At 36.7% G+C, this 72089-nt stretch overlaps 3 protein-coding genes across 3 annotated transcripts; all 3 read left to right on the forward strand.

Moving 5' to 3' along the window:
* The first annotated feature begins 32923 nt into the window (after positions 1–32923).
* On the forward strand, positions 32924–36037 carry LOC114539535. The gene is made up of 5 exons (XM_028560170.1): positions 32924–33123; positions 34154–34417; positions 35011–35049; positions 35954–35973; positions 36029–36037. The coding sequence occupies exons 1-5, from the start codon at positions 33045–33047 to the stop codon at positions 36035–36037; spliced, it is 411 nt and encodes a 136-aa protein (XP_028415971.1). The 5' UTR covers positions 32924–33044.
* Positions 36038–38525: 2488 nt separating this feature from the next.
* LOC114539536 (scavenger receptor cysteine-rich domain superfamily protein-like) lies at positions 38526–43087 on the forward strand. The gene is made up of 7 exons (XM_028560171.1): positions 38526–38538; positions 39128–39175; positions 39215–39490; positions 40346–40669; positions 41539–41862; positions 42779–42993; positions 43043–43087. The coding sequence occupies exons 1-7, from the start codon at positions 38526–38528 to the stop codon at positions 43085–43087; spliced, it is 1245 nt and encodes a 414-aa protein (XP_028415972.1).
* Positions 43088–47695: 4608 nt separating this feature from the next.
* On the forward strand, positions 47696–55901 carry LOC114539537 (deleted in malignant brain tumors 1 protein-like). Its single transcript, XM_028560173.1, has 7 exons — positions 47696–48098; positions 48602–48925; positions 49768–50091; positions 51070–51393; positions 52457–52780; positions 53563–53886; positions 55528–55901. The coding sequence occupies exons 1-7, from the start codon at positions 47753–47755 to the stop codon at positions 55899–55901; spliced, it is 2340 nt and encodes a 779-aa protein (XP_028415974.1). The 5' UTR covers positions 47696–47752.
* The last annotated feature ends 16188 nt before the right edge of the window (positions 55902–72089 follow it).

Here is a 72089-nt window from a genome sequence, read left to right on the forward strand (position 1 = left end):
AGTCCGCCAAATTAACGTGCATTTTCTTTTAAACTTTTCCAATCCCAAAGCTTTTGTTTAGTTCGAGGATACATAGTTCATATTTGTTAAAAATATTTTGTTTTCCTTTAATATCATAGTATTGCGCTAAAACGTGTCGTATATTTTTGGCCATGCATGATATACCACGTCGTGTTTGTAAATCAATATTTGCATTTAAACGGACAATCAACATGGCTCTTTTATTCAAGAGACGATTACTAAGAGGAAACACGATATGCACTGGCCTAGACTTGCCTGGACTCGCGAAAAAACCCCTTTATTTTCGAATAAAACTTTCGACTATACCCATATCATATTACATAATTATACACATGTAATGTTTACTCACAGCTTTACTTCCATATCAATATGTACGCACGTAAAAGTCTAAGTCCTTATACATGTTATCTTTGAAAAAACAAAGTAAATAAATCGAAGGAACTTAGTTTTTTGCATATTTTAGTATGCATTAGTTGACCTAGATATTAAATAATAAAAATTTAAAGGCATTTAAAATTTTCCGTACGTGTACGTGCGTATATAAAAAACGCGTAAGTGGAAAGCATTAACGGTCTGTGAACTTGAATATACGGATTTGTCCACCCCACTTATCGATGCTGGCGACGCGACTGCAGGTTTTACAATCGGTTGAAAGATTGTTATACACCTGTTAAAGATAGCGGTCATTTACATGCAAACTGTCTCAAAACAATGGTCTGACTTAGGGCCTGTTTATATGATCCCGTCTAGCCGGGACGGGATGTTTTCATTCCGCTTAGCCGGGAAACTCGCCTAGGCGGGATGGCGTGTTTATATATATATGCAGTTCATTTTGTAGTGAAGGTTCCTTCGGCGGCATGTTTTATTGTAGAAAACGAATATGCCAATATATACACATGCTCCTAATGTATATTAATCGCGAATCATCCCGGCCAAGCGGGATGGAGTGTTTATATGGCAATTTCTCGTCCCGTCTAAGCGGGATCCCGGCAAGAAGTGCCGGGATCCCGCCTAGGCGGCATGGAAAAGTGGTCATATAAACACTAATTAGTGTTTGTATTACAAGCGGGATCTCGGAAACTGTCCCGTCCCGGCCAGGCGGGATCATATAAACAGGCCCTTAATCTTTTTTTTGTGCAAAGCAATTCTAATTCCAGGCACCGTTAAAAATTGAATGAAGATTATCATTAACCCAGATATTATACGCAATAGGCTTATAATAAATTCAAATTTGCGCCGTTTTGCATTCAACTGGGCAAGTTTGATTTTGATGGAATCATTCGAAATATAAATATATCATTGGAAAGCTAAATAACTGTCCTTTGATACTATCAAAAAAATAAATTATTTAATGCGATCAATATTGCTTAAAAGTCTGTTACAGCATTTGCATGTCATTTAAAAAATGAGAAGAACATTAAAATGATTGGTATTTCAATACCGCTGAAAGAACTATACAATAGCGCTGATTGAAAATCAATTGTAGTAGTAGATAACTTTCACCGTAGCACGAGAACGAACGAATAGCTTCATTAATATCATTAATATCATTAACGCGACGAAAGAATTGTGAAATCCTCATTCCCCAGAGGTTGGCTTTTGTTATGTGATCAAATGAAAATAAGCGCAGCTGTTAAAGCATGGACATCAGTATACATATCCAATTTATAAACAATTGCATGACAAATCATGATCAGCCTGGCATTCAATTATAAATAGTGTTAATTTGTTATAAAGCGATAAATACTTCTATAGGGCCAGTTGTAAATAAGCTTCTGTATAGTTAGTAAGGTTAACCATAGATACGTGGTAACGTCAAAAATAGCGTGTACGTGGTTTGACAAGAAGAAGAACTATGAAGATAGTAATTTAATATGCCAAAGGCATTCAAAGTTAAATAATGCATATTACTCAGATATATTCGGTACACATGCAATGGCCCATTCTATTGTCTCCTGTTGTCGGTATTCTCGTTCGTATTTGTCTTATCTCGTTCATATGTGCATAACGAGCATAAAATTCTATGCACAAGTAATTAAAATTCCTGCATATTCGTTCGTTCTCGTCCTACGGTGAAAGTTATCTAATGCGAAAGTTCAACAACAACGCCTTATTATATATTCCGAAAAGTGAAAATCAATCGAACGAAACGAAGAACAATTGCGTTAACTTATTGATCATTAACATTTTCGGAACAACAATAGCAATAAATCAAACGACATTTAGCGTAAAGAAATATTCATTAACACAAAGTTCTCTCATCTGCGTTCTAATATGTATACATAATTTACAAAAAAAAGATATGAAAGTACAGATGAGAAGACGTTGTTCACTTCAAAACGTTGAATTTCAAAAGCGAATTTTGATAGCAGCTGCTGAACGAAATGTACAGTGCCTAACCATTGCGAAATGTACAGCATGTGGCAGACTTATGCATGCAGACCTACTTGCAAGATAACACATCCAGGGATAAAACATACTGCACGTATATTGCTGTTGTGTGAACAGACTAATATTATAAAATGCGAATTCTAATATTTACTTTGCACACCTTTACATTAATGAATATTACACTATGCTAAGTGTCGTTTGATTTATTGCTATTGTTGTTCTAAAAATGTTAATGATCAAAAAGTTAACGCAATTGTTCTTCGTTTCGTTCTATTGAATTTCACTTTACGGAATATATAATTATGCGTTGTTGTTGAACATCCGCACTGATACAATTGATTTTCAATCAGCGCTATTGTAGTTCTTTCAGCGCTATTGAAATACCAATTATTATTTTAATGTTATTCTCTTTTCTTTAAATGACATGCAAATGCTGTAATTCGCAGGTTGTTTTATTTGATTGTTTTAAATCGTGGATAATTTTTACTGCCGTTTCTCATAGTATAATAAATACGCGGCAAAATACAGCCACTCTCAAATAATAAAATACATCAAAGTATGAAAATTGACATCAGTAAATATAGTCATAGAACATATAATTACAGCGTCCCATAGCGATGCTCATCAGATGGAACATGCAGTATATTTGTTGCACTCAAGTTGTTTACTTTTACGGGCTCGTATCTTTAAACGTGTCGTATCTTTAGCTAAGTCGATTCGCATCTTAAACGAGAGGAGATTGCATGATATTTAAAATTCCCAGTTCTGCAAGCTAACTATTCGAATTAGGTACAAACCGCTTCCTCTTCGAAACATGTAAATTTACAGTTAATAATAGCTACAGTGTGTTGCATATTTGAGGACAATATACATGGCAAGCAAATATTACTTTATCAGGATAATATATATATATATATATATATATATATATATATATATATTAATATATATATATATATATATATATATATATATATACAGGGTGTCCCAAAAAAAAGTCCCCGCTATTGAAATGAAGCTTTTGTTGGAATTTGAATGCATGATCAACGCAGTAGTGTGTAAATAGCATAGTCTAAATATAGGGACATGCTTTAGAAGGGACCACTTGATTGTGAATTCTCTTTCGCTTTGTTTCAATTTCCACGCATACTTCGAGAGCTCTGTTTCCGTCGAATATTGGATATTGTTCAGAGACTTCTTATGGTTGGCAAAACGTTTCTTGAAGTCTCCTGCTGTCATTCCAATATATTCCTTCGTCTTTCCGTCTTCTGTTGATGTTATTTGGCTTTGTAAACGAGGCTCTTGGTCAGACCTTTTCCAGCTAGCGGGCACTCATCTTTTCTACGACAGTTGCAGTGATTCTCTTTGGGCTCATCGTTTCGTTTTTCTAACACACGATGGTTGTGGCTTGAGATAGCATTTTTGATGTTGTTCATGCAGGAGTAGCTGACCTTTACTGTTTTTCGATTAAAGATTTTGTGGAGCCGCGATGTTTGAGAGAAATGTTTGTCGATCAATTTTAAAAAATCACGGGCCACGTTTGACTGTACGTTTTTGCTAAAGGGAGGATTGAACCAAATGACTTTCCGTTTTCGGTTGTTACTGATGGTTGAAGTTTTGGGTCTGGCGGTGTTGGTTGTGTAATGCAATTTGACGTTGTGGTTACTGCGGTTGAGTGCATTCTCGTAAAATCGCGCGGCAGATTTGAAACTTGTTTGATCGGATGATAAGCACCATAAGCGTTTGTTTATCGATTTCGGCAGTTGTTTAATGATGGGGGGAGGGTGGTTTGATCGGCTATCTAATATAAATATAAATATCAGAAGCCTCCCAAAACCATACATTTATATAAAGCTTCAAATCGTTGAAATCAAAAAGTAAAACATCATTTGGGAAGAAAAAAATATAATAAGTGCATTAACGGACGATGGCGATTATGAAAAATGCTACAAATAAACTTTATTCTCTTAACCTGGACTTTATAATCACAATTTTTATCATCTGGTTCCTAAAACTAAAGAAATATGCGCAAATACATAATATTTACACGTTGTACAAAACGGAGCCATGAACGTATCAAGGGACTTTATAAATTGTATATAGAACTACTAGAAATACATGCATGCAGCAACCCCTCGCCATTTTAAACGAAATATTTCCTGAGCTAGCCAGACCAAACCTTCAATATTATGAAATGTCCTAAATGTAAAGCCGATAGCTGATGTTTCAAATTTTTCGGAAACAAACACAGTCGTAAAGGTGAAGTGAAATCACCCGTTTTCCTGCTGCTTTCCGTTGCATTAAGTTATAGACTTTCACAGTTTAAGTGAGAGTTAATACTTCATTATAGCTAAACCTTCAAAACATCAAAACAGCCCAAATAATATAAATAACCCAGCAGTGAACGTCGAATGTTGTTTTTCGATTATTAAATTCATGCAGTGATTGCAGTCGACTATATATAAACCTTTAAAGTGATATTTGTTATATTAAAACTCCGAATTACACTTTTAATTAAGGACTCTTTTGGAAGTTAAAACGATGATGTAAAGCCTTAAATAGTCGGTCACGTCTTTGCAAAACCGAGCAAAACGACATACAGTACCAAGGTCATAAAATGTATTCGTACAGCAAACACGAAAGAAACCTCGAAATAAACAAAATAGACTCCTGCCATTTCAAGGATTATAAACTACGAGTTGTTCCTTTTCACCGCTAATTCTTCCAGTTCTGATAATATTTTAAACTCTTCCCAGTGTTTTATCTGTTATTTGATTCCACATTTCATTTTGTGTTTTCGATACATTTTTTTAAAAAAAATAGTTTGCAAAATGACAGTTAAATTGCTGACTTTTTTCCACTGAAACACGAACGTTTCGTCTTAGCCAATCAGCAAGTTGCTAATAACCAGTCGTCACTCGTTCAAATTTTGCGCGTGCGCACAAGTACCATGACCATTGAACGTCCGTGGTCCAAATTTAGGCGACTTTGGATTCCGCTATGTTCTCCCGGGTCCCGGGTGTAATTCCAAATCTCCGGGCGGAATTAGTACCCTCGCACAGTGCTCCGCACCGGCTCGGAGATAATTTAAACGGTAGAACATTATATGGAGCATAAAGGTGTTTATATACATAGCTGAATCAAAGTTTTTCCCGGCAATTTTTTTAGTGATTTTCAATAAATAATTTCGGCCCTGCATGCCCGTGGTGGACATTTAGTTATTTTTCTTTGCTGCAGGACGTATTTGGAAAAGTTGAAAATATCTTCACAGGATGCGGGATAAACAAAACGAACCGACACCAATCATGTTTAAGAACAGCAAGGAAGTTTTGCAGACGGTTATTATCTTTTACTTTGCTGCAAGCCTCGTTTTCGGGGAGGAGGAGTCTGAATTTTGTGAGACAGGATGGTCTGAATTTGTTAAAGACAGAAAGCATTGGGAGAAAGATTGTCTATACGAAGGTGCAATCACTACATCTCCGTGTTGTAAGGCGAGAGCTGACTATCTTGAAGAAAGATACGAAAACTACATAAAGTTTTGTCCTATTGTTGGTAAAATCCCAATCATTGTTTACAGTTTGTAAGATTCTACCCTAAACGGAAAGTTCATAGCTAACTACATACAATGGTAACTGATCCACGCCGATTCGCAGCAGTTCGATCCGAAAAGTAGCGCAATATGATCACTTGTGCATGATTTGTGCATATTCACCTGAGTTACAAAATCGGAGAGTAAGGTTTATACTACGCCCGTAAGTCAAACTCAAACTCTCTGTGTCCATGATCCATAGTATGTTTTTAAGAGCAACTGCGACTGTTGCATAGAATGTGGAACATCCCTAATTGGCTAAAAGTACCACCTTAGAAGTCAAATCCTATAACTTGCACTGCTTATTTAATTGTACTTGCCTGCTTCAGAAAGTAGACAGAAACTCAGACAACGGAGGGATGTAAATTAAATGTATTTGACAGCTGAAATTCATATTTCATCAGTGTAATCATGCCGCAAAGCATTGTTCTAAAAGGCTATACAAAATTCTGCGCACATGCGAGAGCCATGCATGCATGCATGCATGCAGGGGTGATGCAACACATGATACAACAGCTTCCACTAAAACTTTTAACAGCGAATATTCTTTTAACAGCAGCCAATTGCACTTGTCATTTTGAAGAGCGAAGAATAGACCGAATTACGAAGAGCAACATGTCAAACCCAGTGTCATGGGAGAAGCCAACGATTACATGCTCGCATAAGTTCCAAATTAATCACGACGTGGAACCAAACCTAAAATCACCGCATAGGTTTCCTGTTGGTTTGAATAAAATCAAATATATCTTTACACTTTATGGAGGGATGAATGTGACTTGTGTTATTTTGGTCTATGTTCGCTCTTGTAATGTCACTGGTAAGTGTCACCTTTTATTGTAAGTTAGCCTTTCTACGCATATAGCAATGGCAAAGAATACGTATTATTAGAAGTGTAACTAAAGATTATTTTTGTGTCCTCAAAATTCCCCCAAATGTACCCGTCATGCACGCGCCACGAACTTGCTGGAAATATGGCTGCCTTGGGACATTTTTATTACTAAGATTGACATCTGTCCATCTTTATCCGTCCATTTCAACAATCTCAATAATTTGTTTTAGATTCAAATCAGTGAGAAGGGGTAGATTATCAATTTTTTTACGACATTTTAGTGTAGAGTATTACTGAATTAATTGTAAAAGCTAGAGAGATGCAGGGTTTGGACATTTTGCCTACTGTATGCATACTATTTTTGCTTTGCATGGGGCTGAAGACCAAAGTCCAAAAATTTTTCTAAAAACCCAATCAATCACGGCCGTGAAACATTTGCGATCACCCTAAAACTTTACTAATTATGTGACGCTATTTCTATTGATGGTAAAATTATTAGCAAGATTGGCATAGATAAAATACCTATTATTTGATGTGCAATGCGATTAACAAGATTTATATTCAATGTTTAGAAATAGAAAAAATAGCTGAGAGAGATGGCAATAAAAGAGGTAAATTGTAATGATCATTATCGCTGACTTCCTATAAATCTTTATCAATGTTTCATGCATTACTATATCTATCTAGTTTAATATTATAAGATTCGCCAGTCCTTCCGTCTGAAACGTATACAATTGCAAACCAACAAAACAAAACAGTGAAAACACAGTACAATCCTTCAGAAGTTCGTAGTTCCTATTGCGTACTTTTAAAAGTTGTTTCTATTCTTAAGACGGCGCTGCACTTATTATTACCAATACTAATCGTCTAAGAACTCACCATCATATAGTCATTTAGGCGTGAGTCTGGGAGACAGTACCATAATTCTTCTTGGCTATGTTCATCCGGGAAAAGGAATCCATTAGCCAAGTCGGAATTGTATCCATTATCACGGGCGCATGCACATGCATGACTATATATGGTTTGCCCATAACAGATCATATATGACCTGGCTGTTTCCCAATACATTCGCTTTGCCTGCGCGCGGGGGACCACCAGTCGCAACTACTAGTAATGGCAAATATACGAGGATAAGATCGGCAAGGTTGTGACACTATGCCTGCGCGCGGGGGACCACCAATCGCAATTACTAGTAATGGCAAATATACGAGGATAAGATCGGCAAGGCTGTGACACTATTTCATGCATGGCACTGAACGGTTGTATTCTCTTCATAGTTTCAGATTGCAAAAAAGATATTCTCGTTTTCTGGGACAATTCGAATTCTGTTAGCTCTGTGTATCGCAATGATGTTAAAGAATTCCTAAAGAAATTTATTAAAAGTGAAAAGCTTCGCGTGGAAGAGCAGGGAACTCATCTTGGTTTTAATATTTTCTCCAACGACAACAGTAATAGTGTATTATTGGAAGTTGGCGAGATTAAGAACAAAACATTGCTGATGCAGTGGCTGGATAGTATTGACTTTGAAAATAGCGTGAAACGCAATACCACCTTAAAAATTAAAGCAAACAATGTAAGTCAAATGTTTTATCAATGTAAATAATTTAGAATAACTTGGAATTTTCCTTCAATTTTGTCACTAGAATGAGCGTCCCTCAGTGAAGCGTCTAAAGCCCTTTGCCATTAGCACAAGGCTACTATTTATATTCAATTATTATAGCTACGTACGTATTTTTGAACAATCAGCGGCCGGTTGTATCAACCTCTTTAACTTCATTTTGCATAGTTAAATCGTTTACTCAGAAATACACCATTCTGATTGGCCAATTCTGCCCTTAACTACAGTTAAAAGTTAACTAGTCTTTTATACAACCCAGTGGCCTAGACGATTATACAAGTTAATATTCAATTATTTCATAGGTATTTAACGAGACCAGTCCTAAAAATTTTCGCCCGAACGTGGAGGACGTTATTTTGTTGTTAACCAACGGAGCGCTCGTAGGTGAATATACTAAGATATCAAAGGAGAGGAATATTACTATTGTTAGTTTGGTTGACGGCAATGGCGTAAAAAAGTTGAAACGACCCGTCGAGGGCTGGTCGTCACCAAAGCTAAAATTTGAATTAAAGTTAGAAAAGTTGGACAAAGTTGTGAATGAAATAATTGATGCTCTTTGCGCCTTATCCGGTGAGTGAATGAGGTAAAAAGTAAATTCATTCAGTAGATTCAGTAGAGTCATTGCACTGCCCTCCACTCTTCTCTACTCTTCTATACTCTTCCCTTTCATTTTTAAGACCGATGTGAATGCAGAGATGGCGGTACCTCTGAGTTTACTATATACGCCAAACCTAATGAACTCGAGGGGTTGGTCCATTGGTCAGTACCTGAAGTCACGTGCTCTAATTATGAGAGAGGCGTCCGGTCTCCTGACGTCAGGTCTCCTGCGAATTTCTCTGTGGGCAAGCACGTGATTACCTATCCCTACTCGTACAAACGCAATAACAAGACCATAGAGTTCAAATGTTTTGTTAACTTCACTGTTGTTGGTAAGTAATGATAAAATTTCCTTATAATATAACATATATGCTTGCAAGGTTTTCGACTTTGCAACCGTGCTTGTTTTTTCTTTTCCTTTCGTTTGTTAAAGCATAAATCTTGGAAGTTATCAAAATATCGTAAATTTCAATTTAGGATGTGATTGTCCATGCACACAAACAGTGAATTCTCTAATTGAAGAGGGCCAGGACAAGATCTTAGTCAGTTGGACAGAACCAAAGCCTAGATGCCGGGCAACACCAAATCCCGCCAATCCAAACCTGACTGGCAATTTTTCCATTGGTATTACCACGCTGTCCTACAACTACACGTACAGCAATAAATACCAAACATTTGGTATCCAATGTTATGTCATAATTATTGTCAAAGGTATCCAGTTCACTCTTGTAGTTTCACTCGATCTCCTTTACTTTATGATTTAACCACAACTTGCTTCCAATCCTAGGCCTGGAGGGGCATTGGTTTGCCAGTGCTAAACTGTTACGTGTTATAATAAATGAATGAATGAATATTTCACGAACCGTCCGTCTATATTACTTCAACGTACTACGTATAGCAACTATTATGAATTAACACACTCAAATATTTTAGATCTTTCAGCTTTGCCTATATTCCTGTGGCTACAAGTCTATCGATATGGTTCAATTTATACCAGAATAGGACGCATTGCAGTGTTCCTCAATGGAAAATGGGGGACAATATGCTATGATGGATGGGATTTCAAAGATGCTAGGGTTGTGTGTCGTCAACTTGGTTTTCAAGATGCAGTTAGAGCTCTTCCTCTAAATCATTATCGGCGGATATGGCTGAGTAAGGTTAATTGCACCGGACGAGAGCAAAGTCTCACCAACTGTTCTCATCCAGGATGGGGAAATCATAATTGCGATTATGCCAGAGACGCTGGCGTGGAGTGCACATTAAGAGGTAAATTTATTTAAGCAACAAAACATAGACATCCGAATAATATTAGTTTTTAGATGATTTTTCTTGCTCTTGAGTCAGTGGTGTAACTAGAACGATAATTCGGGGACGGGGGGGGGGGGGGGGGTCATTCATTTATTCAGTTCAACGGAATTCTGTTGTATGTGCTAGATATCCATCGGGTAGAACCATAGAAATAATAGACATAGAATGCGTACTTATCGCGAATACGTGTCCCATATTTTTTTATTTTTCGTGCCTTTATAAATGCGCCATTTTGAATCTCGCGAGGAGTGAGAAATCTTTCAAAAAAACTTTTAATTCAAAACTTAAATTTTGGGTAAAGGCATATCTTACAGTCAATTATTAGCACACGGAGGCAAAAATGCCAAACCCAGTTTGGCATTAAGTTGCAGAAAAGAAAAAAAAACCAGAAAAACAGAAAAAGAGACAAGCGATAATCGAGAAAGAGTCGATTTTTAGCGTTAAGCACACAAAAACAAACCACTGGCCTATCGCCAAATATATTCATTGTTATGTAGGAAATAAAGTTAGGAGAGAATAATATTTATTGTAACAGGTTGTCAATTACTATTGTCTAGCGAATTTTTCAACTGTGCTTTGTTTTTTGAGGATTTTCGCGTTTTTTACACGCAACCGTTTGTTTACATAAATTGTTATTTGGCTTGAACTTGATTATTTGTCTCATAACCTTGCTTTGATGCAACGATAAATGGTTAAAAACCTTTTTGCCTAGCTACGAAAAACACATCACTCTGTATAGATTTTTAACAGGTTTCCACGTAAAAACGAGCGATTTCTGCATAAATAGTTGAAGCCGTGGGCAGAGAAATGACTACGACTATATTTTGTATCGCTTCTCGTGCATTTTTTGAATGAATAAGAACACATAAAACGAGTTTAATACAATCAAAAACATCATTTAGCGTACCTCAGTACCAGAGGAGATCAATTGTACCCCACACTCTAAAAGTTATGCCTTGTCTTTGTGTAGGTAATTTTCATTTTTCACACAATAAATACTGCGTTATAATGTCGACAGCGAAGCAGGATTCCATTTTTTCCGTATTATGACTTATGTACGCTTGAAACAAGATTGATCGAAAGCTAGAAACAGCTATCAGACACCATCAGTCAATTCATGAAACAATATAGTCAAAACCAAAACCAATTAATGCTCCAGTGCGTGACAAAAACAAAAACAAAAACAAAAACAAGCTTTTCTCTGACTTACTCATATTCATATCTCGCTCGTCGCGACCGCGCACAAAAAACTCCTCGCAGGAGTCTGAAACGAGAAAAAATGCCCTTATAAATCCGCCATCTTTGGAGACAAATTTTTATAAGGGAAGAGGTATCAGTACGCATTCTATGTCTATTATTTCTATGGGTAGAACCGAATATATGAATAAACACCCTCCCAAATTATCGCCCTGTGACAGCCCCTGTCTCCAGTACATTTTATTTGGAGACCTTCAAGACCTTGACCCAATAAATAAGGTAGGTATATCAATCAAAACTAATTACTAGAATTTTTTGTGTGAATTTTTCTGTCATGGGGGCAATTACGACTAGTTCATTAGCTTGATATTTTAATGTGTTGTGCTACTAGTTACTCCTTGCGCAATTCGCTTTTCGCGGGCCCACTGATCGGTTAGCACGCTATATAAAAAGAATTAAAAAAAGATAAAAAAGCAGAGCTTAATTCAGTAATGCACCATATATGCACCGAAGTTGCGGAGCTACTGGAATAACATTAACGTCACTGAGATGTTTGTGCGATTGGCGTCGGAGAGAGTCTGACAGGATTCAGAAGTCTCGTTCCTACATTTCAAATTCATAAAAAGAAAATAAAGAATTGCAAAAATGAAAACTTTTTATTCACAATATTAATGTTAAAATTTTCTTACCTGCATGTGGTCATTCACGTTTCTTAGCAACACGACTCCTAGGAAATAAGCAAGCAACAGTATTTTTGGTTGTTACGTTTAAAAGATGTTATAGAAATTTATAGAATCTAGAATCATACTTAGACATACATTCAATTAAGATTAATAACCCTAGCCGTTTGTGGAAATTATTATTTCTTGAGGTGAAAGGTTCATCCGAGATGGATTCATTTAATTTGTGTATCGATGGTCATGTATTAAACCAGGCCTTCTATCAGGTACTATACACTAGCAGTCAGAGAGAATGTTGTATGAAAGGAAGATTGTTTGTTTAAACTAGAAGGACTATTTTTTTCCTCAAAAACGAACTTTAAACTTTAGTTTTGACATACCTGCCCACCACTTTGGCTCCATAAAAATTGTTAAAAATTATTCTCAAATGAACTCACAGAATGCTTAACAATGCATGCGTCTAGGTTACAATAATGCATGTTAATAAGCGAATTGCTCGAACTGAAAATCGCACTGTTCAAAGCAAACGTGTTTTACCTTGATAGAGGTAGACTACGCGTACCTGTAATTTTCCAAATTTAAGTCGTAACACTTATTTACTGCGACAGAAGGAAGCATTATGTTTTGTGGACCCCAGATAGGTCGATATTTCACGAAGCGAAGCCGAGTGAAATATCGACGGTTGAAGGTCAACAAAAGGTGTTCGTAGTTCAAACTTTGACAAGTGGTATATGAGCCGTTTATTGACCGAACAAACATGAGGTTAATTCTCAATATCTTTTTGCATAACTGTTGGTACGCTTCAATGTCCGAGAAATCTGAACATGGTCATTGCTAAACAAACTCCAACATGGCGGATGCACTTGCTAAAGTTGATGGCACTAATTTGTTAGATAACACTCCAGATAAGTGGAGTGAAGAATCGATATGTAGCAATAATGCTTATCTAAATGTCACATATGATGGTAAACAAATCAAATGGACAAATAACTACGAACTGCTGAAAGAATTCGTTGAAAATAATCTCAAAGAATCGGGCAAATGGACATCGCCAGGAGGTCAATCTCGGCGTTTCAAAAGCGAATTCTCTGACCTGTGTTTCACATGGTACTTTGGCAAACAGAAAACCTTATTATTTCAAGGCAAAGCGGGTGAACGTTTAAGACAAATTCTAGTTAACATTTGTAGCAGGAGGGCTTTGCGTCTTGATTTGGGTTGCACTGCTGACAAGTCATCGTCCACGCTAATGGAAGCCAAAGTAGTGGAAATGAATCACTCAGAAAATACATCAAGCTGTAAGTGTTCATGTGAAAGTATCCGGGCGGAATTGGATGATATGAAGTTAAACTATGAAATTTTACAATCGAGAACTGATGCCCTGCAAAGTCTGGCAAATGCAAATAAGATACTTGACCCGATACACACATACTTAAACAACATTCAATGCATTACGTTGGAACTCGCCGACGAGAGAAAGAAATCTGAACAACTTAGATCGGAACTAGATCTGCTCAAGATAAAAATTGCTCACTTAGAAATTAAATCTAATCTGGTAGACGAAACCGATCGTGCGCCGGACGAATTGATGCTCTCAGAATTTAATCCCGAAGCCTCCAAAGCATCACTAAGCATGGATGTAACAATAAGTAATAATTGTAAAAGCGCCCAAGTATTAACTCAAGAACAAAGCCATTGTAAAAAAGGAGAACAAAATGCCACGCTCCAATCACCTACAATTATCCTGAACAATGAACAGGCGTTTACATCTGATCAGCCCAAAATCTCTGAAGGCGTAGGTGACGCATCATTAATTATTGATCCAAAACAAACCAAATGGACAGACTCCTTATCGTTAAGTGAGAGCCAACATAAGGATATATCTGTAGAACATCAAACAAACGTTCAAACTCATAAAGAAAAATTTACAATGAAAACTAGCAAATATAACTACGGCTATGTACCAAGCAAAAAATCGTTACATAAAGATAAAGGGCATAAGACAGTGAAACAGAACGTTGAGTGGGTGGGACGCCTACCTTTGATTGAATCAAACGACTCACAGCCAGTGAGTAAGAGGTTTTCTTGGACGAGTTCTCCGAATAAAAATAAAGATAAAGGCTTCATGTCAACGAAACAACACGTTGAGCGGATGGTCCGCTTACCTCCGAGAGATTTTTCATTTAATCTAACACCTCGTAACGACCCTGTGTCCCCGAATGATCACTGGCGATCGAGCAAGAGGGATTTTCGGACAGGCCGTTCGAATCACCGACCAAACAATTGGCACAAACACCTACAATTAGTCAGCCAGATAACCAGAATGTAATATCTGACACGACACATATGCTCATTCCTCCCGAAGAATATTTCCATCAGTCAAATAATAACTTGATTAACCCATCAACACGGCAGAATAAAGTCAGCAAGCAAATCCCTATAGTTTCTTTACGACGCCCTGGTATATTATCTTACACTCATTCAAAAAAGAGAAACTTAAATAATCTAATCCCAATTCCTATGTCCAAAACTCAGTCACCAAGTTTATCAGGAATCCAGAATTCGAGGTATAACTTAAAAAACAACAGGCTTAAAGTGGCTCATTTAAACATCCGCTCGCTTAGGAACAATGTACATCTCACCGAAATGAGAGAACTGACGCGAAATGAAAAATTTGATATCTTAACAATATCAGAAACGTGGCTAAATACAAGTGTATCGTCTGCTGAAGTAAAAATAGAAGGTTTCAATCTTTTAAGATTAGACCGCCTTCATAAACGAGGTGGAGGGGTGTGCACGTATGTTCGTAAAGAACTTAAAGCATCTGTCATAAAGTCTCTGTCTTCTATCTCTGAAGACAACTTCCATCAACAATGGATAAATGTTCAGTATAAAAAATCCAAATCGTTTTTAATCTGTGTAACTTACAGGCCACCTGACTGTCCCTTGAACTGTTTGGAAGACGCTCTTAAGCCAAACTATATGGGCTTTATTATTAAACAAACCAATCCTGATCCTAGGAGACCTAAATTGTGATGTATTGAAGAGTGGTTGCGCAGAGTATAAATCTCTTGAAAAATTTTTAAATGAAATGAACCTTTAACCCAAAATCATCGAAACCGCAACGAGGATCACGAATTCAACTTGTTCATTGCTAGATGTCATCATAGTGTCGTCGAAGTCGTTAGTTAGCCGAAGTGGGGTATTAAACGCATCTATCAGCGACCATTTGCCAGTGTACGCGGAACTCAAACTTAAACCTCCTAGACAAGCCACAAGATATATCACTACGCGTAGCTACAAAAACTATGTACCTAATGACTTCTTCACCGATCTAGCTAGAAAGTCAGACTCCCTCTTATCCGTTTTGGAAGAGGAAGATGTAAATAACAAACTCGATCGCTTTAACCATGTTGTGCAATCAACACTAGATGTTCACGCACCGATTAAAACAACAGCGATTCGTAACCGACCTTGCCCTTTTATCACACAAAATCTTAGAAACCAAATGAAAGAGAGAGACCGATTACACCATCAATTCCTAATTACGCGTGACACTAAGGACTGGGAAAATTACAAGATCTACCGAAATAATATTAAAAAAGCTCTCAGGAAGGCAGAAAATGAACATAATTCTAATGAAGTACAGCAACACAAAGATAACCCGAGGTCTATCTGGAAAATAATAAACCGTCTGGTACCATCAAAGAGCCAAGAGAGACAAATTTACACCAAAGATCACAAATCTATCGCAAACGAATTCAATCAATTTTTTTCATCAGTTGGTGAAAATGCTGCAAAGAAATCTATTCATCTAGCAGCTGCTAATAACATCGCTCTGCAGGAACCCTATGAAAAAGTTTATATACCGGAAAACGATCAATTTTCGTTTAGGGCGGTATCTTGTTATGAAGTTCGTCGAGTGGTGTTATCTTTACCTAACAATAAATCTCCCGGCCCAGATTTAATTAACCCAAAGATAATAAAAGACTGTCTTCCAGTCATTTTGGGTCCTCTTACGGATATTATTAACTGTTCTTTCCGAACTTCTACCTTTCCACTGGCATGGAAAAAGGCAGAGCTCATTCCTATACATAAAGAAGGTGATCATGAACTACCCTTTAATAACCGACCAGTGTCACTACTAGCAGTAGCGTCGAAAGTGTGTGAAAAATTAGCTCTTGAACAATTGAATTCCTACTTAATCAACTACAAGCGATTAACTCCCCACCAAAGTGGAAACAAAACACTCCATTCGACGGAAACATTAAATATTTTCACCACTGACTCAATCTTAGATGCCATGGACAAAAAGAAGCTTACAGCGCTAGTGTTGCTGGATCTCTCAAAGGCGTTCGATAGTATAAATCACCAGAGGCTACTCCAAAAATTTTCAATGTCGGAGCTTCTAATTCCACAATAAATTGGTTTAGAAGTTACCTAACTGACCGCTCTCAAGTCACTCGTATTGATTCTACAATATCGGAGCCATTATTAACTCATGGGGTACCTCAGGGGGCCATTTTATCGCCACTGCTCTTCTGTATATACTTAAACGATTTACCCGCTACATCCTACAATGGCAATCTGGAATCATATGTAGATGATACAAAGTTACTGTTATCGTTTCCTCTATCAGAAGTTGACAACGCTGTAAAAAACTTGGAACAAGATCTACATATGATCGCGACTTGGTGCTGCGAAAACAGTCTTCTGGTCAACCCAGACAAAACTAAATTTATGATTCTTGGAACAAGACAGTTGATAAGAGAGCTCGATGTTAATATCTCGGTTCCTTTCATGGGAAAGCTTTTAGAACCTGTTGATTGGGCGAAAGATCTAGGAATGTTGATGGACAAACACCTAAGTTATGACAAACATATCTCTAAAGTAGTATCATCTTGCCTCCACAAATTGTGCCAGATAAACCGAGTTAAAAACAACTTCGATAAGAGCACACTCACCATGATAATATCCTCGTTAGTGATCAATAAAATGTTATATTGCTCCACAGTGTGGTCAAATACAACAAATGCTAACATGAAGAAACTTCAATCGGTTCAAAATTTTGCAAGTAAAATAATCACAGGATCTAAGAAATATGATCATGTAACCCCATTACTTAAAGATCTGGAGTGGCTGACTGTCGACAAATTGCTCTATTTCCGTGATGCGGTTATGACTTATAAATGCATGAACACTTTAGCGCCAAAATACCTCTGTGATATGTTCGAGAAGAGAACTTCTATTCATAGTAGGTCAACTAGGTATTGCAACTTAGTACAAATACCCCGGTTCAAAACAAGTACAGGTCAACGGTCATTTGCGTATAGAGGAGCTGTGATTTGGAACAACCTAGATAGTAAACTGAAGGAATGTACATCACTTAAGACTTTTAAAACTCATTTGAAAGATCATTTACTGTCATTTTAGCCTGTTATCGACATTGTAAATACTATTAGCTTTTTAACATTCTATTAAACATAGTTTAGTTTTAATTGTAAATTATCCAGTATAATATAATTATTTCTTAAATATTGTAAATAGGTTCTGAATAACCCTTCTGGGAGAAACTATTAAAATTATCTATCTTTGCTGAGGTTTTCGATGATGTCTTTCACTCTGTCTCCTTTGATAATAAACAAGTTCTTGTTATTCTTCCATATTATTGTTAGATCCTCGCATTTGAACAGATTGTTTCCATGAGCCATCAGGGTTTCCCAATTTGTTTTAAAAAAGCCAGATCGCCGGTCCATGCAAAGCATAGCTTCTCCGTAAATATTGCAGAATTTAATTTAACGTCAGCCAAAGAAACAATTTTTCCTGTTACAAAAGGTACACTTGATTCTACACTCAGAAGCCCGAGCTTGTAGATGCACGACGAATATCAAAGTTATACTCTGTTATTCCATTATAAATCACAGTTATATCGGGTTTTAGATATTTTAATAAATATCTTATTAATGCATCATCATATTTTAAATTTTTTAGTTCTTCCTATATCACTGAAGCTACAAGGATCTTTAAGTAAAAATGGAACAGGACGTGTTGAAGTGTTCTTCAATGGACAATGGGGAACAATCTGTGATGATGGATGGGATTTCAAAGATGCTAGAGTTGTGTGTCGTCAACTTGGTTATCAAGATGCTGTTAGAGCTCTTCACGGAGGTCAGGTTCCTGATGGTTCTGGACGGATATGGTTAAGTAAGGTTGATTGTACAGGGAAAGAGCAAAGTTTGCTGAATTGCTTTCATGAAGGATGGGGATATAAAACTAATTGCTATCATTCAAGAGACGCCGGGGTGGAATGTTCCTCGAAAGGTAAAACTGTATTTAATATGTAGGGGTGGCAACCGAAACCATTTGATCATCGAGAGCTATTTACACTGGGTATTTTTTGCTATTTGTATTTTTAGCTTATCACGACAGGTCACATCACTCAAAAGGAGAAAATCTCAGCGTAAATCGCAAGCGTAAGCAGACCTTTATATTACATGAATCTCAGAGCATCTCAGATTATCAGGAAGGACTATAGTAAGATTATTTAAAAAACTGAATCATTGAGATTCCTTTTACTTTCCCGCGTGATTTAGTGTGCGTATGTCCTGATACCCAGATATTAAAAGCAACAGTGAAATCTGGCGAGACAAAGGCTTATGTTCGCTGGTCGGAACCTGTACCCACTTGTCCTACAACAGCAAGTCCAGACAATCCGCGGGATAACGCAGCGTGGCTCGAATTTGGTCGACACATTCGCCGGTACAAGTACACGCACAACACCAATCAGTACCGTACTGATATTCTATGTTATGTAATTATTCATGTCACAGGTAAATATTTATTTTAGATATTCAAATTCTGGAGGAGAAAACGAATCATGCAGTTTTATAGTCGAGGGCATCTCCAAACGACAGCATGTCTTCCTGGTACATTTCTTCAGTTCGTACTTCTTTCTAATTTTCAAAATAGAAGAATATGATTTAAAATACGAGCCCAACCTTCATTAAGTTACAGGCTAAAAATTTTCTTCTTTGACCTCATTGTTTCCCGTAATCCATTACGCAATTTTTTCAGACCTTGGTGTAGCTGACAAAGCAAAGCACCGTCCACATATTAATTCATTATCTTTATATCTATCTGACTACGTCGGACACGCGATGAAAATGATCCCCGTTTGCATGGGGATCATTTTCATCGCGTATTCGATAGTTTTCCTATAAAGATGTTTAACCTTTTGCAGTTCATATTTCACTGAGACTACGGGGACCATTGAGTAAAGATGGAACAGGACGTATTGAAGTATTTTATGGAGGACAATGGGGAACGATCTGCGATGACAAATGGCATATGGGAAATGCTCGGGTTTTATGTCGTCAACTGGGCTATGAGAATGCAATGAGAGCTCTTTCAGGGGACCTCGTTCCTGATGGCTCTGGAAAAGTATGGCTGAGTGGTGTCAATTGTGTTGGAGGAGAGAAAAGTGTGATCGATTGTCAACATCAAGGATGGGGATATAGTTATAACTGCGATCACTCTAAAGACGCTGGGGTAGAATGCTCCACAGCAGGTAAATTAATGCCCATGCAGGTGGCAGATCTAGAGTTATTCAGGGACTTAGGCTGGGTTTACACTACGTGTTTTGTCCTGGCCTGGACCAGGTCTAGGCCTAGATGTGAACGTTGTTTATCCCGCATAGACCTGGATTTTGTGGCCTGGACCTAGTCTAGGCCACAAAATCCAGGCCTGACCTGGAGCAAGATTTTGGTAATGTGAACAGGCTTTACCTAGTCCTGACAAATTTTAAACATAATAGTATAATTTTTATAGGAATAATAATATGATACATATAGTATTACCACTTTTCGGCATGTTTTGGGTCTTTTCCAAGTATTTTGTCAATTACTTTGGCTATCCGATATCATCAACAAGGAGGGCAGTGTGAACGTGGCACGTATTACCTAGACTTGTCCTAGACCTGGTCCAGGTCAGGTCTAGGCCTGAAGTGTGAACGCGCTTAAGAAAAAATTACACGAGTTAATATTTATAAAATTAAAATACCTTAATAAAAACGCTATTTGTTATGGATTTAAAAAAAAATAAATAAAAATCTTACAATGCGATTTTAGCTGTAGTAATTTGCTTATCAGAGCTTATCCTTCTGTTATCATCGATCAAAAGAAGACAATCAGACTCGAAATTATCGCAGCAAAATCGGGCAAAAAGTTAACGTGCCCTTAGATCGACCCATTTTAATTGTTTTTTGTTGATACATTACAGTCATTATATTTTTATGCTTATTTAGTATGCGCATGCCCTGGCTCCGAAATAGTAAGGGCAAAAGTCGAACTTGGTAAAACAAAAGTTTTTGTGAGTTGGTCGAAACCTGTTCCTACTTGCTCGACCACAGCAAGCCCAGATAATCCGCAAAATACCGCTGGATGGTTTGGTTTTGGTAAACATACTCTGCAGTACACGTACACGTATACGTATACGTATGTGCACAAGACTCATCCACAGAGTACAGATGTAGTGTGTCATGTAACAATCGACGTTACAGGTAAATATTTATTACACTTTATAACTTCAGCGAATCAAAGTAAATTCTGATAAAAGTTACTAGAGATACATGAAAAACTTTGCAATTTTAAACCAAACAACCAATTTCCTAACTCCTAAGCTGGTAGAGTATAAGATGATGTAAAGTCCGTTCTGCACATATATTCTGCGCATAACAATGTTTGTTTACGTTTGTTATGTAATCTTTACATGACGTATGGTTCGTTTTAATTTTCCTATTTTCTTCTCGTTCTCGTAATCTCGTTCGACTGGCTGTGATGAATATGCTTATTTTATATTATATTTTGTAAAGCGAAGCTTGTAAGTAACTTTATATATTTGTAATTGTAGGACAAGCGAGAAAGTAGCGTTTGTAGCGACGACAAATAGCGTCGCCATCTCGTGTCCTCTTTGAACAAATAAATTCTATATTTTTTTTCTAGCAGCATTATCCTCGTTACTCGCAATTCGAGCCTCTTCGCCTTGCGACATAAAATAAAATAATTGTGCCCCTGAACTGTCTGTTTGTAATACAACGCGCTAATATCGCATATCATTAACATTCCAAAAGTTTACATCATCTTTAGGTTTATTATTTGCCACGAAAATTGTCATAAGGGTGAAATAAACAACACCCGTTTATCTGCTGCACTTACTAGACAGTTTATAGACTCTGACTTTTAATATCAGCTAAACAAGTGTTAAAAATTGTGTCGACAGCCAATATTTTTATCATTTGGTGCAACTGAATATCATTGAAATTACTAGAAATACATGCATGCAGAAAACCCTGGCTTCGTTTGAACGAAAGTTAAAAATTTCATGTGGTTTGTGGGGTTTGGAGGGAACGTGGTATGTGAGAAAGGAAGTATGGAAATATTTTTGGAATGTGGAAGCACTGTAGTCGACACAGAATAGACATTATAACAGAAGGCTCACTCTTTGCATTTGGTGTCTCAAATTTTTTGAGAGTGCGACGCCACCTAACGCAAGCCAAATACGCGAACACAAGAAAGCATAATGGCGCTTAGTGTCCAATTTGTTATGTCTTGCTCACTTTTTCGTGGGCTGCAAAGTTCCTGCACACACCAGCATTGAGTAAAATTGCGTAGAATGACGCGTGCGCATGCGCATGCGACCAACGTTAAGGACCGTCCATGACGTAAGGTGCACTGCATTATGCCGGACGACTGATTTCGCATTTGCACTGCATCGTGTAAATATCCGAGCGGAATTAGTACTCTCACCATGGATAAATCTTAACGCTCCCACCCCCACACAAAAAAGCAACCTTTGACATAACAAACGCGGAATAAACGCGTTAGTCGCCTCTTCTCGTTGAAATGTCATGCGTGCGTATAACTAACAAAACCACAGAACACATATATGTCTGTCACAATACCCAGATGTGATTCCCAATCGCGAAAATGGTACTCCCCAATTAGTACTCCTCCGGGCTTTTCGGGGTGAAAGAATTCGGTCCCCAATTTAATACTCAGCTCCATAAACCTTGCTTCAAAAACCTTTAAGTTAAAATCTTAGAGCTGCTGGTCTTTGTCTCTGATACAGTATTAGGTCTTTATTTCATTTACAGAAACATATCCATGGGAGAAACGACATCAAAAATATCTTAACCTCACAATTTTTATGAAATTAGTTTAACTTTACTAATAATTCCACTATTCAAAGCATAACCTTCATATACACTCAAATATTTTAAATATTTCAGCTGATGTAACGCTAAGGTTACAAGGATCTTTAAAAAAAAATGGAAAAGGTCGTGTTGAAGTGTTCGTGAATGGACAATGGGGAACAATCTGTGATGATGGATGGGATTTAAAAGATGCTAGAGTTGTGTGTCGTCAACTTGGCTATCAAGATGCCGTTAGGGCGCTTCGGGGAGGTCAGGTTCCTTATGGTTCTGGACGGATATGGTTAGACGAGGTTGAATGCACAGGAATGGAGCAAAGTTTGATAAGTTGTTCTCATAGAGGATGGGGAGAACATGATTGCGAACATTCCGAAGACGCTGGAGTAGAATGTGTTTCAGAGGGTAAAGATACAAAATAATTATAAACATGATAAGGTGGCTCTCTGAGAATATATCTCAAAAATCTTTCATATTTTCCTATTTCTCATTTTATATAGTTATTATTTCTTCCTGCCCTGATATAGTTTTTCGGAAGTTGTCCTATTATATAGTTTTGTAAATAAGTTGAATTAAGTGAACGACCTAACTGCGTTTATACACGAGCTTCAACGGTGTTCGTTAACCCGGAGTTTGTCTGTGAAACTAACTTGATTTCTTTCAGATTAATTTGAGAATTTCTACCTGCTCTTCTATCATCAAAATTATTCACCTGCTTTTTTATTGTCAATAACACCCAACTACACACTTTTTAGGAATGACGTGAAAATCAAATTATTCTAATAGTGAACTTTATTGCCTAGACTAAATCCAATTTAGTACATTAATTTTCACTTGCATCAGAAAAGTTCCCAGTTTGTTCACAACTATACTATTTTTTCTTTATGCTAAAATTTGCTAGCGCATATTTGTCAACACAAGCTAGGGTGATGCGGTGAAGCTGTAAGAATGATTCTATATTTGAAATCTCATGGTGTTTTTATAGAAAATTCACGGAGAAATCCTTGATTAATAACGATCAACGTCCTTCAATAGTCAATCATAATTAACGAATGATGAATAAATATCGATTTAAAGATCACCATTATTTGGCGTAATGTTTTGACTGCCGGTAAATCGATATCGGTATAGTGTCCGACAAAAGATGAGGATTTGTATGAATTCGAGAAGCGAAAACATTGCGAATATGAAAAATATGAATATGAATAAATATAATAAAAATATGCAGTTTTGTGACTTTGATTAAATCTGAGTATTCAAGGATCCTCTTTAATAATTGTTGGTTCCAAATAAAGATGAGCTGATTTTATCGCTTTTCGAGCATTTTTAGAACGGTTAAAAAAATCACTATCCAGTGGATAGCGCTATCTAGCTCTCGTAAGACCGTGCCCAGGTGTTTAAAGAAATAATTTGGTATGAAAATTTCTAAAGTTGCTTGAGATACCAAGATTCTTTTAAACCTCATCTTTTATTTTAGTATGCGTATGTCCTGGGACCGAAATAGAGAAAGCATCAGTAAGAACGGGTGAGACAAAGGTGTTGGTGAGTTGGTCGAAACCTGTTCCCTCTTGCCTAACCACAGCAAGCCCCGATAATCCCCAAAATACCTCTGGACAGTTCTGTGTTGGTGAACACACTCTGATGTACAAGTATACCCGCAATGCCAGTTCATATATCACTGATATACTATGTCATGTGGAAATTAATGTTACAGGTATATGTATCATGCTTGTTGCATTATAATTATGACATTCATGCACAATATGCAAGGGAAGTTTAAGCTTCACGGTTGCGAGTTAACCGAAACTAAATCAAACTTCTCTGCTTGGATTTATATAAAGACTTCCGCTTATCTCATCTCAGGAAGTCTTTAGCGAAACAGTCTTTAGCATTTTATCACATCATTTTATTGTTACCTTTTAGGAAAAGATTGTGGTGCTTCGAATTATAATTCAAGCACTCATGCTTGCTGCTGTGGTGAAGTTCATAGGAAGAGACCTGACTTCAAATGCTGTGGTACAAAATACTACAATCCTAATAACGAGAAATGCTGCCGAGGAGGAATCGCTGTCTCCTTTGAAGAACGTTGTCCTTAACTGTGCAATGTAAATTCCTTAAAATTTACCTTGCTATAGTTGTAATATATATTGTAGTGTCGCAGTAGACTAGCTGGTGATAGGCAGAAATTGATCTGCTACTCACTGATCTTTCTTTGCCCATCTATATGATAATTTAGGTAGCTTTTTTGGGTAGGTTTTCAGTTGGATTGAATTGATTATCGCTTCTTCATCAGGTGCTGGGGTTACTTTGTCATCGTGTTTTCAATAATTTACTTCCATATGGGAAGTGCCATTGTTTTCAGCAATCAACCTCCAGTTAATTGTCATTGCCAGACGATAGACTTGCGTATCCCTATCTTTTTTATGGGATATTAGGCTCTTGCAATGTTGACGAATCGTAGTCCGCTATTTTAGGTGGCATGTTCAGTAGTAGACGATTATTGGTTACTGTTAACCGTATTCTAAATTTCACACTTGCAAGAGCTCATGTCGTAGTTTAAACGCACTTTCACGAGGTTTTCACATGTACTTATTGTCACATGTCCAGTGCTATTGGCTCAGTAAAGTTCGTAGCGTTAACAATTGACTAAAAGTACAGACTTCCAAAATAACCAGTCGCTGCGTAAACACAATTAAATTAGTCAAGTTTGGCAATAGCCTCGTTTGCACCACACTCGATTTATTGGCTCGGCACGGCTAAAATCTGTACCCGTTCCCATTTCATCCCTGCCCGCCCTTTGTTTTGGTAGCCTGAAAACTGATAGAATTAGGCACGGGTACCAATTTTAGCCGTGCCGTGCCAATAAATTTATTGTAGTGTAAACGGGGCTAATGTTGCTCACCACGCCGGCTAGTGTTTTAAGTGCGATTTATAAAATATCTTTTATTCCAACATGGCCGTATGTTTTACAATCGTCATTCCACGATCTTATAAGTTCGGTATTTCAAAAGATCAGAGGACCCTTTAAAAATCACACTGTGATCTTTGGTTAACTGTATAATTATGTTAATTTACCTCATATTACCATGCATGTTTATGTATTTGAATAGCTTGCAATTTGTCACTAATTAGCGTCGTATTGTAACTCTTTAAAAACGAAACAGATCCAATATTTTGGAGTAAATACTCTTGATTTTAAGGTTAAGTCATCAACCATTGCAGTTAGTTATGTTTTCGTTTAAAAGATGTATAGTTCCTTAAAATATAAATATATGTGTGTTTCAAATGGTTAATTGCATTCTTATTTTTAGCGTATAGTTCTTAGCTATTTGTCACAGACAGTTGGGGATGTAGCTATTCTCGGTGGCTGGGCACAAAGAACCTATATTTAAAACAGTGAATTTTGGGATTTAACCCTATTTTCTAAACGCAATTCATCAACTGCACGCTGATGTCGGTAACCGCCGCATGTTAAGGCTCCAAAGACGGTCACCAATCAATCGATTTTATTCGTCACTGTTTAGCGAAATTAACAAACTAAGGATATAAATATACAAAAATTTGGATTACACACATTTAAGATTGACAGTTTCAATCAAGTTATTAGTGAACGGTAACGAGAGGAGGATAAGCTTTCGAGTTGGTTGACAAGTGTTTCAGAAGCTGATTGTAGATGGCACTAATGTAAAGAATTATTTTTGGTGTTCTTTATATATAGCTATAAAGACGACGATTGTTATGGATAGTTAGTACTAATAGTGTTTTCGGGATTTAAAAAAAAATTGTCTTTTTAATATTCTGTGATCCATATAAAGAGACTGTTAATTCGAATTGTTAATTGTATTGTAGTAAAATGGTGACAATTTTTGTCAGAAAGGTAGCTAATTGGCGTTTTATGTTTCTAGCTTCGCAAACTATCACTGATTTTATTAATAATTGTGTTGGTTCACCCCTTGAAAAAGATAGGAACTAAAAAATTAAGAAAGGAAATTGCTATGCAACTCATTGATCTTTCTTTGCCCATCTATATAATAATTTAGGTAGCTTTTTTGGGTACGTTTTCAGTTGGATTGAATGATTGTCGCTTCTTCGTCAGGTGCTAGGTTACTCTGTCATCGTGTTCTCATATAAATTACTTCCATATGGGAAGCGCCATTGTTTTCAACAATCAACCTCCAGTTGTTAAAAAGCTGTTTTAACCATAGCAATAATAATGGTACATTCCGCCTTGTTTGATATGCATGTATGTTTTTGCATGACATTACCAGCCGGCTAAGCCCCCCCGCATTAATTTCTGAAGAGGGGCATAGTTTCCCTAGACCCTAGTTCATTGCATTTCTTAACCGTTTTTCCGTCAGTGTAGATATAGACATTGCATCGAACGCATCTTGGCAGCTGGTACATACCCTTGAAAAACTACGGCGGCAGGTGGCTTCAATTTACTTGGCATCTCCCATGCATGTACTGCAAAGTTTCTGTCAGATATCCTCATCATACATTCCAAAGTCCAAGGCTTTTAGCCAAGGCTAAGTACTAGCTTCAATTTGTGAAGAAAAATGTCTTCCATTTTATTTCGTCAAAATGTTCTTTTATTTCGTCGAAAGTTTAATGCCTTTTCAAGTCATATAAAAAATAACTAATCAAATTAAATTAAAAAGTCCGAGTGCTTTTCAAAGGCGAGATTCAGCCTGGTAGGGTGACTGCATGTTGATACTTATTAAAGTGTAATGAAGAATGATAATAGAACACAATATTACAATTACCCTAGCGGTAATATGACAATAGGGATACGTAAGACGTCAGAGCTTTTAGCTGCATGTTAGCTTGGACATTATTAACAATTAATAATAGTATTTTTCTGTTTTTTACTTTTAATTTCCGCGAAAAAGAAATCGTGTTAGGCAAAAAGTAATGGTAAGCATTATCATACTAAAATACGGAAATTCCCATGAATGGAAAGGTACCTTGAGTAGGCTGTGAGACGGAGGGCTGAGGATGCAATAGCCCTCCCAGAAGTAAAACTCTAAATATGAACATTACTCGGAATGTATTTACCCTGTGTTTGCTTTCAGTTTCCGCAGGCTGCATGTATTAAGGTGGCTCGATACAGTTTTCAAAAATTGCACTGTTCATCATTTTGAAACGTTCAAACAACGCATTTTTATGATTTATTCCAGAGATATTGGGGTTTTTATATATTTTGATGTTTCTACTTTTGAATCGTATTAGTTTTAGTAACAAATTGTCCGTTGCTATGGCAACATACGTGTACAAAATTCACTCCAAAATGACCAATTGCTTCGGATAGTTGGAAAAGAATTTAAAATAATTAAAATAATTCGTTATCGGTCTTTCACGATTATTCCAAAGACACGGAAAGACATGTAACGACAGCTAACGACTGAATGGAAACTAGGCATTAGACTTGCTGGGACAAAAATCCGTTTGCTTGATAATGGCACTTAATTTCAACCATTTTAAATCGGGTTGATGATTGATCATGTGTTCTTACAAACAAGACTTGCGAGCATGGAAACGGTTGTATGTTAGTGACAATATTATAAACCTGAAAATGTCATGCAGCTCGCAAGATGAAAGTAAATATGGCAGATATCACTGTTTGTTGTCGTACGGTTTGCTGATTGAAAATACGGCTTATTTTGCCTCCTTGGAATTATTTGAACACTCTCCTATCAACCGAGATTAGTGGAAAACATTATACCACTTGGGCAAGAGAATATTGAATGCGGATGGACAGGTGGTAAGTCGTGTCTTTCTAATTTATTTCTCGCATTTTGACTGCGTGAACAAGACTAATTAAATATGCGTCTTTTATGACTCGATCAACTATGTTGTATTCAATTTCTGGTCATGTCAGAAACTATGAGGCGGTGATGTTTCATGTGATGTTCGCTTCAGTCTTACTGGGCAAAACATTTCTTTGGATCCCAATTATCCCCCCAATTTATTTCGACCTGGTGCCACGACTTGTCACATCTACATAATATACTTCAGGCCTAGCTATATATCACTAAGTCTATATATGAAGTTTGCACTAATTTTTCCATGATAGTTATGGGGACATGTCATGGGCCTGGAGGAGGTTCGGAAAAGAGAAACGGTTTATGATTTAAGGATTGTTCATATTGGCAAAAGTTTTCGACAAACCAAATTGCATGTTTTTTTCTGTTCATATGGCGAAACTTTATCCGGCATTCCCCGCATAAGGGGAAAAGTTTTCAGCTATGACGTTACTATTTCTGGTTGGCCGAAGTCGTCGACAAATTAAGAATTCGACAGTTGTTGACCAGGCGCCAGTGTGTAAAAGACTAGTTAGCTTTTAATTGTAGCTAAAGATAGAATTCGCAAATGAGACTCGTGTATTTCTGACTAAACTAGGATTTAGCTTCGCAAAATGTAGTTAAAGAGCTTTAACATGACCGACACTAGACAAAAAATCACCCCGACAAGCGGGAAAATTACGGTCATGTGAGGGAAATATTCTCCCGCTTTTATCAAGCGAGATCTCGTAAACGCGGGAGAACATTTTGTGTCATATGAACACCTCAAAGTCCTCTCACGCTTCGTTGAATATCGGGTAACCGGGCTAATGTAAACAGCCCCTAAAAAAAGTGATGCCTTTGAAATTCAAATTAGGCACATAATTAAACAGAAGTTATTATAAGATAAACGCATGCTTTGAGGGATATCAATGATTAAATGTCCCTAAAATCGAGGGGGTTTAGTAAAAACTTTTACGAAACCTCCTGTGGCTTAAGTGTACATTTGATCACTAATATTCCTCAAAGCATGCGTTCAGTTTGTAAAAACATTATCGCCGAGGGAAGAAACAATGGTTTAGATGCTTTTGTTTAGCGAGATCTCTTTATCGAAATGGTTCAGTGATTAGAATATTTATAACCGCTAATGACGTTCAAAGCTATGTGTTTATTTTGTAACAAGATGATGAGCGAGGGAATAAGGAATTCAATGAAGCTTTTTGTTTGCGCGTTCTGTTCTTGAATTGTTTCAGCGAACGAAAATAAAGCGATTGAAAGTTTTGTTTAATTGAATTCGTTGATTCAGTTTATTATTAATGGTTCAGTTTTGAACGTCCCTCATTAGAACTAAATATCCGCCATCTCTGCACTTGGGGAAACACGTCGTTTAACGTCCCTGTTAAAACAAAAGAAACCGAGGCGACCATGTTATTACAAAACTACTTGTTGTTGTCGTGCGGTTTGAACACTCTCTTGCAAACTAGGATTAGTGCATGGAAGACAATATTATGACAATTTGACTATAGAATGATGAAGACGGATGGACAGTTGGTAAGTCGTGTCTAATATATCTCTCGCGTTTTGACTGTGTGAAGATTGTGTGAAGCCTAATTAAATATGCGTCTTTTATGACTTGCGCAATATTGTATTTAATATCTGGTCATATCAGGAAATACGAGGCAGCTGCCGGCTCTCTGGAGTTTCGCTGAAATTCAAAGGTGGCGTGAATTCAGCAATATATTTTTCCCCAATAAATGTCGACCTCCCTATTCATTTTAACCCGGCATCACAACTTGTCATAGCCACTGTTTATGACTTATACAAACGCGTACACAACCCATTAGTGCGTAACAAAACAGAAGTGATACTAGAATTTAGGAATTTCATTAATGCAATTACTGGATACAATTAAGGAATGATAGTTTTTTAAACTTCTTTGTTTGAATTGCTATTAAAAGTTGAGCCTCGGCCTGGTGCGGGCCTAGTTTCGAACTAAATTTTCGTTTTCGTTTTCGAACTTCAATTTGTCAAATACTTTTATTACAATTAGTTTACTTTTAAGAATTATAATCATTTATCGCTTGGAGACACAACGGGAAACAACCCTCATGTATCTTATGTATATATATTGCGTCTGTTTCACATAATGTGCACGCTGAGTTCATGAATTGCAATCCTATCCCGAAACACCTGAATAGTGAATTCCTGTTTAATTGATTAACCAAAATTGTTCAAATTACAAAGTCAGACTTGATTGGTCAAAAGATAGGATAACTTTATGTTTCATCGCCCAACAGAAATGTTTATTCTGTATTGTCGCTACTATATACTAAGAAAATTTGAAAAAGATCGATCCATTCACTGTTGAACATAGTTTCATTCATTGTACACCCCACTTATGGCTTCGACTAAAGCTTATAAATTTACAGCTGACTTTGATACAATTGTTTTATGTGAAATGTTTTATGGCAATATTCGCCCCCCCCTACTTATAGGCTACCTGCATGGAAATGAAAAGCGGAGAACCCGTTCCGTCCTACCAAGCCCCGCCTTATATCTAATATCACAACGTCATACCACTCATTTAACACATCAAACTAAGGAGACGACACGAGAGAACAGCTGGGAAGCTTGGTCTCAATTCTTTGAAAACCGTGTTTCTTCGTTGGACTCAGGAAGATCTAAGCATATTTAAAATAGTCATTTGCTGAAGTCTAAAGCTTCCAAAGTTTATTTTCAAGATTGCTACACAGGTATTTATGTAAAAAGAGTGACTGAATATGAATGTTCCTCAAATTTAACTTAGCATCAGATGTGGTATAACAACTGCCTAAAATAGACAAAACACTTCTCGACGTATCGACCTGAGCACCTTCGTCGGGAGAGTTAATCTAACTACTGACTCTCCTGACGAAGGCCCTTAGGTCGAAACGTCGAGAAGTGTTTTGTCTATTTTAGGCATTTGTTATTTCTCAAATTTAGGCTTAAAAGATTAATAATTTATGTGCGCATGCGTAACAAGTCCATTGGGTCATCCTGATGACAAATTAACAGAACAACTAATCTGCCGTAGACGTGCTTTTGCGTGTGTATGAAATCAACAAAAATTGCTAGGATTTCAAAACGTTTATTATTAAAATATCATCCAGTGGCATATGTTTGCAGCTTGTTTGATCCAAAATCATCAATCGAAATCCTTGGGTGCGAGGTTGCCCCAATTGCATAGGTTGCCCCAATTGCATAGGTTGCATAATAATATCTCCGAACAGCAAAACTGAATATAAACTGAATGTATATATATATATATATATATATATATATATATATATATATATATATATATATATATATATTTAGTATTTAGTTATTTCTTTATCTTGAAGTTCATGCAATACGTGTCCGACAATTATATTGTCAATTGCGTGCGTGTCTACGTACTCAACAAGCTCCATTTACTTAACAAAGACAATCCATTAGTCTAGTGCCCTGTCCTTCATGTGTCTCTCTCCTCAAACTTGAATGTATTTTTCGCGTATTCTAATTTTCTACAGTGGCAACATGATTGGCACCAAAGCGCCACAATTGGGAGAGTGGGCATATTTGTATATTCATATTCTGCATGATCAATTTCTTTTGTAACGTAACTATAATTCAGTCAATTAGAGTTTGGAATTCTTGAAATTAAGATTCTTATCATGTATTATCAAAATGTCACATACATCCAGTTGCATTTGATTTCCAGCTGATTCGATTAAAGAACACCGTCAATATAGAGGTAGTTCCCGAGCAGTTCGACCACAATTTAGAGGTAGGCTCAAATTCTGTCCCGATAGATTTGGCGAAAAAAGAAGTTGGAAGACATAATAGATCTCATTCAGTGTTTCACCCCCTCTGACTAGTAGGCATTGTTACTCGCACCTTTAAGGCACTCGCGCCTTTTTGCCACTTGAACATAGAATCCATATCTTCGAGAGGACCGTGCAATATTCTGTTTATTATATGGATAAAATTAAGAAAAAAATACGTACAAAGACTACAAGAAAATAAGCCGTGAAAGACGATGATCAATGTGAGTGTTTTCTAAATAATATATAGCATTGAAATAAAAGTAGAATAAATTTTACTTATCTAAAGATGTCTTTTTACTTTTTCGTTTTTTAAACGAACCAAAGACCTTTTGTATTTTCACAACAACAACCAAAAAAATGGCTGGAAAATTTTGAAGCTCGTTATATCACTCCTAAACGTGACATACGGAAAATATACGCACCGTACCCCGTATGTCCTGGCGTACGAGTTCTACGAGTGTTTCAGCTAAAATACATATAATAAATAGAGAATATAATACATGGATGCGTCATGCGCAGAAATATGGAATTTATGTCGAGTATTGAGAATGATCAAACACGATAAACCCATATGTGTTATTATCATGAATAATCGCACATGTTTTATTATCGATTTTCACTGAAAATGACAGATTCCTCAAAAAAAACACTGCATATTATATAATGAATAATATTATATATATTCCGTCTTGCCTGGCAGATTTCCCTTTACCCTCGATACATCCAGCTCCTTTCACTGCAGGACTTACTTTCAAAAGTTGAAAGATCTATAAATCTTCGCAGGATGGGGAATAAACGAAACGAACGAAAGCCAATCATATTCGGCAACTGTAAAGAAGTTTTGCAGACAGTTATATTGTTTTACTTTGCTGCAAATCTCGTTTTTGGAGAGGATGAGTCAAAATTTTGTACAAATGGATGGTCTGAATTCGTTGATGACAGAGAGCAATGGGAAAAAGAGTGTTTAAATGATGATATTATCAATATGTCACATTGTTGTAAGAGGACAGCGGAGTATCTTGAAGGGAGATACGAAAACTACATAAAGTTGTGTCCTATTGTTGGTAATTAAGAACCATATCATTGTTTATATTTTGATTCGAAAGTTCAGTATACTATATAACGTTGTCATGCATGCAGGCATTGGCGGATTAAACGTATAGTAATTATATGTCAAAGTTAATAAATGTCCATGCAGTCTGATTGTTGGGCTGCTTATTCATCCGAAAAGAAGCTTAATGACGGATGATTGCTTTTCCATTACGCATATTAGCAGATTTTTGTAAGTGAGAAGCGAGTGAAATGTTTGCGATGTTTTTGTAAAACCGAATGACATGCAGTAATAACTTCTTATTAACCACGGCGAGGTCTTTATCGAGAAATATCGGACCGAGGTCTTTTTAAACAGACCGAGCTCCAAAGCTAGGTTAGGACTAACCCTGGGTTAAATTTTCCTCGACTTTGGTTTTTTTGGTTCTGCACTGCTGCTCGTTTCAAGACTTTGCAAAATGAGACTTCTATATATATTTATCCACAAAATATTTATGGGAACATGTTCAACTGCATAAGCGAGCGATTAAAAAAACTGATGTAAAAATTTGAGTTAATCCATGCAGGGTTAATGCTGCCAAATTTTTAACTTTGGAGAGGAAGATATTCAATATTCTTGTTCTTCACCATCCAGTTGTTTCAAAATAAGCAGAAGTTGGCACGGTAAATTGCATAAATACCCCCAAATTACCGATCTACTGGCGAAGTTGTTTTTTGCGGATATACCGAAATTTTCTTAAAATCGTATTTCGTAAAAAAGAATGTGTGAGGTACAAAGACCCAGCAACGAGCTGTCGAAACCATTGTTGATGGTGCCAAGTGCTCTCCCTACATCGTGGCAGTATTTAAAATGTGAGATTGTATGTTCAAAAATTACTCGAAATCAAATCAATCTTCAATTTGAGCTGCGGAAAAATATTTTAGCAGTAGAGGTATTCTCTTTTGTTAAAGTAGTTCGGCATGGTATACCTATTCCAAAATGGAATATATGTTGCGTACTTCGTCGACAGGTTCCGGCTAAGACTTTCAATGTTCTCTTATTAGGAGGCAATTGCATTTGTCATTTTCAAGAGCGAAGAATAGACCGCATTACGAGGAGCAAAATGTCAGACCCAGTGTCATGGGCGAAGCCAATGATAACTTGCTCGCATAAATTCAAGATTAATCTTTACAAAGTGGAACCAAACGTAAAATCACCGCAGCCGTTTCCTGCCGGTTTAAATAACATCAAGTATAACTTTATACTGTATGGAGGAAAGACAGTTTCATGTGCCATCTTAGTCTATGTTCGTTCTTGCAATTCCAGTGGTAAGTGTAATCATAGGCGTATAGCACTTTTGGCGGTGACGAATAGCGAAAGCAAAAGACCAGGACACAGCATAGATAACCAAGACACAGATAATTCATCTGGATATCTTTATTGTTATTATCGTGGCATCTATGCATCGGTTTTTTTCATAGCTCGCCAAAAAAAAGGAGGGAGCACTGGTACCTTGTCCAAAGAGGGAAATTGTCGAGAAGAGGGAAATTAAGCATTCTATTAATTCAATTTGTTATTCCATAATTTGTCTTTTGCTCAGAAATTATACTTGACGGACCCAAATTACACGACGCTTTAGAATTGTTAAAGGTATAGACCTGGAAATTTAGAAAATTTACATACTTTTTTATTATTGGTCCAAAATTAATACCTTTCAGTTTCTCAAAAACAGCATCAACGTTGCCTGCGGCGTACTTTTAATCAAATCAAACTTCTCACGCCTAATTTTATTTAGCTTACAACATTTCTCAACGAAACATCAAAACCATATTATTAATATTGTGACGCTCTTTCTACCTATGTGATAAAATTGTTAGATCATAATATGATACGATTAACAAGTTTTATATTCCATGTTTAGGAAAAGAAGAAATAGCTAAGAGAAATGGAAATATAAGAGGTAAACTGCAAAGATCATTATCACTATTGTAAATGTATTTATTAATGTTATACATTACCAGCTATCAAGTTCAATATCATCTGATTCGCCAGTCTTTTTGAAACGTTTGCAGGTGCAACCAACACAAAACAATAAATCTTTCACAAGTTCGTAGTTTAGTTCGCATTGCGCACTTTTGAAGTTTTCTCTTTTTTGAAGATAACTTCTGATTACTAGTCATATGCGATATATCATTTTACAGACGTTTACATAGACGCTATACGCTTTCGGCCAGCTTCCTGGAATACGCGTAAGCCTGGAATACGGTACTATACTTATCGCTTCCTGCATGATATCTGTTTCTTTCATGGGCGGCTTGTAATAATTGAAAAAGTATTTTGTGTAAATTCTTCTTTCCGTTTTTCGTCGCTTTTAAATCGTGAAAAAAAGACTAAAAACTTTACGCACAATACTTATCAAGAAGATAAAAATATCATAATCATATCAATAATTATCATAAAAATATCAGTATGCGGTAATTTTTACCAAGACGAGAACAAGTATGATGCCAAAGCCCATGTTGACAAATTTTCGCTTTGAAAGAACTTCAACGACAGTCTACAGCGGCTTCTGCAATTCTTCGGTTGTGTTTGGGGGCTCCATCGTTTAGAAATTGCTCAAATTTTGGATGTTTTTCACTTAAATTATTTGAGCATAAACTATCTTTTACTCATTTATGAATATAGTGAACTAAAGTAATATTCTGATAATATTCTGACAATAATATTCTGACAGTACGGGATATTTTGAAAGATATAATGATGCAATATGCACATTACCGACTGTAATCTATATACCTTTAAAGTTTGTCTATTTTTATTATTATGTATGCTTTCTATTATTTCTGTATTCTTTTTCGTTCTAGACTGTAAAAAAGATATCCTTGTTCTCTGGGACATTTCGAATTATGTTAACTCTACGTACATCGATGATGTGAAAGAATTTCTAAAGAAATTTATCAAAAGTGAAAAGCTGCGCGTGGAAGAACAAGGCACTCATCTTGGTTTTGCTTCCTTCTCAAGCGACAACCGAACTAGAGAATTATTGGAGGTTGGCGAAATTAAGAACAAAACATTGTTGATGCAGTGGCTGGATAGAATTGGCTTTGAAAATAATCCGAGCGGCGATACGGCGTCCAAAAGTATGGTAAAAAATGTAAGTGAGATGTTTTACCCGATGTAACTACCCCAGTCTATGATATTACAAAAGGCAAATACTTTGGTTAATTTTATTAATTTGTAATTTATGTTACCAGCTGATCTCAAAAAGAAAATTAGCAAATCAGAAGCCAGAACCTCAGAAAAAAAAATCAGATATCATTTCACATAATATAACCAGCATTCCAAAATGAAAGGGAATTTCCTTGCTATATATATATATAAATGAATATATATATATAATTCATTTACTCAATCACTACGTATTTTTCGACAATCAAACGATTATACTAGTAATTATTCAATTTTTTCATAGCCGTTTAACGGGACAAGTCCTAAAAATTTCCGTCCGGACGTAGAAGACGCCTAGTTATTTTGTTCTTAACCAGCAGCGCACATGAATCTGCAGAAAATCAAACGAGGCTTGTCGATGAATATACCACAATACTTAGCAAGAAAAATGTCACTATTGTCCGCCTGGCTGTTGGAAATGAGTTCAAAAAGTTGAAACTATATATTAATGGCTGGTTGTCACCAGAGCGAATATTCGAATTAAAGTTGGACGAGTTGGACAAAGTTGTGAATGAAACAGTTGATGCTTCCTGCACTTTACCTGGTACGTGTATGTGTGTCAAAGGTAAAGGTCATAATACACATCATGCAGGCAAGGTGAAAAATAAACAATTTCATTTAAATTCTATTTCATTTCAAGCCACCCCATCCCATTCTATCCCATCCCTCTCCCAATCCCATCTCATCCCATCTCATCCCATTCCCTTCCCTTCTATTCCATTCCACCCCACTCCATTCTATTGTGTTCGACCATACTTACTCATAGTCTTGAGTTTTTGGTTGATATTATAATAAATGCAATAAATGCAATTTTATCATCAACTGGAAAACTACGAACGCTGGTGCACTTGTATCGTGCAAAGATAAAACTTCTTTAAAATATTATAGTTCAATCATTTCCCAATTTCCATGCCCTAGTTGAATTGAAAAAACGAGACCCGGTTTTCACTTATGAATGGAAGAGCATACAAGAAATAATAAATCTGAAATATTTAACCAAATGCATGCACCATGTCATGTGATATGTTGGAACATATTAAAAAACTCTTCGAAGTGTAACCTAAAAATAATAACTACACATCTACAACCTGTAATATTACTGATCTTGTGTTTTTAAAATAATAATAAAATAATTTACGGATTTTATCATTAGTCATTGTTGCTGTTTAAAGAATTTGGTGCCATATACCGCCTAAAACATGAACGGATATAACCATGGAGCACAAAGCTAAATAACTAAGCTGCTGTGCTTAAGAACACAAGCACTAAGCTGAGTTTAAGGTGCTAGATAACGCACCAATTGGTGTTCTCAGTTGCACTACTGCCTTGTGGTAGATGTTGGTAGTCTTTCCATTTATCAAAAAATTTTGGTGCAAATGCTGCCCCCTCTTTCGCGACTCTGCATGTTCAGCAAATTTAGAGTAAACACTTTTTACTTGAAGGAGGATGTGAATGCAGAGATGGTGGTAACTATGAGTTTATTGCATATGCTAAACCTAATGAAATCGAAGGGCTGGTCCATTGGTCATTACCAGAAGTCACGTGCTCTGACTATGAGAGAGGCCAAGTTCATCCACCTGACGTCAGGTCTCCGGCAAATTTCTCGCTGGGCAAGCACGTGATCACTTATCCCTACTCGTACAAACGCAATAACAAGACTATAGAATTCAAGTGTTTTGTTAACTTCACTGTTGTCGGTAAGTAATTGTAGCTTTCGGACAGCAAATTCGGAATAGTACACGCCGCACTTGACCGGGAAATTTTCGTTAATCGCTGACAAACCTTATGGAGAATAATCCGCTGTTGACCTGGCAAATTTCGTACAATTTAGTCGCAATTTTAATCCCCAAAACTTGGCGTAAAACTACATAATGTAGTTACAAATATGAATATTTTTAAGCTAAATATTACAACAAGGAACAGTAATACGTTGCTTGAATACGTTGCTTGGGTCATATAAGCTAAAATGCTAAAAATCCTTTTACAGATCGGAAAAGCGTCTTGTTCCATCGCCGATTCACTGGTAATTAAGCCAGCGGTTACACTAATTATTTCTGTTCTTTGATATTTCGTATATACTTGCGAGGTTTTCGACATCCTAATTGCACTTTCTTTTGTCTTTTTGGTCCGCAAAGGCAATAGAATAAACAAAAGGCAACTAGAATAAATTCAAAATAGCTTATTTTGCAATTTAGCTTGTGATTGCCCATGCCCACAAACAGTAAATTCTAAAGTTGAAGAGGGCCAGGACAAGATCTTCGTCAGTTGGACAGAACCTAAACCTAGATGCCCGGCAACACCACATCCCGTCAATCCGAAACTTATTGTTTTTTTTTCTATTGGTAATTACACGCGGTACTACAATTACACCTACAGCAACAAGCATCAAACATTTGGCATCCAATGTCATGTAAGAATTGGTGTCACAGGTATGCTCTTCACTATTAAAATATTTCTAATCGTTTTATATTACTTAACTAGAACTTGTACTGAATGCTATAGGGTAACCTGTATTTCGCATGGTTGATATATAGCTAGTTGAAAAAAGGTTGAATTCTATAAACCTCAAACGCCTAAACCTAAAACCCGAAATACAAGCGTGCAAAGTATACAAATGCCAAGCTTTAATTGTGTTGAACAGTGTCGGTATAATAGAGTTCGAATTAAATTTTTCACTTGGAGATGTGCATTAAAAACAGTGGAAACCTACGGTCCTGAGAACCGAAATCTTAAATTTTCGTTATATTAGTTTCACTTTACTATTAACTCCATTCAAAGCATCAGCATAAGCCTCACCTGAAATATTCTAGAGAATAAAACGCTGAGGTTGCAAGGATCTTTAAGTAAAAATGGAACAGGTCGTGTTAAAGTGTTCCTCAATGGACAATGGGGAACAGGACGTGTTGAAGTGTTCTTCAATGGACATTGGGGTACAATCTGTGATGATGGATGGGATTTCAAAGATGCTAGAGTTGTTTGTCGTCAACTTGGTTATCAAGATGCTGTTAGAGCTCTTCAGGGAGGTCAGGTTCCAGATGGTTCTGGACGGATATGGTTAGACGAGGTTGGATGCAAAGGAATGGAGGAAAATTTGATAAGTTGTTCTCATAAAGGTTGGGGAGAACATGATTGCAATCATGACGAAGACGCTGGAGTAGAATGTGTTTCAACAGGTAAAGATACAAAAAATAATAACATGTTAAGGTGGCTTAATGATGTATATCTAATACCGTTCGTTAACTCGGACATTATCTGTGTATTAGACCTATTTCATAATGACGTCAAACGCGGAAAGTCTGGTGTGACACGAAGTTTGATTGGCTCGATGGTTTTGTAGAGGCAATTAAATTCCGTGTAACATCAGACTTTCTGCGTTTGACGTCATTATAAGAAAGGTCTATTGTCTTTGTAACTCTTTTATCAGGCATGTGTAATTTAATGCTTTTAATCAGGCAAAGTACTAGTTAATGACTATGATTTCTATTGTGATCAAACATTTTGTATGAACTTGGGCGTGTATTAGCTACAATTTCTGCTTGCTTACAGCATGTTTTTTTACCAGATTGGAGGTCCGCTTAGGGAAATATTTCCCAAGGTCTCAAAAACAGCCCAAGGCCGCAGGCCGAGGGACTTTTTGAGACCGAGGGAAATATTCCCCAAATACAGACCAATTAAACTGGTAAATAATAGATTTATTTTTTTTCTTGCGGTCCAAATTCATATTTTAGCGTTTGCTCTGTGCTTTTAAACGTCACGCGGTCCACACGGCCTCATACGGACCGCTCGCGTAGCCAATCAGATTGCAGGAAACGCTAAAATATGAATTCGGACCGCAAGAAAAAAAAAAGTTATATTATTTGGCACTAATAGGTTCCTCGCTCGGTCGCTCGGTCAGTTTGTGCATTAAAAAAACAATAGAACGCACGGGCCTCAGAAACGAAATCAGAAACTCTCGTGATATTAGTTTCACTTTACAATTAATTCCACTATTAAAAGCATCAGCTTACGCTTCACTTTATATATTCCAGCTAATATAATGTTGAGGTTACAAGGATCTTTAAGTAAAAATGGAACAGGACGTGTTGAAGTGTTCTTCAATGGGCAATGGGGAACAATCTGTGGTCATGAATGGGATTTTAAAGATGCTAGAGTTGTTTGTCGTCAACTTGGTTATAAAGATGCTGTTAGAGCTCTTCACGGAGGTCAGGTTCCGCATGGTTCTGAACGGATATGGTTAGACAAGGTTGAATGCAAAGGAATTGAGCAAAATTTGATAAGTTGTTCTCATAGAGGATGGGGAGAACATGATTGCAGTCATTACGAAGACGCTGGAGTAGAATGTATTTCAGCAGGTAAAGGTAAAAAGAGTAATAACATGTTAAGGTGGCTTAATGATGTATATCTAATACCGTTCGTTAACTCGGACATTATCTGTGTATTAGACCTATTTCATAATGACGTCAAACGCGGAAAGTCTGGTGTGACACGAAGTTTGATTGGCTCGATGGTTTTGTAGAGGCAATTAAATTCCGTGTAACATCAGACTTTCTGCGTTTGACGTCATTATAAGAAAGGTCTATTGTCTTTGTAACTCTTTTATCAGGCATGTGTAATTTAATGCTCTTAATCAGGCAAAGTACTAGTTAATGACTATGATTTCTATTGTGATCAAACATTTTGTATGAACTTGGGCGTGTATTAGCTACAATTTCTGCTTGCTTACAGCAGCTAATAAATATATGTTTTTTACCAGATTGGAGGTCCGCATAGGGAAATATTTCCCAAGGTCTCAAAAACAGCCCAAGGCCGCAAGCCGAGGGACTTTTTGAGACCGAGGGAAATATTCCCCAAATACAGACCGATTAAACTGGTAAATAATAGATTTATTTTTTTTCTTGCGGTCCGAATTCATATTTTAGCGTTTGCTCTGTGCTTTTTAAACGTCACGCGGTCCGTACGGCCTCATACGGACCGCTCGCGTAGCCAATCAGATTGCAGGAAACGCTAAAATATGAATTCGGACCGCAAGAAAAAAAATTTGTTATATTATTTGGCACTAATAGGTTCCTCGCTCGGTCGCTCGGTCAGTTTGTGCATTAAAAAAACAATAGAACGCACGGGCCTGAGAAATGAAATCAGAAACTCTCGTGATATTAGTTTCACTTTACAATTAATTCCACTATTAAAAGCATCAGCTTACGCTTCACTTTATATATTCCAGCTAATATAATGTTGAGGTTACAAGGATCTTTAAGTAAAAATGGAACAGGACGTGTTGAAGTGTTCTTCAATGGACAATGGGGAACAATCTGTGATCATGGATGGGATTTCAAAGATGCTAGAGTTGTTTGTCGGCAACTTGGTTATCAAGATGCTGTTAGAGCTCTTTGGGGAGGTCAGGTTCCTAATGGTTCTGGACGGATATGGTTAGACAAGGTTGAATGCAAAGGGTTTGAGCAAAATTTGATAAGTTGTTCTCATAGAGGATGGGGAGAACATGATTGCAGGCATTCCGAAGACGCTGGAGTAGAATGTATTTCAGCAGGTAAAGGTAAAAAAATAAGCATGTCAAGGTGGCTCTGTGAGCATATATCTGAAAAACGCTAATGTTTTCCGATTTCTCATTTAAAAGTGATTTTTTTCGGCAGTTCTGACACAATTTTCAAAAACTTGTCCTAATAAATCTTTGAAAATGGGTTGAATTTGGTGGACGACTTAACGACATTTATACCAGAGGTTCAACAGCGTCTGTTAACTCGGATTTAATCTGTGCAATTGTCTGTGTAACTCTATTATCAGGACTTACGAGTCAATGACTATCGCCTGTATTGTAAAATCTCACTTAAACTCATTGAGTAGCGAATCTTAATCTTATCATAGGGTTTCGATAGAGGCATTTTCAGTCGAATAAAAGCTTGATTCTCAGTGTTTAACCTTGAATGTTTGCAGCGGTTAAGAAAAAACTTTTTCAATGACCAGTAAAAATAAAATTTGCATGTCACACTTAATGAGTGTGAGTGTGAGTGTGAGTAAGCTTTTGGAACACAGGCGCTTGATTTTTATCGTAATCAAATATTTCGTATGAACTTGGGCGTGTATTAGCTACAATTTCTGCTTGCTTACAGGAAAGAATATGTTACCTTACTTGGCGCTAATAGAAAATTTGCTAAATTGTCTCATTGCGAACATAATAGCCTTAATAGGAGTTTTTAATCTTTCTTATTTGCTGTCACGCAATGTCGCAAGCTCGGCTTTGGCGTCTCATTTTCAGTATTGTGATTTGTGGCAAAATTTCAAACGAGTCAGTAAGTCAGTCGGTTGGTCGGTCGCATTAAATTTAAGTAATTTTCGTGATATTAGTTTCAGTTATCACTTTACGGTTAACGCTTTATTCTAATTCCACTATTTAAAGCATCAGCATAACTCACACAAGCTTTATTTAGATATTTTAAATATTCCAGCTGATATAAAGCTGCGGTTACAAGGATCTTTAAATAAAAATGGAACAGGACGTGTTGAAGTGTTCTTCAATGGACAATGGGGAACAATCTGTGATTATGGATGGGATTTCAAAGATGCTGAAGTTGTTTGTCGTCAACTTGGTTATCAAGGTGCCGTTAGAGCTCTTCGCGGAGGGAAGGTTCCTCATGGTTCTGGACGGATATGGTTAGACGAGGTTGGATGCAAAGGAATGGAGCAAAATTTGATAAGCTGTTCTCATAAAGGATGGGGAGAAAATGATTGCAGGCATTTCCAAGACGCTGGAGTAGAATGTTGTTCAGCAGGTAAAGGTACAAAAAAAACAAGTTAAGGTGGTTCAATGAGCATATATCTAACAGCGTTCGTTAACTCGGACTTTATCTGTGCAATAGACCTATTTCATCAAACGCGGAAAGTCTGATGTTACACGAAGTTTCATTGGCTGGATAGTTTTGTGGAGCCAATCAAATTCCGTGTAACATCAGACTTTCCGCGTTTGACGTCATTATAAGAAAGGTCTATTGTTGTTTGTTTAACTCTATTATCAGGCTTGTGTATTTTTCCAGAACGGGTGCGGAGGGCCATGCGAGGATACTAATTCCGCTGGGAGATTAATTACACCCGGGTATTGTGACAGAACATGGCGGAATCCAAAGTTGCCCAAATTCTATGTCATGGACACTGAGCTATATTATAATTCCTGGAGGTTTTGCTCCTCCCATTTCAGTAACTTTGCCTCCGCCATCTTTTTGAAGCAAAAAGCATGTAGGACTTCGGCTTCTGCGCAGTGCGCAGAAGTTTTGCTGACGATATATGGTCCCCTTTGCCCATGGTAATTACCACTGACCAGGTTCAAATCTGAGTCCGCTACAACAGTTGCTCTCCCTGGTTTATCTAAACAATAGTATTCTCCCCTGTTTTTCTATCAATATTTTTGTTTTGGCTGTGAAGCATTGTTGTTTTGTATTTTTGATTTATTTTTGTGCTACAATAGCTTGCAATAAGGCGTTTATTTCAGTTATATACAAGTCGTTGACGCTGTTTTGCCAATGCCAGAAAAAAATATTAAAACGTAAAAAAAAATTGTGGACGAAGGATTTTTATACGATTAGCTGACAGGTTATTTTATTTATTTTCATTATTCATACATTTCTGCAAAAATTTTTGGAAATGCTTGTCTATTTTTCCAGTCTTGTCGGAAATTTGGATTATCTTTCGGATATCAATCGCCGACTAAAGGTTACCGGCAGAAAATATGTGGTTATGTTATGTTTTCCTTGGAACATAAAGGCCAAACCTCATGCAAGATGCTGGGCGGCTTATTAGTAATTGTAGTTCAAGTCATATTCGGATAGGATATTTTCATTTAGCTCATTATAGCTATAAGTTACCCCTATCTTACTGTATCCCAAGTATTGCACATTCAAATTGTTCCCTGCTTGATATGGAATGATATTCAAGATAGCATTATCTTAATAGCAAAGGGCCAAAGGCTATATGGTAAATAACAAAAATTTGATTGTATATGGTACCAAGAAGATTATAGTAGTAGTTGTGCTATCAAACACATGTCTTATGAATTAATGAAAATGCAACTGAGCCTATTCATTCCTCCATTAGTCTATAATTTATCAACCTTCAAGTCCTGATTAGCCTCATGATAATATTCCTTGTAATGGTGGGTAGGATAAAACTGTCCAGAAAATTATAAAAGTTGGTGCAAATTGAAAACAAACTGCTCAGTCAATGCATTTCTGTATAACTTTATTTTCCATTTAAATAACAATTGTATCTATGACTTACAAAGTCAACATGGTAAAATTAACAGTTTAATGTTCAGGGGCGGCGGAACAGCGGGGGCTAGTAGGGCTAAGCCCCCCATAATATATTATGTTCCTGCCGCCCCTAATTTGCAAAAAAGCATTCCCCAAATTCCATAACATCTTCATCCTAAAAAAGAGAGATCAGACCAAGTTTAACTGTACTCAATAAAGTACACCCAGAGGGCAGAGCCTAAGGGGAGTAAAAACCATTGCAAATTAACAAGCTTGAATCAAGCTTGTAGCTTGATCAACAAGGTGCAAGATGCCAAGAAGTCTATTAAGCTATGATTATTGACTTTGCATTTGACAAGGCAAACAAGATAACATACTAGACTTTTAAAAACCACTGTTGAAAGCTAACAGTGAAATATTTTGTATCATCACTCACTCAGTAATCATGTTTTAAATTCATCTAAAATAGACTAAAAGGATCAATAGAGAGACTATTAGATTCACTGGGAGGTTGAACATCTTAATTGTTTGACTGGAGATACTCATTGGCATAAAATATGAGTAAAAGCTCCAGTGCATGACATTTTCGAATTTCACATCCCATATGAGTTCTATTCATTAGACGTTTTCTAATAAAAAACAACATAGCCATAACTCAAAAGATCAGTTATTGATCCTTTTTCATAAAATATAGTTTTTATAGCGTATTAAACTAAGAGTCTAAGTCATGTACCATTGATCAAAAAGGCTGAAGCATATTTGCCGTTTTTAACATTAATTTCAAAGGTATTACTAGAACAGACGCTTTGGTAGTTGTCTATATCAAAAGCGAAAAATGAAAATGTTGTGAAAACCGGCTTACCTGAGGTAAAAATTAATATCCCGATAGCTGAATTAAGTCATTCACAGCATCATATGTAGAGCAAAAAACCACTTCTCCATTTAACTTGTTGAACAGGGAAAAAGAGACTTTTTATATCAAATGCGTAGAAAATATATGCCGAAAACAATACCGAAAATATTTTCATAAAAATCGAGAGGGTGATGGACCCGTTTTTGACTTTGTATCCCCACAGTGTGGTATCGTAGTATGTCAGTGGTAATTACCATGGGCAAAGGGGACCATGTGGCGTCAGCAAAGCTGAAAATCCACCATCTTTTTTTGTACGCTTTTTGGTGGCGAGCAAAGCCTCCATGGACTTTCAATAATCATCGTACTTGTGCGCATGCGCAAAATTTGAACGTGTGAAGACTGGTAATTAGCAACTTGCTTATTGGCTAAGACGAAACGTTTGTGTTTCAGTGAAAAACGTCAGCAATTTAACCATAGGAATCCCAATGAATATTTTTGAAATATTAAGTAAATAGTCCAGTTACGTTCTGAGTTCAGTGACGTCAGTGATTGCGAATGATAGAATATGTGACGAGTGTGCTTGACAAACGACGTGTGCTTGTCAAGCATCCGGGGGTAACGTTAAAGTTTAAGGCAAGTTGGAAAAAAACGTGAAGACACAAAAAATTTAAGGTTTGTATAAATACCTGTTGAAAATTTTTAAATACCATTTTTATGCGAACATTTTAAACGCAAATGGGCTGAAACTTTAAGAAGACTGCAAAGGTTAAACCGGTTTTTCAACTTGCCTTAAACTTAAACTATACCCCCCGGATGCTTAACAAGCACACGTCGTTTGTTTATTTTCTTGACAAATAGATCCGTTGCTCAAACCGGCAAATAGGCAAAAGTTTTGTACATTTTTTGTGCATTTTGATTTGTTTTTTAAAATAATTTTAATGGAATAATGTTGTTGGAGTATCTAAAATGTATTTCAGATAATTTATTTGAGGGATTTTCGTTGTTTTGATATGAAATTTTGCAAATGAAATTCTTATGTATGTTTATATTATTACAAGAGTTTCCATCCTTCTCAATAACTATATCTTATGCTTCGCGATCACTGACGTCACTGCACTCGCAACGTAACTGGACTATTTTCTTATCATTTCAAAAATATTTATTGGGATTCCTATGATTTAACTATAATTTTGCAAACTATTTTTTTTAAAAAATATTTCGAAAACACAATATAAAATGTGGAATGGGAAGAGTTTAAAATATCATCAGAACTGGAAGAGTTATAGCGGTGAAAAGGAACAACTCGTAGTTTCAGTATAATCCTTGAAATGGTAGATGTCTACTTTGTTTATTTCGAGGTTTATTTCGTGTTTGCTGTACGAATATATTTATGACTATATGACCTTGGTACAGTATGTCGTTTTTGCTCGGTTTTGCGAAGACATAACCGACTATTTAAGGTTTTACATATTGCATGGTTATTAATTAAAATGAAAATTATAGTTAAATCTTTAAAAAAATGTTCGCATAAATCTAAGGTAAAAAGAATTATACACAATATTTCATCCTCAAACAGTTAGACGTTTATTGTAGAGCTTGGATTAGGTCGAACAGCATTCATACCTAAGCTTCAACAGCGTCTGTTAACTCGGACTTTATCTGTGCAATTGTCTGTGCAACTCTATTATCAGGATTGTGAACTTTAATGCCGGTGATCACACAGATTAGGAGTCAGTGACTATGATTCCTATCGTAATAAAACATTTTTTATTAAGGGGCTGATTACATGGAGTGTTTTAACAGGGCTAAACTTACTGTTGTTGTCATGTAATCATAAATAAACTTAAACCCGGACAGAAAAATTCGCCTTGACAATGCTTTTTCGTTTGTTTATTTCACTTTTATGTGCAGTCATAGTCCCTTAAAGGTCAAGTTATTGTCATTCGGGATTTTAAAGCGCACAAAGAATCGAAATAAATTATTATGTCTACTACCAGCCAGGCTGGTTTACAAACTCAGCCCGGGCTGAAAAAAAGACACCATGTAATCAGCCCCTAACTTGGGCGTGTATTAGCCACATGCAACTTCTGCTTGTTTACAGGAAAGAATAAGTTATCTTATTTGGCGCTAATAGAAATTTGCAAAATCGTTTCATTGGGAACATAATACCAGTTTTTATTCTTTCTTATTTGCTGTCACGCAATGCCTCAAGCTCACATTTGGCGTCTCATCTTTTGTTAACAGAAGAACCCTACTGGAAAAATTCACGTCGCGTAGTTGGTTTCGTTACCACGAATCTGCTCTTAAAAGGGAAGAAGACTGTTATTATGTCGAATGCAAATAAAAAGATATCAAACAAAATGAGGTTACAAGGATCTTTCAGTAAAAATGGAACAGGACGTGTTGAAGTGTACTTCAGTGGACAATGGGGAACAATCTGTGATGATGGATGGGATTTCAAAGATGCTAGAGTTGTTTGTCGTCAACTTGGTTATAACGATGCTGTTAGAGATCTTCACGGAGGTCAGGTTCCTGATGGTTCTGGACGGATATGGTTAGACGAGGTTGAATGCAAAGGAATGGAGCAAAGTTTGATAAGTTGTTCTCATAGAGGATGGGGAGAACATGATTGCAGTCATTCCGAAGACGCTGGAGTAGAATGTCTTTCAAAAGGTAAAGTCAAAAAAATAACCACATGTTGTTAGGGTGGTTCAATGAGCGTATATCTAAGATCGTTCGTTAACTCGGACTTTATCTGTGCAATATACCTATTTCGTAATGACATCAAACGCGGAAAGTCTGGTGTTACACGAAGTTTGATTGTCTCGATAGTTTTGTAGAGGCAATTAAATTCTATGTAACATCAGACTTTCCGCGTCATTATAAGAAAGGTCTATTGTCTGGGTAACTGTGTCAATGACTTTGATTTCTATCGTGATCAAACATTTTGTATGAACTTGGGCGTGTATTAGCTACAATTTCTGCTTGCTTACAGGAAAAAATGAGTTATCTTATTTGGCGCTAATAGGTCGGTCGCTCGGTCGGTCCGTCAGTTTATTCATTAAGAAAATGGAGACCTGAGAAACACAATCAGAAATTTTTGTGATATTAGTTTCACTTTACAAATAATTCCACTATTCAAAGCATTAGCATAAGCTTCACTTTAAATATTCCAGCCTATAAAACGCTGAGGTTACAAGGATCTTTCAGTAAAAATGGGACAGGACGTGTTGAAGTGTTTTTCAATGGACAATGGGGAACAATCTGTGATGATGGATGGGATTTCAAAGATGCTAGAGTTATTTGTCGTCAACTTGGTTATCAAGATGCTGTTAGAGCTCTTTACGGAGGTCAGGTTCCTCATGGTTCTGGACAGATATGGTTAGACGAGGTTAAATGCACAGGAATGGAACAAAATTTGACAAGTTGTTCTCATAGGGAATTGGGAGAACATGATTGCAGTCATTATGAAGACGCTGGAGTAGAATGTTTTCCAGCAGGTAAAGATAAAATAACGGAGATAAGATAGTCTAAAAAACGCAAATGTTTTCGGATTTCTCATTTAAAAGTGATTTTTCCTGCAGTTCTGTCACAATTTTTAAAAACTTGACCTAGAATATCTTTGAAAAAAGGTTGAATTAGGTGAACGACTTAACAACATTTATACCTGAGGTTCAACAGCGTCTGTTAACTCGGATTTAGTCTGTGCAATTGTCTGTGTAACTCTATTATCAGGATTGTGAACTTTAATGCCAGTTATCACGCAAGGTACGAGTCAATGACTATCGCTTGTGTTCTAAAAGCTCACTCACGCTCAAACTTATGAGTAGAGGTATTTCCATTCGAATAAAAGGTTCATTCTCAGTGTTTAACCTTGAATTTTTCCAACGGTTAAGAAAAAACTTTTTCATGGACCAGTAAAGTAAAATTTGTATGTCACACTGAATGAGAGTGAGTGTGAGTAAGCTTTTGAAATACAGGCGTTTGATTTCTATCGTAATCAAACATTTCGTATGAACTTGGGCGTGTATTCGCTACAATTTCTGCTTGCTTACAGGAAAGAATATGTTACCTTACTTGGCGCTAATAAAAAATTTGCTAAATTGTCTCATTGCAAACATAATAGCCTTAATAGGAGTTTTTAATCTTTCTTATTTGCCATCACGCAATGTCGCAAGCTCGCCTTTGGCGTCTCATTTTTAGTGCGTCTCATTGCAATGTGTAGCGAAATTTCAAACGAGTCAGTCAGTTAGTCGGTCGGTTTATGCATTAAAAAAAGAGACCTGCGTGCCTGAGAAACTTTTCAAGGCATCAACATAAGCTTAACCTTTAAATATTCCAGCTGATGTAACGCTGAGGTTACAAGGATCTTTAAGTAAAAATGGAACAGGACGTGTTGAAGTGTTTGTCAATGGACAATTGGGAACAATCTGTGATTATGGATGGGATTTCAAAGATGCTAGAGTTGTTTGTCGTCAACTCGGTTATCAAGATGCTGTTAGAGCTCTTCAGGGAGATCAGGTTCCTCATGGTTCTGGACGGATATGGTTAGACGAGGTTGAATGTACAGGAATGGAGCAAAATTTGAAAAGTTGTTCTCATAGAGGATGGGGGGAACATGATTGCAGTCATGGCCAAGACGCTGGAGTAGAATGTGTTTCAACAGGTAAAGATACAAAAAATAAACATGTTAAGGTGGATCTATGAGCATATATCTGATATAAGCAAATGTTTTCCTATTTCTCATTTAAAAGTGATTTTTCCTGCCTTTCTGACAAAAACTTTTTAAAAACTAACATAATAAATCCTAGAAAATAGGTGGAATCAGGCGGACGACTTAACGACATTCATACCTAATTTTTGCGATCGTAGAAAATTTTCCAAATCGTTTCATTGGGAATATAATATTTTTATATTTTTTTTCTCTTACGGATGTCGCAAACTCACTTTTGGCGTCTCATCTTTTGTAAACAGAAGAACCCTACTGGAAAAATTTATGTTTTTTAGTGAGTTTCGTTACCACGAATCTGTTTTTAGGAAGGAAAAATACAGTTATTATGTCGAATGCAATTAAAAACATATGAAACAAAACCTTTCTCGGAAATCTCGCATGGTCTATATACAGCGAGTTCAAAAATGTTTAATTCTATAAACCTTAAGGCCCATTTACACTTGCAATTTTTGCTGCCATTTTATGTGCTATTTTCTTCCTTTCTTGTATTCAAATGAGTGAATTAGTTACTGATATTCAAATAAGAGTTCTTATACATCGGAGAATTCGTAACTAGTTACTCGTTTACATCTATCGAGAGAGCAAAATCGCACATAAAATCGCAGCAAAAATCGCAAGTGTAAACGGGCCTTTAAACGCCTTAACCCAAACCCCGAAATACAAGCGTGCAAAATATAAAAGTGTAAAGGTTTAATTGTGTTGAACAATGTCAGTATATAACGGAATCGAACTCGAATTAAATTTTTCACTTGGAGGTATGGAATAAAAGATAATAGAAATCTAAGGGCCTGAGAGACGAAATGAGAAATTTTCGTCATATAAGTTTCACTGAATCATCTTACTATTTATCCCACAATTCAAACCATCAGCATAACTCACACAAGCTTTACTTAGATATTTTAAATATTCCAGCCGATATAACGCTACGGTTACAAGGATCTTTAAGTCAATATGGAACAGGACGTGTTGAAGTGTTCTTCAATGGACAATGGGGAACAATCTGTGATGATGGATGGGATTTCAAAGATGCTAGAGTTGTGTGTCGTCAGCTTGGTTATCAATTTGCCGTTAGAGCACTTTACGGAGGTCAGGTTCCTCATGGTTCTGGACGGATATGGTTAAACGAGGTTGAATGCAAAGGAATGGAGCAAAATTTGTTAAGTTGTTCTCATAGTGGATGGGAACAAAATTATTGCAGTCATGACCAAGACGCTGGAGTAGAATGTGTTTCAACAGGTAAAGACACAAAAAATAAACACGCTAAGCAGATTCTTTGAGCGTATATCTAAGAGTGACCGTTAACTCGGACGTTATCTGTGCAATCGCCTGTTTAGCTCTGATATCAGGATTGTGAACTTAAATGCCGTTAAGTAATTAACCACGCAAAATTCGATTCAAAGACTACATGATTTCTATCGTAATCAAACATTTTGTATGAAGTTGGGCGTATAATAGCTACAGTTACTGCTTGCTTACAGGAAAGAATCAGTCTTCTTATTTGTTGCGAATAGAAAATTTGCTAAATCGTTTCTTTGCGAACATAATACCAGTTTTTAATGTTTCTTATTTGCTGTCATGCAATGTCGCAAGCTCGCTTTTGGCGTCTCATCTTTTGTTAACAGAAGAACCCTACTGGAAAATTTTATGTCGCTTAGTGAGTTTCATTACCACGAATATTCTCTTAGAAAGGAAAAATACAATTATTATGTCGAATACAATTAAAAACATATGAAAAAACCTTTTTCAGAAACCGCGAAAGGTCTATATACAGCGAGTTCAAAAAATGTTTAATTCTATAAACCTTAAGGCCCGTTTACATTTGCAATTTTTCCTGCGATTTTATGTTCGAGTTTCTTCCTTTGATAGATACAAATGAGTGAATTAGTTACTGATATTCAAATAAGAGTTCTTATACATCGCAGAATTCGTAACTAGTTACTCGTTCACATCTATCAATAGAGGAAAATCGCACATAAAATCGCAGCAAAAATCGCAAGTGTAAACGGGACTTTAAACGCCTTAAGATAAACCCCGAAATACAAGCGTGCAAAGTATATATAAAAGTGTCAAGGTTTAATTGTGTTGAACAGTGTCAATATATATAACGGAATCGAACTCGAATTGAATTACTCACTAGGAAATATGCATTAAAAGACAATAAAACTTATGAGACTGAGAAACGAAATGAGAAATTTTCGTGATATTAATTTCACTGAATCACCAGTTTACTAATTATTCCACTATTCAAAGCATTAGCATAACTCACACGAGCATTACAGAAATATTTTGAATATTCCAGCTGATATATTGCTGCGGTTACAAGGATCTTTGATTAAAAATGGAACAGGACGTGTTGAAGTGTTCTTCAATGGACAATGGGGAACAATCTGTGATTATGGGTGGGATTTCAAAGATGCTAGAGTTGTTTGTCGTCAACTTGGTTATCTAGATGCCGTTAGAGCTCTTCACGGAGGTGAGGTTCCTCATGGTTCTGGACGGATATGGTTAGACGAGGTTGAATGCAAAGGAATGGAGCAAAATTTGATGAGTTGTTCACATAGAGGATGGGGAGAAAATTATTGCAGTCATGACCAAGACGCTGGAGTAGAATGTGTTTCAACAGGTAAAGATACAAAAAATAAACATTTTAAGTTGGCTCTATGAGCAAATAGCTAACAGCGTCCGTTAACTTGGACTTTATCTGTGCAATTGTCTGTGTAATTGTATTATCAGGCTTTTGAACTTTAATGCCGTTAATCACTTAAAGTACGCAATTTTTTTCGTCTCACGGATGTCGCAAACTCACCTTTGGCGTCTCATCTTTTGTTAACAGAAAAACCCTACTGGAAAAATTCAAGTCGTGTAGTGGGTTCCGTTACTACTAATGTGCTCTTATGGAAAGGAAAAAATAAATTTATTATGTGGAATACAATTAAAACATATCAAACAAAACCTTTTTTTGAAACCCCACTTACACTTTGAATTTTTGCTGCCGTTTTATGTGCTATTTTCTTCCTTTGATAGATACAAATGAGTGAACTACTTACTGAAATTCAAATAAGAGTTCTTATACATCAGAGAATTCGTAACTAGTTACTCGTTCACATCTATCGAAAGAGCAAAATCGCATATAAAATTGCCTGTGTAAATTGGCCTTTAAACGCCTTAACCTAAACCCCGAAATACAAGCGTGCAAAGTAAACAAGTGTCGAGCTTTAATTGTGTTAAACAGTGACGGTTTAATGGAACTCAAATTGAATTCTTAACTTAGAGATATGCATCAAAGAGCCGTAGAGACCTACGGGCCTGAGAAACGAAATCAGAAATTTTCGTGATATTAGTTTCACTTCAGTATGAACTCGACTATTCAAAGCATTAGCATAAGCTTCACTTTAAATATTCCAGCTTATAAAACGCTGAGGTTACAAGGATCTTTAAGTAAAAATGGAACAGGACGTGTTGAAGTATTCTTCTATGGACAATGGGGAACAATCTGTGATGATGGATGGGATTTCAGAGATGCTAGAGTTGTTTGTCGTCAACTTGGTTATCAAGATGCTGTTAGAGCTCTTCGCGGAGGTCAGGTTCCTGATGGTTCTGGACGGATATGGTTAGACGAGGTTGGATGCAAAGGAATGGAGCAAAATTTGTTAAGGTGTTCTCATTCAGGATGGGGAAAACATGCTTGCAGTCATGACGAAGACGCTGGAGTAGAATGTTTTTCAACAGGTAAAGATAAAAAAATAAACACGCTAAGGTGGCCCTGTGAGCATATATCTGAAAAAAACGTTAATGTTTTCCTATTTGGCATTTAAAAGTAATTTTTTCCTCGTGTTCTGACACGATTTTTAAAATCTTGACCTCGTAAGTCTTTGAAAATGGGTTGAAATTAGGTCGAATGGCATTTACAACTGAGCTTCAACAGCGTCTGATAACTCGGACTTTATCTCTGCAATTGTCTATGTAACTCTATTATCAGGATTGTGAACTTTAATGCCGGTGATCACGCAAAGTACGAGTCAATGACTATGATTTCTATCGCAATGAAACATTTTCTATGAGGTTGGGCGTGTATTAGCTACAATTTCTGCTTGCATGCTTACAGCAAGGAATAAGTTATTTTATTATATGTGTATAGAGATTTATGCACAGCAAAATGATGAAATAAAAATCATATTTCACTGTGTAAATTAATTTCATGCAATTTGATTGGACGTACGATGTTTTTCACGTGTGAAAAAATGCCATACACGGCTTTTGATTGGACGTACGTTATTCTTCACACGTGAAAAATTGTCGTATGTCATTTTGGCGGCAATTTGTTTACATTTTCTTTCAAAATGACGTCGAAATTTAGGAGTGAAATTCAAAACATAATTCTCATATTCAAGATATTTTTACATTCAGCACATTCTCAATTAAATCTTTCGGAAAGAATATCTAACTTCTATTGAACAAAATTAAAAAGAAACTGAACGGTAATAAATATGTTTTGATGGATAAAGTTTCGATTTTGTTTCTCGCTGTATTTTTGTATATTAAAAGCGTGTCGTTGTCAAATTGATCTCTATACACATTTAATAAACCAATTACTTCATGGTTGGCTCGTTTGTACGATTTTTATTATGCAATCGTTGCGAAGGATCGCAAACTTACTCGTTCGCTGCGCTATCTTGTTCGTATTGCGATCCTTCACAACTCGTGCATAAAAATCGTACACACTCGCCAACCATGAAGTAATCTCTATTTATTTGGCGCTAATAGAACATTTGCTAAATCGTTTGATTTGGAACATAATGCCAGTTTTTAATCTTTCTTATTTGCTCTCACGCATGTCGCAAGCTCGTCTTTGGCGTCTCATCCTTTGTTAACAGAAGAACCGTCATGGAAAAATTCACGTCGCGTAGCGAGTTTCGTCACACTTGCAATTTTTGCGGCGATTTTATGTTCAATTTTCTTCCTTTAATAGATGAAATGAGTGAATTAGTTACTGATATTCAAATGAGAATTCTTATACATCAGAGCATTCGTAACTAGTTACTCGTCCACGTGTATCAAAAGAAAGAAATCATATATAAAATCGGAGCAAAAATTGCAAATGTAAACAGGCCTTTAAACGTCTAAATGTAAAACCCAAAATACAACATATAAAAAATACAAGTGTCAAGCTTCAATTGTGTTCTACGGTGTAGGTGTCATGGAATACTTAAATTGAATTTTTCACTTGGAGTTATGCATTAAAAAGCAATAGAAACCTGCGGGCCTGAGAAACGAAATCAGAAAATTTCGGGATATTAGTTTCACCTTCCTATTAATTTCACTATTCATAGTATCAAGATAAGCTTTATTTAGATATTTTAAATATTTCAGCTAATGTAACGCTGAGGTTGCAAGGATCTTTAAGTGAAAATGGAAGAGGACGTGTTGAAGTGTTCTTCAATGGACGATGGGGAACAATCTGTGATGATGGATGGGATTTAAAAGATGCTGAAGTTGTTTGTCGTCAACTTGGTTATCAAGGTGCCGTTAGAGCTCTTCGCGGCAGCGAGGTCCGGAATGGTTCTGCACGGGTATGGTTAAACGAGGTTGAATGCAAAGGAATGGAGCCAAATTTGATAAGTTGTTCTCATGCGGGATGGGGAGAACATGATTGCAGTCATGACGAAAATGCTGGAGTAGAATGTGTTTCAACAGGTAAAGATACCAGAAATGAACGTGTTAAGTTGGCCCTCTGCGCAAATTAATATCATGGAAGACGCTAATCTTTTCCTATTTCTTATTTAAAAGTGATTTTTTTCTCCGATCCTGACACAATTTTGAATAACTTGACGTAGTAAATCTTTGAAAATGGGTTGAATTAGGCAGATGACTTAACGACATTTATACCCGAGGTTCAACAGCGTCTGTTAACTCGGACTTTATCTGTGCAATTGTCTGTGTAACTCTACTATCAAGATTGTGAACTTTGATGCCAGTGATCTCGCAAAGTACGAGTCAATTACTAGATTTCTATCGTTATCAAACATTTTGTAACTTGGGCGTGTATTAGCTACAATTTCTGCCTTTTTGCTCACAGGAAAGAATAAGTTATCTTATTTTGCGATTATATAAAGAAAATACGCTAAATCGTTTCATTCGGGAACATAACACCAGTTTTTTAATATTTTCAATTGCTCTCACACAGTGACGCAAGGTCTCATACTTTGTTGACAGAAGAAACCTACTAGAAAAACTCACGTCACGTAGTGAGTTTCGTTACGACGAATCTGCGTATAGGAGAGAAAAATAGTGTTGAGAGTTAGAATGTATGATAGAAATGCTATGCCCCTACACTAATTCGAAACAATTTTACTTCCGGTAAACTGTGTGACTTTAAACAAATGTGTTGTTAGTGTATAGCTCTTCGAGTTGAGAAAAAGGTTGTGAGAAACTGAGTTGAAAACAAGTTTATTTTACTGTTATCGGTGAATTTGTTGTAATTTAATAGCGATAACAGTACAGTCATTATATTGAGTGCAATTAAAAACGTATAAGACAAAAGTTTTTTCGGAAACGCTGCATGACCTATTTTAAGCCAGTTCAAAAAAGGTTGAATTCTAAAAACGTATGCACTCCCTGAACAAAAGTAATGTTTTCCCAGATGTGGCTGGGGGAGGAAGACCTTATAGCTACTTACCCATGCTAAACAAATTATTTAACAATGCGTGTGCATGAGATTACAAGGCATTTACTGAGTGTTATTTTCTTAATTTGATACAGTTTGCAGATAACAGATAATTAATGCCACTGCTAATTTTAAGAATTTTCTATCTATGCGCATAATTTTTATAATCACGACAGTATAATGGATGGGGAAAAATCGAAAAAAAAAGATCGGGTAATTCTAGGGGGTATGTAGGATCTCTCGCGGAAGATTTTTTATATTTTTGAGTCCCTAGGCCTTGATTTCCAGCATTTTGGGTGACAATTACTGATTAACCCATCTCAGCAGAGTGCATGAGGTCTGAAAATACCATTTATCACTGCATACATTTGATCATTCTCATTTTATCACTGCGCATTCTACTTTTATCTCTACACAAATTGGTTATCACTGCACACATTACTGGTTATCACTGCACCTAATGAGGTAATATTTTATTGCAGTATGCATATGTCCTGGGACCCAAATAGTGAGAGCAGAAGTACTAACGGGTGAGACAAAGGTGTTGGTGAGTTGGTCGAAACCTGTCCCCACTTGCCAGACCACAGCAAGCCCAGATAACCCACAGAATACCTCGGGATGGTTCTGTGTTGGTGAACACACTCTGATGTACAAGTATACGCGCAATGCCAGTTTATATATTACTGATATACTATGTCATGTGAAAATTGATGTTACAGGTAAATGCTTATTACATTGTCTGGGAATCTAGGAAGTGTTAGCTTCAGAGAAAACCGAAACAGAATCTAAGTTTGACTTATTTAATAGCTTAATTCGACTTTTCCAGCATCTCATTCCATGAAGTCTTCAGCAAGTTAACCTCGATGCACTTTATCACACCATTATATTGTTACCTTTCAGGAAAGGATTGTGGTCGCAAGGATTATAATCAAATCACTCATGTTTGCTGTTGTGGTGAAGTTCACAGGAAGAAATCTGACTTCAAATGCTGTGGTGCAGAATACTACAATCCTAATAACAAGAAATGTTGCAAAGGAGGGATCGTTGTCACCTTTGGAGAACGTTGCCCTTAACGGTAACCGAGCAATGTAAATTCCATCAATTTAACCTTGCCTTTGTGCTATGTATGTTGTAGTGTCGCAGTAGACTAGCTGGTGATAGGCAGGATTTGCTCTGCAACTCACTGATCTTTTCTTGCCTAAATGTGATAATTAGGTTGCCTTTTAGTACGTTTTCAGTTAGACTAAATTGACTGTCACTTCTTCGTCAGGTATTAACTAATTTTGTCCGAATGTTTTCATATAATTTACTTCCATATGGGAAGTGCTGTTGTTTTTCAACTATCAACATCCAGTTAGCTGTCGCTGTCAGAAAATAGACTTGCGTATCTCTCTCTGCGTATTATAGAAAATACTCTGCGTATTTATAGGGTATTGGGCTCTTGCAATGTTCACGAATCGTAGCCCGCTAATTTGGGTGGCATGTTAGTATTTTATTGAGGCGATTACTGGTGACTGTTAACCGTATTTTAATTGACACTTGCAAGAGCTGAGGTCGTCGTTTAAACGCACTTTGGTCAGGTCTTCCGAACTATTCATTAACCAGGTCTGGAGCTGATCTGGACCACGATTTTTGTAATGTGAATGGGTTTTACCTAGTCCTGATCTATTTTCAACTTAATATTATGATCCATACTAGTATTAACACTTTTCGGCGTGTTTTATAATTATTGGGTCGTGTTCCATGTATTTTGTCAATTATGTTGGGTATTCGATATCGTGAATGTGGCACATATTACCTAGACTTGTCCAAGACCTGGCCCAGGCCAGTTTGATTTAGCGTCGCATTGTAACTGTTGATTTCAAGGTTAAATCACCATTGCAGTTAGTTTAAGTTTTCGTTTAAAACATGTATAGTACCTTAAAACATAAATATATGTGTATTTCAAAAGTTTAATTGCATTCTTGTTTTAAGCCTGGTTCTTATATGTCACAGACAGTTGTCGGCGTAGCTATTGTTCGTGGCCGGAGACAAAGAAATTCATTTAAGATAATGAGTTTTGTTCGAGCTTAAAGTCTCTAGGAAGCTTTGGGATTTAAAAATTGGGAAAAATTCCCTATTCATTAAACACAATTCATTAACTCGCGTCTGTACGCCGATGTCTGTAACAGTTGCAATTTGAGGAAGTTAAGCTTGGACTCCACAGGCTGTCAGCAATAGACAAGTGTTTTAAAAAGCTTTTGTGGAAAAATTTAAGTTGGTTAAAGCCAAAATATCTATTTTTATCCAAATATGGTTACAACAAAACGTTAAAAAAAAAGACACACACAAAGAATATTTGTGTAAAAAACTACCAATTTTTTAATCCAAACTTCAAATATGAACACCGCAAAGAACGTATTTATCCTGTGTTTGTTCACGGTTTTCTTCAGGCTGCATGCATTAATTGAAAACAAGCTAATACACCGTAATTAAAAATTAAAAGAGACCTATGTCAGAATATGGAAGTTGTGCGTGCTTGTAAAATATTAAATGTCATGGTTAGAATTTAGAAAACCAGATGCGGGATCTCTTCGTGTTACGTGTTAGGATTCAGGACAAATTGCATGTATGTAATCTACAGTGTTTCTTAAAAAAACCGAAAACTAATGAAATCACTCATTTTTAAAATTTGAATGCCGTGTTCACAAATTTTAGGCCGTGGGGATTTAATGCAACTTATAAAATGCTAAATACGAAAAATTTGAAATTGTGAATATGATTAAATTCAAATTAGCCTTGTTATTGCTTCGAGAGAAAATGGTACAGCCGACCGGGGAACAACGAGTGTTTATTGTGATATTATCCCAACATACAGTAGTGCTTAGACACTCAAACTTGGGTTGATCTTGTGTTGTGACAAATGACAAGACATGCCAGCATGAATACGGTTGTAATATGGCAATATTATAAGCCTGAAAATGTCATGCAGCTCGCAAGATGTAAATAAATATGGCAGATATCACTGTTTGTTGTCCTACGGTTTGCCGATTCAAAATAGGGCTTATTTTGCCTCCTTGGTATTGTTTGAACACTCTCCTATCAACCGAGATTAGTGGAAAACATTATACCAATTTGGCAAGAGAATATTGAAGGCGGATGGACAGGTGGTAAGTCGTGTCTTTCTAATATATTTCTCGCGTTTTGACTGTGCGAACAAGACTAATTAAATATGCGCTTTTTATGACCCGCGCCATGTTGTATTTAATTTCTGGTCATGTCAGAAATCATGAGGCAGCTGCCGGCTCTTAGCAGTAACAATTGCTTTTCAATAAAATTATGCTAAAAATTCTTAAGAATTTCTTTGTAATTCCTGTGAAAGCAAAAAGCAACAAAATATCGTGTGAATTTATTCAAAGAAGGCGTGAATTCAGCAATAAATTTCTACAATTTAGCGCTTTATTTCACAATTTTAAAGCGCATAGCCGCGGTAAAAATTTTTTAGACAACTAATAACCCTACTATTCAAATCACCTTGTAGTGAACTGTCGATTCGACCACGTTTTCTGGTACGTGAGTCGCAGTGCTACAATATAAGTTGCGTTCAATCTTTGATTGCTCTAACTAACGGCTAGTTTTCCACCCAAAATAGCGGGGGAAATTTGGGAAAGACAAATAGTACGAAATATGACGTCATATTCATTGTCGGCGCTAGAGGAGGTGCAAGGGGGGTTTCAGTCTCATGTGATATTTCGCTTCAGTCTTACAGCGCAAAACATTTCTTTATCCCCCCAATTTATCTATTTCAACCTGGCGCCGCGACTTGTCATAACTCTCTACTTTAAAGGCCTATATATATATCACTAAGTCTAAATAAGTTTGCACTTGGGCGAGCAGGAGGTTCGGAGGCGTACAACCCATTGGTGCGTAAACAAACAGAAGCGATATTAATTTAGGTATCTCATTAATGCAATTAGTTAAGGAGCCTCGGCCTGGCGTAGGCTTTGCATTGCACTCGATATTTGTTTAAACTGGGAAACAACGATGCAAATTATGATGATGCACAAATATATGCAAGATATGCAATTCTTGATTGTGTATCTATTGCGTCCTGTTTTACGTGCACGCTGAGTTCGTGAAATGTAATCCTGATCCCAAACACGTTAATTCATGTTTAATTGATCAACCAAAATTGCTAAAATTACAAAGTCAAACTTGATTGGTCAAAAGATAACTTAATGTATCATCGCTCAACAGAAATATTTATTTTGTATTGTCGCTATTATATACTAAGAAAATTTGGAAAGGATCGATCGATTGACTGTCGAACTTAGTTCCATTGTTCACCGCACTTATGCCTTTGTCTAAAGCCTATGAATTTACAGCTGATTTTGATTGTTTTATGTGAAAGGCCACCTCCCTCCCCCCATTGTACACGCCCGGAAATAAAAAGCGGAGCAGTCACCCGTGTGGCCCCACCTAGCCCCGCCTTACTAATATCACAACGTCATACACTCATTTAACACATCAAACTAAGGAGACGACTTGCACGAGAGAACAGCTGGGAAGCTTGCTCTCAATTCTTTAAAAACAGTATTTCTTCGTTTGACACAGGAAGACCTTAGCATATTAATTGTCATTTGCTGAAATCTGAAGCTTATGAATTTGCAGCTGATTTTAATTGTTTTATGTGAAAGGCCATCTCTCCCCCCCCATTGTACACGCCTGCATGGAAATGAAAAGCGGAGCAGTCACCCGTGTCCCCCACCTAGCCCCGCCTCACCAATATCACAACGTCATACCCTCTTTTAACACATCAAACTTAGGGAACGACACGACAGAACAGCTGAGAAGCTTGGTCTCAATTCTTTAAAAGCTGTATTTCTTCGTTTAACTCAGAAACTTCATTCATTTGCTGAAATCTAAAGCTTCGAAAGTTTATTTTCAAGATTGCTACACAGGTATTTATGTAAAAAGTGTTACTGAATGTAAATGTCTTTAAATTTGAGCTTCCAATTAAAATTTTAATAAATTGCTTGCCGTCTGAGTCTACCAATTTTCGTTTACTTTTCTGTTATGTAACTTATTTGCGCACGCGTAACAAGTCCAATGGGTCATCCTGATGACAAATCAACAGAACAACTAATCCGCCGTAGACGTGTTTTTACGTGTGTATATAAGTCAACAAGAAATTGTTGTAGCAGCCGCACCCTTAAGCGTGTGTACATGTATTGTTTAGAGAATGAACATTATAGAATTACAAAACCTTTATTATTAAAATATCACATGCACACATTCAGTTTGTAGAATATGTTTGCAGCTTGTTTGATCCAAAATCATCGATCGAAAACCTTCGGTACGAGGTTGCCCTAATTCTTCTTCATGTAGATTTATGAGGGAAAGTTTGGAAGAGAAGTTTGCATAGTAATATATCCGAACAGCAAAACTGAATATATATAATATAAATATATATAGATATATAATTCATTACGTACATGCACTTTGTGTTTCACGTTTCTTCTGAAACGATCATCAGCCGAATGATTACTCTTGAGCCTTGATCATTCGCCTGATGATCATTTCAGAAGAAATGAGCAAATTATATAAAATTATCCAAATTTTGTAATATTTCATTGATTTTATTTTATAAATTGTTCTATTAAATTTTTATGTCGAGCACTCATTATTGTGTTTAGTTAATTCTTTATTCTGATGTTCATGCAATATACAGTAAGTCCAACAATTATATTGAGAATTGCGTGCGTGTCAAAGTACTCAACAAAGTACTCAACAAGCTCCATGCATTTACTTAGCAATGACAATCCATTAATCAAGTGTCGTGTCCTTCAGTGTCGCTCTCCTCCAACTTGAATGAAATGTTGGCGTATTTAAATTTTCTACAATGGCATAACAAGTGCGACAATTGGGAGAGTTAACATATTCGTATATTCAATATTCATACAAAAATACTTGCATGTTTCGTGCTTGAAGCATACACGCTTGAAACATACACGTTTAACGCCCATATGTCGACGTTGCTGGGGGAAACTGTGACGTTTCTAAGCTGGCTGGTTCCAAATAAAGCCATTTTATTTTAATAACTATGCACTGAAGGGATTCCTGGTTTTCACGGGTTTCGAAAAATACACAAACTTATTCAGTATTTTTTTTCTCGCTAAAAGGCTAACGTATTTTAAAGTACACTGGAAGAAAACCTTTTGATATATGAAAAAACGTTGAAGAAACGAGGTTTTACTTCGTTGTTAACAATTAAAGTATTTGAGAGAAAACTGAATAGTTTGACCTTAGAAACGGCATAGTTTCCCCCGAGAAACATGTACGTTTCAAGCGTGAAAAAACGCGTTCGAATTGAGCATGGGCAAAGTTATTGGAGTTCTGTAGTAAAAGTAGAATAATTTTTTTCTCATCTAAAGATATCTTTTAAGTGTTTTCGTTTGTATTTTCAAAGTTAATTTCGATTTATATACGAATCAAAGACCATTTTTATTTTCACAACAACAACAAAGAAATTAGCGGGAAAATTTTGAAACTCGTTATGGCACTGAAGACGTGACATATACGGAAAATACTTTCACCGTACCCCAGATGTACTGGCGTTCTACGAGTGTTAAAATACCCCTGTTCATATTATAAATAATATTATATATATTCTGTCTTGACCGGCAGATTTCTTTTTACACTCGATACATCCAGCTCCTTTCACTACAGGACTATCAAAAGTTGAAAGGTCTATAAATCTTCGCAGAATGAGAGATAAAGGAAACGAACGAAAGCCAATCATATTTGGCAACTGTAAAGAAGTTTTGCAGACAGTTATAATGTTTTACTTTGCTGCAAACCTCGTTTTTGGAGAGGAAGAGTCAAAATTTTGTACAAATGGATGGTCAGAATTCGTTGAAGACAGACAGCAATGGGAGAAAGAGTGTTTAAATGAAGATATTATCAATATGTCACATTGTTGTAAGAGGACAGCGGAGTATCTTGAAGAGAGATACGAAAACTACATAAAGTTGTGTCCTATTGTTGGTAATTAAGAGCCATATCATTGTTTATATTTTGATTCCAAAGTTCAGTATACTATATTACGTTTTCATGCATGCATTGGCGCATTAAACGTTTAGTTATTATATGGCATTATGGAGTTAAGTGGCCCGCGGTCCGATTGACCTGCTACTTATCCATCCGAAAAGATGCGTGATGACCGGTGATTGCTTTTCCATTACGCATATTAGATGATTTTTGTAAGTGAGAAATGCTTGCGATGTTTTTGTAAAACTGAATGACATGCAGTAATAACTTGTTATTAACCGAAGCGAGGTGCCTTTATCGAGAAATATCGGACCGAGGTCTTTTTGAACAGACCGAGCTCGAAAAGCGAGGTTTTTACAAAAAGATCGAGGTCCGATATTTCTCGGTAAAGACCGAGCAAACGAGGTTAATCAAAAGTTTATTATATGGCATAAGGCATGTATCTACACTTGAAACTAACAAAAAATGCATGACTTCGTATAGTATAGCCTGGTACACATTTGATAAAATTTCCCTTAATAGACCGGCGGATTCCCGTAATGGACCGGCAGTAGGTTACCCCCCCCATATAGCGAGGAAATCACGCACCGCGTGGACCCATCGCGGGACGTCGGAGACTATCGGATTTTCCCGAAGATATGCGTGGTCTCCACGCATGATGAGAGTGTGACGTTAGTAAACCCTAATTAAGTACACAGTAAAGATTTGCCAGGAAAATATTTTATTTGTCAGGGTACACATTTAGTATTTAGTACAATAATAGTATTTTCATAACATTAGGACTGTTTATTTTAAAAGTTCGTTTTCTATGTATGCTTTGCGATGCTTCCCCTCTGATAGTTCATACTTTAATTTTTATTTGTTCGTAACATGTGTCAATATGCCCATAACGAATGCACGAGCGCCATATTATTTCCATACACCAATTGTCATGTTATCGACAAGAGCATCCAAGATTTCATAACGTTTGTCAATATATCCATGACGAACGCAAGCGCGCCAAATCATTCGAATAAACCGTTTGTTTGTAAATGTTTGACTTTCATCTCAGATAGGTATCCATCTTTCTTTTGCCTTTTCCGTCAAATCATTTAGAATTTTATTTTCAAGACTGGAAAAACACATGTCGATACGTTGTATAAGTTCGTCCTTCCATAGAAATCTGATGTTGGCTGTCATAATGTCGAATGATAAGTAATATGCTGTAGCGTTTTCACAGTAAATGAAGCATCTTCGGTTACAAGATCCGCCTATTGTTAACGAAACTCAAACCTAATATCCCTTTTAATGTTGGCGGATACTGCGATAGTAATGAATTGATAAGACAATAGAGGGATTAATGTGAATATAATTAATTATGCTAAAAGCATTGCATTGAAACGTTTCCCCTGGTTGGTTTGCTAACAAATATTATACACTAAAGGATTTGGGGTAAAAATTTTTTACTCAATTTACTAACCCTATTAGTGAGGTGGCTATTTTAATATTAGCGACACTGGGATAATAATGAATTGATCAGATACAGAGGGATTAATGTGAATATAATTAATTACGCCAGAAGCGTTGCATTGAAACGTATCCCCTGGTTAGTTTACTCATAAATATTACACGCTAAAAGATGATTCAGGGGAAATAAGTTTACTCAATTTTCAAACTATTTGCCTTAATGCATAATTTGACTGAAGTGACTCTTTCACAGTGACATTGTGAAACAAAGCGAAAGTACGTGTGAGGAATAGTAACGATTTAGTTCATTGATGATGAGAATAATGTGTGTGATTAATATGATTAATATGAAATTATTAATATCATAGAGATTTCGTTTACGTTCTTTCGAAAATTTGGGGGTTCTTAAAAAAGAACCGGTTTTTTTTCTTTTTCTTCTTCTTTTCCTTGCTTTAAATCTTCTCCAGCTACATCGCGAAGGCCTCAACTTCGACTTTGGCACAGTGTTGGTACGCCCAGGCATCCAAGAGTCTGCCACAGGTCTCTAACCAGCCCAGCTGATCAAACAGTTTTTCTGCTTTGGGGCAGCCAAAGCATTCCAAATTAACTGAAGGGATGCTTAGTTTTTTTAGAAAATCCCTTTCAATAATTCCGCCTTTGTAGGCAATCGTAGAGTTTGGGTTATTTTTATTTTCCTGTAGAAATTATCCACGATTGCCTCCAACTGCGAAATATGGAATGCCCTGCGGCACCCCAAACGGTAGTTTGTGGATTTTCTTCTGTACGAATTTGCACGCCTTTTTGGTCTTTTTCACTTAAATCCGACCAACGAAGCCCAATATTAAAAAAAGAAGGATTGCCCGTAGGTATCCCGACTTGATGATACGGAGCTTCTTGCAGCGGAATTCTCTTCCTACTCGAAATCCGTCCATATTCACGACAGCTACGATGTCATTTTTGCAAGCCATTGCGAACGATGAGCGTGATTTGTGAGCTGACTCAAATATAAAGCGAATTAATTGCGAAAGTGGGCCTGCCGTTCACACTTGGCTTAATATCTCGTAAACTTTTCATGAAGTTTTCTGCGATCGTCGCTTCACAAACCCTCTCCAATGCCTCGTCAAAGTACATACATATGCGGCCGGAAAGAAGAAAGTTTCAGATATGGATTAACGATTTTAACATTTATTTGTCTTGCAATTAGTTACAGCAATAAATAATAATTTCTTCTAAAACGTTTTTTTACCATTGGACTAAATTTAAAGTCTAATTATCATCATCGTCATAATCTTCACTGTCTTTATTTTCCTCGTCATCATCAATCTCGTGGTCGCTTAAAAGCCTTTTAATAAGAAACTTTCTCTTATCAACTGCAGCTTCTATTGCTTCTTCTGGCTCAAAATCATCATTTTGAATAAACGCATCTTTTGTGTTCATTATTTTCTTATGTACTGGATCTTTCTTTAGTTGTCTTATCCACAAAAGGCGCTCTAAGTAGATATTTTCTAATTCTTTCTGGAGTCTAGGCATAATATTCAAGTAAGCTTTCTCTTTAGCAGAGTGCTCATCGAAACCTCTGTTTATGAGGCGTTCTTTCATTTCCTCGAAAGCTGTGTTACTTCTTTGTTTTGCTTCTTCTATTAGTGGTATCCAGGGATCCATTTCCTCTCCAGATTCTGAGTCAGTCGCCGTCGAACTTCCAGACTGCTGAGTAGAAGTTGTTGAGACATCGTCACGGAAATCTCTTTCTTGACTGTCCGAGTCTGTTTGAGACATGTTTTTTTCTTGTTCTCGTAATGGACAGTATTCCTGTTCGTGTCTACGCTGATTGTAACCGCGATTAAAGTATCTTCCGCAAAATTGACAGCTCATTCCCTTAGCACTGGAGGCGTGAAAATGCCTTGTTATCGAGCAGTAATGCAGTTTTATGAGCAGATGAGCATGTGCTCATGAGCAGTTATGAGCATGTGCTCATCTGCTCATCGCATAAAATGGCACCCGGTTCATTGAAATTTTTTAGGCCCAATATAATATAATTTATATTGTTCAATTTAAAAAAATATTGTCGGTTGCAATTTTTATGCGATGAGCAGATGAGCATCTGCTCATGAGCAGTTATGAGCATGTGCTCATCTTCTCATCGCATAAAATTTGTAATCAACGCGTTGCTTGGACCATAAATTAAGACACGTATTAACGCTTGTAACAATATAACTAAGTAGAACAATTTTAAAAATATCTTAAACATTTGTTTGGGGAAGTTTTTTTCCTTTTCAAATTAGAGGTGGAATATCGGTTACAAATTTTATGCGATGAGCAGATGAGCACATGCTCATAACTGCTCATGAGCACATGCTCATCTGCTCATAAAACTGCATTACTGCTCGATAAAAACTAACAAGGCATTTTCACGCCTCCAGTGCTAAGGGAATGAGCTGTCAATTTTGCGGAAGATACTTTAATCGCGGTTACAATCAGCGTAGACACGAACAGGAATACTGTCCATTACGAGAACAAGAAAAAAACATGTCTCAAACAGACTCGGACAGTCAAGAAAGAGATTTCCGTGACGATGTCTCAACAACTTCTACTCAGCAGTCTGGAAGTTCGACGGCGACTGACTCAGAATCTGGAGAGGAAATGGATCCCTGGATACCACTAATAGAAGAAGCAAAACAAAGAAGTAACACAGCTTTCGAGGAAATGAAAGAACGCCTCATAAACAGAGGTTTCGATGAGCACTCTGCTAAAGAGAAAGCTTACTTGAATATTATGCCTAGACTCCAGAAAGAATTAGAAAATATCTACTTAGAGCGCCTTTTGTGGATAAGACAACTAAAGAAAGATCCAGTACATAAGAAAATAATGAACACAAAAGATGCGTTTATTCAAAATGATGAGAGCCAGAAGAAGCAATAGAAGCTGCAGTTGATAAGAGAAAGTTTCTTATTAAAAGGCTTTTAAGCGACCACGAGATTGATGATGACGAGGAAAATAAAGACAGTGAAGATTATGACGATGATGATAATTAGACTTTAAATTTAGTCCAATGGTAAAAAAACGTTTTAGAAGAAATTATTATTTATTGCTGTAACTAATTGCAAGACAAATAAATGTTAAAATCGTTAATCCATATCTGAAACTTTCTTCTTTCCGGCCGCATATGTATGTACTTTGACGAGGCATTGGAGAGGGTTTGTGAAGCGACGATCGCAGAAAACTTCATGAAAAGTTTACGAGATATTAAGCCAAGTGTGAACGGCAGGCCCACTTTCGCAATTAATTCGCTTTATATTTGAGTCAGCTCACAAATCACGCTCATCGTTCGCAATGGCTTGCAAAAATGACATCGTAGCTGTCGTGAATATGGACGGATTTCGAGTAGGAAGAGAATTCCGCTGCAAGAAGCTCCGTATCATCAAAGTCGGGATACCTACGGGCAATCCTTCTTTTTTTAATATTGGGCTTCGTTGGTCGGATTTAAGTGAAAAAGACCAAAAAGGCGTGCAAATTCGTACAGAAGAAAATCCACAAACTACCGTTTGGGGTGCCGCAGGGCATTCCATATTTCGCAGTTGGAGGCAATCGTGGATAATTTCTACAGGAAAATAAAAAATAACCCAAACTCTACGATTGCCTACAAAGGCGGAATTATTGAAAGGGAATTTTCTAAAAAAACTAAGCATCCCTTCAGTTAATTTGGAATGCTTTGGCTGCCCCAAAGCAAAAAACTGTTTGATCAGCTGGGCTGGTTAGAGACCTGTGGCAGACTCTTGGATGCCTGGGCGTACCAACACTGTGCCAAAGTCGAAGTTGAGGCCTTCGCGATGTAGCTGGAGAAGATTTAAAGCAAGGAAAAGAAGAAAAAGAAAAAAAACCGGTTCTTTTTTAAGAACCCCCAAATTTTCGAAAGAACGTAAACGAAATCTCTATGATATTAATAATTTCATATTAATCATACACACATTATTCTCATCATCAATGAACTAAATCGTTACTATTCCTCACACGTACTTTCGCTTTGTTTCACAATGTCACTGTGAAAGAGTCACTTCAGTCAAATTATGCATTAAGGCAAATAGTTTGAAAATTGAGTAAACTTATTTCCCCTGAATCATCTTTTAGCGTGTAATATTTATGAGTAAACTAACCAGGGGATACGTTTCAATGCAACGCTTCTGGCGTAATTAATTATATTCACATTAATCCCTCTGTATCTGATCAATTCATTATTCCCAGTGTCGCTAATATTAAATAGCCACCTCACTAATAGGGTTAGTAAATTGAGTAAAAAATTTTTACCCCAATCCTTTAGTGTATAATATTTGTTAGCAAACCAACCAGGGGAAACGTTTCAATGCAATGCTTTTAGCATAATTAATTATATTCACATTAATCCCTCTATTGTCTTATCAATTCATTACTATCGCAGTATCGCCAACATTAAAAGGGATATTAGGTTTGAGTTTCGTTAACAATAGGCGGATCTTGTAACCGAAGATGCTTCATTTACTGTGAAAACGCTACAGCATATTACTTATCATTCGACATTATGACAGCCAACATCAGATTTCTATGGAAGGACGAACTTATACAACGTATCGACATGTGTTTTTCCAGTCTTGAAAATAAAATTCTAAATGATTTGACGGAAAAGGCAAAAGAAAGATGGATACCTATCTGAGATGAAAGTCAAACATTTACAAACAAACGGTTTATTCGAATGATTTGGCGCGCTTGCGTTCGTCATGGATATATTGACAAACGTTATGAAATCTTGGATGCTCTTGTCGATAACATGACAATTGGTGTATGGAAATAATATGGCGCTCGTGCATTCGTTATGGGCATATTGACACATGTTACGAACAAATAAAAATTAAAGTATGAACTATCAGAGGGGAAGCATCGCAAAGCATACATAGAAAACGAACTTTTAAAATAAACAGTCCTAATGTTATGAAAATACTATTATTGTACTAAATACTAAATGTGTACCCTGACAAATAAAATATTTTCCTGGCAAATCTTTACTGTGTACTTAATTAGGGTTTACTAACGTCACACTCTCATCATGCGTGGAGACCACGCATATCTTCGGGAAAATCCGATAGTCTCCGACGTCCCGCGATTGGTCCACGCAGTGCGTGATTTCCTCGCTATATGGGGGGGGTAACCTACTACCGGCGTTGCCGGCGATCCATAACGAGATGGGAAACAGAGAAGTTCTGAATGAAAAAGGCACAAATAAACACTAAAAAGCAAATTTAATTGCTTGTGAAAATAACAAGACGTCTCTAGACAGTTTAGGTAAATCAAATAATTCAATATTTTGTTTTTGAAAATTCTTCTCAGCCGATCACTGAGCTCCATTTCACCGGAAGTGACGCTTGCTATATAATAAATACTTGTTAATCTCGTTCAGTCGGTTCATAAAGAGAGAATTCAGGCCTTTTAACGACCTCATCCAACATTGTTGGATCAGTAAAAAAGTTAAGACCTCAGTCTGCATCTGCATGCATGATATTTGTTTGCTGTCTATAGACCTCGCGCTTCCTAATAATAGGAAGCATCTTGGCCGTATCGCTAGAAGCCTAATTGAAGGAGATGCATATTCGTTAATCGAGCTGAACAAAACTCCTTGATGCGGATTTTGAATATGTACATATGAATATATCAATTAGGCATGCAGTCTTTCTACGACGCTGCATGGCGAGATCATTTTCTTAACCATATTTGACATGCCTTATGGTAGTTATGCATGAACCTATAGCTCTCCAGTGCAAGCCAAGGGAATAGACTCTCTTACATAAATGATTTAAATATCTTTCTACGAGACATGCCTGCATGCCTGCTCAAGCTGTAGTCACAGTTCAAAAGAAACAGGCGAAATATTTCTGATTTTGCCGAGAAAAAGCGCCCGTGGAATTTGGTCCTCATGGGCCTGTAGGTTAGCGCTGGGTTAAATTTTCCTCGGCTGTTTTGGTTTTTTACTTCTGCACTGCTGTCCATTTCAAGACTTTGCAAAATAAGACTTCCATATTTATCCTCAAAATATTTATGGCAACATGTTGCACTGCATAACCAAGCGATTAAAAAAACTGATGTAAAAATTTGAGTTAATCCAAAGTTGAACAACCGGCCAAAGGTTTTAAGATTCTTACTGCCAGTTTCACCGCCAAATTTATAATTGGTGGGGAACAGATATTCAATTATTCATGTTCTTTACCATCCAGGGGCCGGTTGTACCAAAGGTGTATAAGTTATCCAACGGATAAGTCCTATCCAACGGATATATCTGCTATCCAGTGGATAGTTATCCATTGGATAAAAACGCGTTGCACGAAGCGTGGATAGTGGAGTGGATAGCTATCCAATAGATAAGTTAAAAATTACCAGGAGAAAACCGGATTATCCTGAAATTTCGTACCACAACGTCAGCTGTAATTGCTAAGAATTTATAACATTGAATTCATAATCATTACGAATTCTCGAGTAGTTACTAAATGGAAAATTAAGACATGAACAAGTGATTTCCTCGAACTTTGCACTTCACATAAACACATTTCAATTTTATTCCTTGACCTTGCGACGCTTTGCCTTTCGATTCCATAACAAATTTAGGAACACTATTTTAATGTTTTGATTGGCTAATTCCTGGCTTATCTAAGCATAGAACAAAATTCGTAGCCTTGTTGTCTATTGTACTTGTCTATTGCGTGAATGAAATTACTTAGATATTAGCAAGTTTCCTTGGAATAGGTTAAATCTTTCTTTGCATATTTGCGTTTAT

Source organism: Dendronephthya gigantea, unplaced genomic scaffold (assembly GCF_004324835.1).
Source record: "Dendronephthya gigantea isolate DGI-Jeju-01 unplaced genomic scaffold, DenGig_1.0 000205F, whole genome shotgun sequence".
Taxonomy (NCBI): domain Eukaryota; kingdom Metazoa; phylum Cnidaria; class Anthozoa; order Malacalcyonacea; family Nephtheidae; genus Dendronephthya; species Dendronephthya gigantea.

What these genes read in the sequence shown, in the direction of transcription:
- LOC114539535 (XM_028560170.1), top strand. Translation starts at nt 33,045, where the DNA reads ATGTCACATTGTTGTAAGAGGACAGCGGAGTATCTTGAAGGGAGATAC. An exon ending in TCGTTCTTGCAATTCCAGTG is followed by an intron (nt 34,418 to 35,010) that starts GTAAGTGTAATC and finishes TTCCATGTTTAG; the next exon opens with GAAAAGAAGAAATAGCTAAG. An exon ending in GAGAAATGGAAATATAAGAG is followed by an intron (nt 35,050 to 35,953) that starts GTAAACTGCAAA and finishes TTTTCGTTCTAG; the next exon opens with ACTGTAAAAAAGATATCCTT.
- LOC114539536 (XM_028560171.1), top strand. An exon ending in AGTAGAATGTGTTTCAACAG is followed by an intron (nt 39,491 to 40,345) that starts GTAAAGATACAA and finishes TATATATTCCAG; the next exon opens with CTAATATAATGTTGAGGTTA. An exon ending in AGTAGAATGTATTTCAGCAG is followed by an intron (nt 40,670 to 41,538) that starts GTAAAGGTAAAA and finishes TATATATTCCAG; the next exon opens with CTAATATAATGTTGAGGTTA.
- LOC114539537 (XM_028560173.1), top strand. Translation starts at nt 47,753, where the DNA reads ATGTCGAATGCAAATAAAAAGATATCAAACAAAATGAGGTTACAAGGA. An exon ending in AGTAGAATGTTTTCCAGCAG is followed by an intron (nt 48,926 to 49,767) that starts GTAAAGATAAAA and finishes TAAATATTCCAG; the next exon opens with CTGATGTAACGCTGAGGTTA. An exon ending in AGTAGAATGTGTTTCAACAG is followed by an intron (nt 51,394 to 52,456) that starts GTAAAGACACAA and finishes TGAATATTCCAG; the next exon opens with CTGATATATTGCTGCGGTTA.